At 42.7% G+C, this 60,948-nt stretch overlaps 2 protein-coding genes across 3 annotated transcripts; both read right to left on the bottom strand.

The window, feature by feature from the left end:
- Positions 1–1,943: 1,943 nt before the first annotated feature.
- Positions 1,944–50,544, bottom strand: LOC149972912 (guanylate-binding protein 1-like). 2 transcript variants are annotated; one of them, XM_090216452.1, is made up of 10 exons: positions 50,449–50,544; positions 21,001–21,195; positions 12,693–12,820; positions 12,420–12,529; positions 11,630–11,826; positions 7,043–7,285; positions 6,660–6,940; positions 6,118–6,330; positions 5,854–5,956; positions 1,944–3,398 (listed from the first exon to the last, which is right to left on the bottom strand). In XM_090216452.1, exons 2-10 carry the CDS (start codon positions 21,170–21,172, stop codon positions 2,941–2,943), a joined length of 1,905 nt encoding a protein of 634 aa, XP_090072578.1. In that variant the 5' UTR covers positions 21,173–21,195; positions 50,449–50,544; the 3' UTR covers positions 1,944–2,940. The 2 variants fall into 2 exon arrangements, with proteins under 2 accessions (XP_090072578.1, XP_090072577.1); XM_090216451.1 differs by lacking the exon at positions 50,449–50,544 and adding an exon at positions 21,949–22,240.
- On the bottom strand, positions 32,689–50,885 carry LOC110501949 (guanylate-binding protein 1). The gene is made up of 10 exons (XM_021579826.3): positions 50,449–50,885; positions 49,612–49,806; positions 44,782–44,909; positions 44,508–44,617; positions 43,701–43,897; positions 37,991–38,233; positions 37,590–37,870; positions 36,469–36,681; positions 36,201–36,303; positions 32,689–34,382 (listed from the first exon to the last, which is right to left on the bottom strand). The coding sequence occupies exons 2-10, from the start codon at positions 49,781–49,783 to the stop codon at positions 33,940–33,942; spliced, it is 1,890 nt and encodes a 629-aa protein (XP_021435501.3). The 5' UTR covers positions 49,784–49,806; positions 50,449–50,885; the 3' UTR covers positions 32,689–33,939.
- Between the last annotated feature and the right edge of the window lie 10,063 nt (positions 50,886–60,948).

Here is a 60,948-nt window from a genome sequence, read left to right as displayed (position 1 = left end):
GCAAAAGAGAGAGAGAGCAATATTTGCTTGCATTTTTGAAACTTTCGAATGCAACGAGCTAGATTAACTTACTCAAACATCAGGCTAAAACAGTGAGGGATGCTATGTTAGCTAGCTGGCCATGGCTATCCAACACTGGAACTCGTCCAAGGTAAACTTGTGGTTTTATGAATTAATTGCCAACGGGGCCTGCAGGTGTAACTGCTAAACTGTTTGCTGACTGTACACTGTACTGGATGATTGTAGCTGGTTTACTATAGCATTAGTTCTAGTAGCAATGTTGTCTACCTATGACGTTAGATAATATGGTGACAATGATGTAGGCTGTGTGTAGCGGTTAGTGGCAATGATATGAAGGTTTCGTTTGGTTTGGAAAGGTATTTTTCGTCTGGTCACTGACAGCTGATGTGTTGTCTACTGAAGTCCACAAGTGAAGGGAAAAGGTGAGAGGAGGAGAGAGCATAGATGTGAGATGTAATTATACAATGAACAAAATGATCATGCTGTTTGTATGTGTTACCGTGTGATCAGAGGTGTATTCATTCCCCCGATTCTGTTGAAAAACATTTCTGAAATGGAACAAAACGGGGATAAACACACTACGTTGTAAACTTTCATTCATAGGCTAGGTTGTAGCAACCTCATGATGTGTGTAGGGAACATTAAAGTATCATGTAGTAGCCTAAACCTATCAATATTACATTGAACAGGTGAATGGAATATGAATGACAGTCATCCAATATGCTGTAATAGAAATAAGGCCAAGCTCATAAACATCACCGACCGCCACTGTTTCATTCATCTGCTTGCTCTTATATTGAGCTTCACAATGAAGTTTTTACCATTTTCCTTTTAAAACAACCAGGACTACAAGTACAACATAAAAATTGCAGTTGCATTCGTGAGTTATATTGTGAATGTCAATAAAAAAATAAGGTCCGCCTTAACAGACAAAAAATAATTCAAAATAATTCTGTAAGTACAGCAATTGTTTTCTCAGTGGGAAATGAATATCCAACTCATCAGTGACAAGTGTGTGGAGTTTGGAGATTGTGACAGCAACTATGTGATCTTATTACAGTATTATAGACACCATGTCCTGGGATTTACTAATGTCTTCTAAATTAAAAAAAAACTTAGCTTCCAACGACTCTTGTGTAGCTTACATGTGTGTTTGTGAGTGTCTCAGCTTTTCATATTGGGGTCATAATTGTCTGTAGCTCAAACTGTTGGCACATTGCAGACGTTTTTTTGTGAGGAGAACCGTTTTCAGGATCCTTTCTTGTCACACAAACTCCACTCTATCTCAGCCCCCATTAATCACACAGGTTAATGGTTGGTTTCTGCAGATGAAGAAGGAATAGACACATCTGATTAAAAAGTATGTAGCTCATAAAATAAGGGGTTGGAAGTATTAAATCACGCTGGTGTGATTGTGGGACTCAAAGCGAGATGGATACAAATAATATGCCTATTGCTGATTTATCATGATTATACTGTAATTTGTAAATAGTAGAGGCCTGAGAGAGTGAGGTATATTTAAGCAATAAGGCCTGAGAGAGTGAGGTATATTTAAGCAGTACAGCCTGAGAGAGTGAGGTATATTTAAGCAGTACAGCCTGAGAGAGTGAGGTATATTTAAGCAGTACAGCCTGAGACAGTGAGGTATATTTAAGCAATAAGGCCTGAGAGAGTGAGGTATATTTAAGCAATAAGGCCTGAGAGAGTGAGGTATATTTAAGCAGTACAGCCTGAGAGAGTGAGGTATATTTAAGCAGTACAGACTGAGAGAGTGAGGCATATTTAAGCAGTACAGCCTGAGAGAGTGAGGTATATTTAAGCAATTAAGGCCTGAGAGAGTGAGGTACATGGCCCAAATACCATGGCTTAGTGTAACGGCTGTCTAGGTGTGGTGAAGGAGAGTCGGACCAAACTGCAGCGTGTATATTGCGATCCATGTTTAATGAAAAAATAAACGTAAATATGAAATAAACACAAAACACTACAAAACAATAAACGTAATGAAAACCGAAACAGCCTATACTTGTCAACTAAATACAGCGACATGAACAACGACACATAGGACAATCACCCACAAACACACAGTGAAACCCAGGCTACCTAAATATGGTTCCCAATCAGAGACATTGACTAACACCTGCCTCTGATTGAGAACCATATCAGGCCAGACATAGAAATAGACAAACAAGACATCCAACATAGAATGCCCACCCAGTTCACGTCCTGACCAACACTAAAGCAAGGAAAACACACACGAACGATGGTCAGAACGTGACACTAAGGGCTGTTCTAATTTACGACGCCACGCAGAGTCCCTGTATACAACCCTTAGCCGTTGTATATTGGCCAAATATAACAAACCCACGAGGTGCCTTATTGCTATCATAAACTCGGATAGATTCTTCCAATTATTCCGCTCTTCTCTTTGGTGTGAACAGGAACGATTCACGCTACTAAATCAAACAATTGGAAAACGAGACGGACTTGTGTTGCTCTAACTAACCTTTCCCTTAGTGGTAGAGTGCTTACCCACTGGATGTTGTGTGCTGAAGTTTTACTTGTTCTTATACATTTTCTAATCACAAACCATTAGTTATTATTCAATTTGCTGGTTTAAGAAAACGACAAAGACGACGATGACTAAGCTGGATTCGGGGTCGAGATCATGATCCCAGTCTTGTGCTTATAGCATTTATCTGAAAGATTCTCACGATCTGTGTGTGGAGTGTTAAGGGTTTGGAGGGTTCACAAGAGGTCACTCAATCAAATGTTTTTTATAAAGCCCTTTTCACATCAGCTTTCATAGATAACCAGCAGGGTCAGATAAAAACAATGATGGCTATAGAAGACAAACACTTCAACACTTCAAGACTCAATATCAGTTTACTTTTCATAGTCAAGAATTCAAGGTGGAGTAGATCACATTACGATACAGGGCTGCTGAGGAACAAGTCGTTCAACAACTTGTACAGGGGCCTGTGATCTATTGTTGAGCTCCCTCATTAACATTTCCATCTGTTTATTCTGTCCCTCAGCCTGCTGATTTAAGAATTCCATCAGACCCTTCTGATTCTGGGTATTGGTCTCCCTTTCCAATTCATCCCTCTTCTTAATCTCCAAGATCTCTTGTCTCATTAGCTCAGCCTTCTCCTTATGGCCGTTCTCCAGGAGATCTTTCTGCTCCTGCATTCTGCGTTCCAGCGTCCTGTTGAACTCCTGCTGCTGTTGCTTCCTCTCCTTCTCCATCATCTCTTTCATCTCCTTCAAGTACTTCTCCTGGCTAATGCGATTGTTCTCAATGGTGCGCTCCATCTCTGCCTGTTGCTCCCTGAATGCTGCCTTCTCCTGCTCCAACTCAGCTGTTTTCTTCTTCTCAGCTGGAAGAGCCAAGGAGAGAGAGAAAGAAGTAGGACAACTGGACAACTCATTTTCTCATACAGATTCATACACATTAATACCCTCTAGAGTCTATTGGCCAACAGTGTGTCAATCTAAGTAACATAATAAAATAATACCCATTAAAATCTGATCGTTTTAAGCAAAATGTATATTTGCATTGGGCTGCGTCTCAATCCACCACATCCATCTATGTCACCGTTCCTCATCAGAAGGTGGAAAGGGGCAGATCTACAGCGCTGTTTGTCAGATCAGGAGACATCCAGAAAAACGGGTCTTCTCATGAAAACATCGAACGGTTTAGCCTACAAACTAATATGACCATAGAAAGGGGAGACTCCCACCAACACGATGGCATTCCCCATTTTGCTCTACGACCACAAGTGTCACGGGACTCATCTGAAGGTATCCCGGTACCAGTTTAAAAAAGGAAATAGCTTTTTGCCAACAAAAACAATTGTTAAATATTTGTCCCAAAAAACCTATATATATATTTTTCCCCCTGAGCTTTGTTATATCACTTAGATTTAGGACAGATATTTCAAAACCTTATTCCTTATGATTTCATTTTTGATGAACTTTTTTTGCTATTTCAGAGTGCGCTATTTAATGTGTTTCTAGGGGCTATAGTAGTAAAGGCCAAATTCAATATTTTATTATAAACAAATGTTTTATACTTTTTTATACTTTAAGAATTAATCAAAGAACAAATGGGCGAGATGATCGTTGCTGGACCAGGCAAACACATTTTGAGTTATTTTGTAATTCAACTTTATCACCACTCTAAATTACCCTCAACAGCACATATTGCATGTATGAAGTTTGAAGAGGGGCGATTATTCAGTGCTTTGCAGTGGTGGGCTGGTTCATAGCTAGGGCCTGGTCTATTCCCCTTGATTTGAAAGAGAAACTGCCTGTAAAAAACAGACTTCTCATTTAGAAAACAGCCTATGAAGCATCGATATGAGTCCAACATTTATTCTACTATTAAAATGTAGTAAAAAGCGTAAAAAGGATCATTTTGGTCATGAAGTCAGTCTCGCACAGAACAGATGTAAATGAAGGTTGGGTTTGTTTCAATCCTGCCCACATGCCCACTGCTGGCAGCACTCAGGTAATCATCAAATCAGAATGCAGCTGCCTGTGGTAAATTTGGGTTCAATTTGGATATCCCTATGGCGCTAGTTAGTCGGGCACCAGATTGGTATACAGTACATTCAGAAAGTATTCATACCCCTCGACTTATTTCACATTTTGTTGTGGATTAAAGATATGTTTTTCTCTCAATCATCTACACACTACAATGACAACATGTTTTAAACTTTTTTTAAATGAAATACAAAAATGTCTAATTTACATAAGTATTCACACCCCTGAGTCAAAACAGAATCACTTTTGGCAGCGATTACAGCTGTGAGTCTTTTTGGGTAAGTCTCTGAGAGCTTTCCACACCTGGATTGTACAATATTTTCCCATTATTATTTTCAAAATTCTTCAAAGTGGTTGTGTTGTTGAACATTGCTAGACAACCATTTCCAGCCATAGATTTTCAAGCAGATTTAGGTCCAAACTCTAACTCGGCCTAAACTGTGACTGTCTTCTTCATAAGAATTTCCAGTGTAGATTTGGCCTTGCGTTTGAGGTTATTGTCCTGCTGAAAGGTGGGAAGCTGAACAAGGTTTTCCCCTAGGATTTTACCTGTGTTTAGCTCCATTCCATTTATTGTTTATCCTGAAAACTACAAAGTTCTTAACAATTACAAGCATACCCATAACATGCAGTCACCAATATGCTTGAAAATGTGGAGAGTGGTACTCAGTCAATTAGGTTAGTACTGAGAAGTAACTACAATGTTTTTGATCCATCCTTTGTTTTCTTCTATCACAGCCACACTCTGTAACTGTTTTAATGTCACCATTGGCCTAATGGTGAAATCCCTGAGCGGTTTCCTTTCTCTACGGCAACTGAGTTAAGAAGGATGCCTGTATCTTTGTAAAGACGGGGTGAATTCCATCCAAAGTATAATTAAGAACTTTACCATGGCCAAAGGGATATTCAGCAGCTACTTTAATTCTTTTTACCCATCTACCAATAGGTGACCTTCTTTGCGAGGCATTGGACAACCTCCCTGGTCTTTGTGGTTGAATCTGTGTTTGAAAAAGTGGGAATACTTTCTGAAGGCACTGGAAAAGAATCATATCATTCAAAATAGCAGATACTAGCAAAAATCTTATTCATGAAATCTGTCATAATTTAAATGTTCGAGTCGGCCACCAATAATACTTTCTACTCCATAATACTTAAAGTTGTATTTTTGGGCGGGGCCTGGCATTAGGGCGGAGCCACTGGTCTTGTTTCAATCTTCCGAACATTAGCCTAACACAGTGGATTTTTATTTTATAATTGGAAGAAAAAAAAGATTGAGGTGTGGGTTACCTTGGATTTGTTTCTCTTTTTTAGTCAGTTGTTTGTCAGCTTGCAGGATGGAGTAGGACTCTGCACTCTTGTCCTTCAGGAACTGCTCCAGAACCTCCTCAGCCTGTAGAAAACAGGTCTTATAGGTTGTTGTATTGATTTTGATTCAAACCGTAACCAGCTGACTGAAATTAGTTGAAATATTAAATTGTTTATTACTGACTAATGATGGATGTTTTTGATTCTCTAAAACTATGATGTTGCTGTTTGGTTTCTAGCTCTTACCCTGACTCCTTTGTTAGGCTCAGCCCGGTACTGTGCCACTATGTTGTCATGGTCATTGCAGTAAAGCTTATAGCCTCCTGGTGTGGCGTAAGTTCCCTCCTTCATCCCCTGATCCATCAGAGCAGAGAGATTCTCCAGAAGGGCCTTGCACTTCTTCTCGGAGGCATCCTTGTTCTGTTTGAAAAGGTCGTCGGAGTGGTTGACAATGGCCTCCTGAAAGATTTATTGGGAATTTTCACATTCAGGCATGTGAACACTGGTATGCCATGTTCCTACAGTGATAAAGGGTTACATATTGACTCCATATCTACATTAGGCTTTTATTCAATATAGAGTACATTTAAATCCAAGATTTAAAATCTCATCTGAACAATCATTTTCACAGTAGTGTTCTTTTGTCTCAATAAGTTAATTGATTGAGGAATTGCACTGATTGGCCATATTCCACCTGGTGTCATTGGTGTTGCTGTTGATGATTATACTTTTGTTGCATAAGCTTATCAATCATGTACCAGGCACAGATCTAGAATGATGATCCATACCGCCAGAGCTTTCAAGAATTCCCCATTGTCGTCTTTGAAGGATCGCTTCATGAATGCCTTTGTGGCCTGGGTCTCTGAGCGAAGATGGTTCTCTGACAGCTGATTGACGTCCACTGGGAATAAGGCCTTCACATCCTCCATTCCCTTCTGGTACACCGCCAGGCCCTCATTCACAGCAGCCTGGTTCTCAATTTTAGCCATGGCCAACACAGCATTCTCCAGACAGGGCACATTGCCTTTGGCTATGGTCTCCACATAGGTGGTGACCAAGTGGCCCAACACTGCAATTAGATAGAGGTGGGAGGAAAAACATGTGGCACTAAATATTTAGGAAAACCTCTCTCTTTTTCACATACTGTCCTGTAGGTGGATGTCTGACTCACTCTCTCCAGTCAATGTGTGTCCCCCTATAACAGTCTTCATACGGCTCTCCTGGAAAATAAAGCGGCAGAAAGTATCTGCGACCGCTCTGAAGCGTTCAGAAAGCTCAGCCTCGTCCATGGAGTCCAGTCGGTGCATGTTGTCAGGAGTTGTAGGGGAGGGGAACACAAAACACTTGCGTGATGGGAAGAAGTTCCGGATGCACTCTCGCAGGAAGTTGTAGTCATTGATCTTTTTACTAGTACCTGAAAGATAACATTGGCATTACTAGATTTTATAGTACATACAGATCTTGGGTACGTCCCAATAATATCTCCTTTCTCCTCCATCCTATCAGAGCTCTTGCAACATGAACTGACATGGTGTCAACCCAATCAAAGGATCAGAGAATGAATCTAGTACTGATAACATAAGCTACAGCTGGCTAGCACTACAGTGTATAAAGTGTGGTGATTAATTGACTCAAAGAGAAAGACAATAGTTTAACAGATTTAAACAAATGTATTTCTTTAAAAATGAAGGAGAAGCGATAGAGTGATAGAGTGCTACATCTTCTTATATTTTTTCTACCTTCACTTAGCTAGTGAATGCAGCTAGTTAGATTATCCTACTCAAACAACCAGCTAAAACAGCAAGGGATGCTATGTTACCCAGCTGAATGTCTATCCAACACTGGAACTCTTCCAATGTAAGATTTTGGTTTTATTAATTTATTGCCACCGGGGCCCACCGGTTTAACTGCTAAACTGCTTGCTGACTGTTAACTGTAACGTTACTGCATGAATGTAGCTGATTTAGTAACACCTTACTTCTATTAACTACAGTGCCTTGCGAAAGTATTCGGCCCCCTTGAACTTTGCGACCTTTTGCCACATTTCAGGCTTCAAACATAAAGATATAAAACTGTCTTTTTTTGTGAAGAATCAATAACAAGTGGTACACAATCATGAAGTGGAACGACATTTATTGGATATTTCAAACTTTTTTAACAAATCAAAAACTGAAAAATTGGGCGTGCAAAATGATTCAGCCCCTTTACTTTCAGTGCAGCAAACTCTCTCCAGAAGTTCAGTGAGGATCTCTGAATGATCCAATGTTGACCTAAATGACTAATGATGATAAATACAATCCACCTGTGTGTAATCAAGTCTCCGTATAAATGCACCTGCACTGTGATAGTCTCAGAGATCCGTTAAAAGCGCAGAGAGCATCATGAAGAACAAGGAACACACCAGGCAGGTCCGAGATACTGTTGTGAAGAAGTTTAAAGCCGGATTTGGATACAAAAAGATTTCCCAAGCTTTAAACATCCAAAGGAGCACTGTGCAAGCGATAATATTGAAATGGAAGGAGTATCAGACCACTGCAAATCTACCAAGACCTGGCCGTCCCTCTAAACTTTCAGCTCATACAAGGAGAAGACTGATCAGAGATGCAGCCAAGAGGCCCATGATCACTCTGGATGAACTGCAGAGATCTACAGCTGAGGTGGGAGACTCTGTCCATAGGACAACAATCAGTCGTATATTGCACAAATCTGGCCTTTATGGAAGAGTGGCAAGAAGAAAGCCATTTCTTAAAGATATCCATAAAAAGTGTCGTTTAAAGTTTGCCACAAGCCACCTGAGAGACACACCAAACATGTGGAAGAAGGTGCTCTGGTCAGATGAAACCAAAATTGAACTTTTTGGCAACAATGCAAAACGTTATGTTTGGCGTAAAAGCCACACAGCTCATCACACTGAACACACCATCCCCACTGTCAAACATGGTGGTGGCAGCATCATGGTTTGGGCCTGCTTTTCTTCAGCAGAGACAGGGAAGATGGTTAAAATTGATGGGAAGATGGATGGAGCCAAATACAGGACCATTCTGGAAGAAAACCTGATGGAGTCTGCAAAAGACCTGAGACTGGGACGGAGATTTGTCTTCCAAGAAGACAAAGATCCAAAACATAAAGCAAAATCTACAATGGAATGGTTCAAAAATAAACATATCCAGGTGTTAGAATGGCCAAGTCAAAGTCCAGACCTGAATCCAATCGAGAATCTGTGGAAAGAACTGAAAACTGCTGTTCACAAATGCTCTCCATCCAACCTCACTGAGCTCGAGCTGTTTTGCAAGGAGGAATGGGAAAAAATGTCAGTCTCTCGATGTGCAAAACTGATAGAGACATACCCCAAGCGACTTACAGCTGTAATCGCAGCAAAAGTTGGCGCTACAAAGTATTAACTTAAGGGGGCTGAATAATTTTGCACGCCCAATTTTTCAGTTTTTGATTTGTTAAAAAAGTTTGAAATATCCAATAAATGTCGTTCCACTTCATGATTGTGTCCCACTTGTTGTTGATTCTTCACAAAAAAATACAGTTTTATATCTTTATGTTTGAAGCCTGAAATGTGGCAAAATTCGCAAAGTTCAAGGGGGCCGAATACTTTCGCAAGGCACTGTATGTTGATTATGACGTTAGCTAATATGGTGATAACGATGTCGACTATGTGTAGCGGTTAGCGGTTATGATATGAAGGTTTGGCTTTTTTTGCCTGGTCAGCTAGACAGCTGATGTGTTGTGCACTGAAGTCTACAAGCAAAGGGAAAAGGTGTTAGGAGATGCGAGAAGGAATTATATATTATATATATATTATAATGTGCAAAAGAATCATACTGTTTGTATGTGGCTCCTATGAAAGTGAACTGTGTTTGCGTGTGGTCAAGGGTGTATTAATTCCGCAGATTCTGTTGAAAAACATTTCTTAAATGGAAAGAAACGGGGATAAACATACCTGCATTTGTCCAATGGAAACTCTCGTTTGCAAAAAAAATCTTAAACGTCACTGACCTGTTTCATTCATCTGCTTGATCTTATATTTAGCATCACATTGAAGTGTTTTACCACGCTCTTTCTATGTAGAAGAACCCCTAACAGTATTATAGACACTATGTCCTGGGATTTACTATGGTCTTCTATGTAGAAGAACCCCTTACCTTCTAACAATTCTTGGGTAGCTTACATGTGTGTGTTTGTGAGTGTCTCAGCTTTTCATATCAGGGTCATAATAGTCTGTAGCTCAAACTGTTTGGACATTACAGATGTTTTTTTGTGAGGAGAACTGTTTTCGGGACCCACCCGTGTCACACAAACTCCACTCTATCTCAGCCCCCATTAATCACACAGGTTAATGGTTGGTTCCTGCAGATGAAGAAGGAATAGACAAATCTGATGCAAAAAAAGGAGTATGTAGCTCAAACACACAATGTTTAAAAGGGGTTGAAGTTAATAAATCACGCTGGTGTGATTGTGCGACTCAAAGCGAGGGCCTACCCGCGCCCCCACCCGGCTCCTGTGTGCTCTCTTGCCAGTTAGGGTGAGGCTACTTGAAGAGAGAGGGCGGCTCCTGTGTGCTCTCTCCACAGTTAGGGTGAGGCTACTTGAAGAGAGAGGGCGGCTCATTGTGTGCTCTCTCACCAGTTAGGGTGAGGCTACCCGAAGAGAGAGGGCGGCTCCTGTGTGCTCTCTCACCAGTTAGGGTGAGGCTACTTGAAGAGAGAGGGCGGCTCCTGTGTGCTCTCTCACCAGTTAGGGTGAGGCTACTTGAAGAGAGAGGGCGGCTCCTGTGTGCTCTCTCACCAGTTAGGGTGAGGCGGACAGATTCGGTGCCTGTGTCTGCCTCGGTCAAGCACCGTTTGCCTCTCTTCCCAGACATGTTGATGAACGTTCCTGTCCCACCCCAGTAAACCGTTTCCTACCTGGACTTTCGAGACTGGGCTAGCTAACCAAGCGCTGCATATAACTAGCTTTTCCTTCCTGCCCACAGTTGAGTTGCTGGGGTAGCTCTCTTGTTAAGAATACGTAGCTTAAATTCGCTTGGTTATTCTAAATAGTCAAAGATGCTAGCTAGCCTTCCTTGCCAGAGCCCCTTTTGCTTCCCGCACCTCAACTCTTTTAATTCCTGGGAATTATATTGAATTACTATTTGCTCCAGTCTGTTACAACAGCTGTCTGTCCCATTCCCAGGTATGTTACAAGGTATTTTGTCACCAGTAGCTATGACTGGTCTGTAGGGTAACCTCCATGATAAGGCTTTTCCCCTTGGTCTATTTTTTAATGCATGCCTTCCAGCACTGGGTGCCAGCCGGTTGCCAGAACGCATCTTACCGCCTAAACCGAGTGAGGCTCATCACTGATCGCCAGAGCCTGTGTACCCAGAGTGGGCTAGGCTTTAGGCAAACCTTGGCACATGAACACAGGTTTTTCAACTGAGATCCACAGTGTTCACGAGTGTAAAAACTGGTGTGTCTCCCACATATGAGTTAGATGAAAAGTGTCCCATCTCCACATTCAGACACACAGTTGTCAAGATTGGTGGAAGAATCTCTCCCAGTCCCAGGATTTCATTGGCCTTGTCAGGCATGATTGTAGATCCTTCAGCCAAAGTCGCGAGAGTACTCCTTCAGGGAACAGTAGTTATAGTCATAAGGCTACACTTTGCATCATACCGTGGTATATTGTCTGATATACAGCTGGAATGCTGTTTAAGCCAATCAGCATCTAGGTCTCAAACTACCTGGTTTATATGAATGAAAATCACCTTTCTTGAGTTGCAGGGAATTCTCCAGATACTGGTCTGGAGTGATTTCTCTGCCGTCGATCTCGAGCTGTAGAGTGAAATCTCTGACGGTCCACACAAAATTAGGAAAGAACTGCATAAACTGGGTGCCCTCTCCTTCCTCCTCATCGACAGTGGAAGACTTTACCTTGATCCTCTCTGTCAGGTCGTTCACATATCTGTAGGACCGGTTGAGGATTGATACAGCATTTCCCAAAGCTCATGTCAGTGTCATGGACAGTTTCTGTACAGGGACTTGAACTTCAGGGAAATTACAAACAAACAAACTAAGTAATTTTCAGTTTAGATTTCAATTGACACAGTAACGCCATTTGTTTGAAAGTCACCGACTTTGCTTTTCGTCCACATCAGCTCTTCATGTTCACTGAAGCTAAGAATCAATCACAGGAACCGGCATCCTGAGATTTCTCAAACCCTTTACAGTTTCCAGAGAAATAAATGACTACGTAGCACTGATAAACACGACATATGCAACATGCATATAGTATATTTAATTAAATGGAACATATTTAGTTGGTGAATTATGAACATTTAAATGATCTACCATATCACTGATTAGGTCTAGCCTACAATTAAATCATGTTAAAATGTACATACAAATTCATGAAAATGTTCATCACAATTAGCTAGGCTACCACTAATATGGCTGAGATGACTGTCAAAAGCCTAACAAACAAGCAAACTATCATATCAAATACCACAACAGATTATGTCCACAAGAATGGAGCCAAATGTTCAACCAAAAGGATACTGAAGCTTCTCCACAGCATCATTGTCGATGGTCCCTCGACTGTTGTAGACCAGAGTACTGCTTAACAGAATGGCCAGCGAGAAGATCCAGGCATCATTCTTAGAATCCCCCTGAAACAAGTATCACAACATGTATCGGATCTCCGACGAAGTAATCATCTTGTTTAAATAATGAGGGTGCAGATACAGTATGTGTTCACTGTGCTTTGTTGGTAAATGAAGGAATATGAATCTTTAATGTAGATTGTAAAGAGATTGAGCTTTGACCTCCCACCTTCTCCACATCCCCCAGTCCCTCTGTATCCAGCAGCACGAGGGTGTGGTCTGTTTTTTCAGGATGAGGGACACACCACATCCAGATGCCCTTAGTCTTAGACTGGATGGTGGCTCCAAGGGCAAAACCTAAATCAACAGAGATTGATGAGGACATTTACAGTATAAATATTAAACCAGCCTATAACACTGTTACAGAGCTGGATCAGAGCTACTGCAGACCTGAACTAGCTAGGTACTAGCAAAGCCCTAGACCAGAGTTAGTTAGTACGGACCAGAACTAGCTAGCTACTAGCAAAGCCCAAGACCAGAGTTAGTTAGTACGGACCAGAACTAGCTAGCTACTAGCAAAGCCCAAGACCAGAGTTAGTTAGTATGGACCTGAACTAGCTAGCTACTAGCAAAGCCCAAGACCAGAGTTAGTTAGTACGGACCAGAACTAGCTAGCTACTAGCAAAGCCCAAGACCAGAGTTAGTTAGTACAGACCAGAACTAGCTAGCTACTAGCAAAGCCCAAGACCAGAGTTAGTTAGTGTGGACCAGAACTAGCTAGGTACTAGCAAAGCCCTAGACCAGAGTTAGTTAGTACGGACCAGAACTAGCTAGCTACTAGCAAAGCCCTAGACCAGAGTTAGTTAGTACGGACCAGAACTAGCTAGGTACTAGCAAAGCCCAAGACCAGAGTTAGTTAGTATGGACCTGAACTAGCTAGCTACTAAAAAAGCCCTAGACCAGAGTTAGTTAGTACGGACCAGAACTAGCTAACTACTAGCTACGCCTTAGACCAGAGTTAGTTAGTACGGACCAGAACTAGCTAGGTACTAGCAAAGCCCTAGACCAGAGTTAGTTAGTACGGACCAGAACTAGCTAGCTACTAGCAAAGCCCAAGACCAGAGTTAGTTAGTACGGACCAGAACTAGCTAGCTACTAGCAAAGCCCAAGACCAGAGTTAGTTAGTACGGACCAGAACTAGCTAGGTACTAGCAAAGCCCAAGACCAGAGTTAGTTAGTACGGACCAGAACTAGCTAGCTACTAGCAAAGCCCAAGACCAGAGTTAGTTAGTACGGACCAGAACTAGCTAGCTACTAGCAAAGCCCTAGACCAGAGTTAGTTAGTACGGACCAGAACTAGCTAGGTACTAGCAAAGCCCAAGACCAGAGTTAGTTAGTATGGACCTGAACTAGCTAGCTACTAAAAAAGCCCTAGACCAGAGTTAGTTAGTACGGACCAGAACTAGCTAACTACTAGCTACGCCTTAGACCAGAGTTAGTTAGTACGGACCAGAACTAGCTAACTACTAGCTACGCCTTAGACCAGAGTTAGTTAGTGTGGACCAGAACTACTACAGAACAGAAGGTATGTAAGGGTTTTCCTGTGGTGAAGGAGAAGCGGACCAAATTGCAGCATGGTGGTTATTCATGTTCTTTAATAAAGGAACTAGACATGAAATAACTAACAAAACAATAAATGTGCGAAAACCTAAACAGTCCTATCTGGTGCAAACACAGAGACAGGAACAATCACCCACAAACACACAGTGAAACCCAGGCTACCTAAGTATGATTCTCAATCAGAGACAACTAATGACACCTGCCTCTGATTGAGAACCATACTAGGCCGAAACATAGAAATACCCCAAAACATAGAAAAACAAACAGACTGCCCACCCAACTCACGCCCTGACCATACTAAATAAATACAAAACAAAGGAAATAAAGGTCAGAACGTGACAGTAACCCCCCCCCCCCCCCAAAGGTGCGGACTCCGGCCGCAAAACCTTAACCTATACGGGAGGGTCTGGGTGGGCGTCTGTCCGCGATGGCGACTCTGGCGCGGGACGCGGACCCCACTTCACCATAATCTTAGTCCGCCTTATTGTCTGCTTCCGTGGCCACCTAACCACGGCGACCCCTCTAAATGACCCCACTGGACTGAGGGGCAGCTCGGGACAGAGGGGCGGAAGCGCTTGGCTGAGGGGCAGGGGCTCTTGGCTGAGGGGCAGGGGCTCTGGCGCCTCTGGGCTGAGGGGCTCTGGCGCCTCTGGGCTGAGGGGCTCTGGCGCCTCTGGGCTGAGGGGCTCTGGCGCCTCTGGCTGACTGGCGGCCCCTGGCTGACTGGCGGCACTGGCGGCCCCTGGCTGACTGGCGGCACTGGCGGCCCCTGGCTGACTGGCGGCACTGGCGGCCCCTGGCTGACTGGCGGCACTGGCGGCCCCTGGCAGACTGCCGGCACTGGCGGCCCCTGGCAGACTGCCGGCACTGGCGGCCCCTGGCAGACTGGCGGCCCCTGGCAGACTGGCGGCACTGGCGGCACTGGCGGCCCCTTGCAGACTGGCGGCACTGGCGGCCCCTTGCAGACTGGCGGCACTGGCGGCGCCGGGCAGACGGGCGGCTCAGGCGGCGCTGGGCATACGGGAAGTTCCGGCAACGCTGGAGAGGAAGGCTCTGGCAGCGCTGGACTGAGTAGCTCTGGCGCCTCTGGAATGAGGGGCGGGAGCTCTGGTAGCGCCGAACAGGCGGGAGACTCCGGCTGCGCTGGAGAGGAGGAAGGCTCTGGAAGCGCCGGACAGGCGGGAGACTCCGGCAGCAGCGCCGGACAGGCGGGAGACTCCGGCAGCAGCGCCGGACAGGCGGGAGACTCCGGCAGCAGCGCCGGACAGGCGGGAGACTCCGGCAGCAGCGCCGGACAGGCGGGAGACTCCGGCAGCAGCGCCGGACAGGCGGGAGACTCCGGCAGCGCTGGAGAGGAGGAAGGCTCCGGCAGCGCTGGACACGCGGGAGCCCCTGTAAGGATGAGCCGGAGAGACAGCTTGGTGCGGGGGACTGCCACCGGAGGGCTGGTGCGTGGAGGTGGTGACGGATAGACCGGACCGTGCAGGCGCACTGGAGCTCTTGAGCACCGAGCCTGCCCAACCTTACCCGGTTGAATGGTCCCGGTCGCCCTGCCAGTGCGGCGAGGTGGAATAGCCCGCACTGGGCTATGCAGGCAAACCGGGGACACCGTGCGCAAGGCTGGTGCCATGTAAGCCATGGCACTTGGCTCGATGCCCACTCTAGCCCGGCCGATACGCAGAGCTGGAATGTACCGCACCAGGCTATGCACCCGCACTGGGGACGCCGTGCGCTTCACAGCATAACACGGTGCCTGCCCGGTCTCTCCAGCCCCCCGGTAAGCACAGGAAGTTGGCACAGGTCTCCTACCTGGCTTCACCACAATTTCTGTGTGCCACCCCTCCAAGAAATTTTTGGGGCTGACTCTCGGGCTTCCATCCACGCCGCCGTGCTGCCTCCTCATACCAGCGCCTCTCCGCCTTCGCCGCCTCCAGCTCTTCTTTGGGGCGGCGATATTCTCCAGGCTGTGCCTAGGGTCCTTTTCCTTCCAATTCCTCCTCCCATGTCCAGAAGTCTCTCTCGCGCTGCTCCTGCTGCTGCCCGTTACCACGCCGCTTGGTCCTGTTGTGGTGGGTGATTCTGTAAGGGTTTTCCTTAGGTGAAGTAGAGGCGGACCAAAATGCAGCGTGGTGGTTATTCATGTTCTTTAATTTATAAAGAAACTACACATGAGATAACTAACAAAAACAACAAACGTGAGAAAACCTATAACAGTCCCACCTGGTACAAAGACAGGAACAATCACCCACACACAGTGAAACCCAGGCTACCTAAATATGATTCCCAATAAGAGACAATGACCAACACCTGCCTCTGATTGAGAACCATATCAGGCCAGACATAGAAATAGACAAACAAGACATCCAACATAGAATGCCCACTCAGATCACACCCTGACCAACCAAAACATAGAAACATACAAAGCAAACTATGGTCAGGGTGTGACAAGACCAGAGTTAGTTAGTGTGGACCAGAACTACTGCAGACCAGAACTAGCTAACTACTAGCAAAGCCCTAGACCAGAGTTAGTTAGTGCAGACCAGAGCTAGGGGGGAGGGGGAGATAGTTGCCCCATTTTAGGGGGCAAAAAGTATTGGGACAAAATTCACTTTGAATTAAATGGTAAATAATGTATTGTGTCATATTTGTGTCACTTTTGTTGTAAATAAGAATAGTACATGTTTGTAAACACTTCTACATTAATGTGGATGCTACCATGGTTACGCATAGTCCTGAATGAATCGTGAATAATGATGAGTGAGGAAGTACATACCCCCAAGACATGCTAACCTCTCACCATTACAATAACAGGGGAGTTTAGCATTTTATATCATACCTCCAAGACATGCTAACCTCTCACCATTACAATAACAGGGGAGTTTAGCATTTTATATCATACCTCCAAGACATGCTACCCTCTCACCATTACAATAACAGGGGAGGTTATCAAGTTTCTTTAAAATGGTATAAAATACTTCTATGTTTGAGGAATATTAATTATGAGATTTCTGTTGTTTTGAATTTGGCGCCCTGCACTTTCACTGGCTGTTGTCATATCGATCCCGTTAGCGGGATCTCAGCCATAAGAAGTTTTAACAGTGGCGTGCCGTCGGCCTGGGGCCTGGGCCTTCAGTGAGGTCCTACACAGTCCCACCCAAATTAATCCACCTCTTATTACCATCATTATGATGCCATGGCTCTAGACACTATACATTTAGACAGAAACGCAGTATAACCAGGTGTTGCGTCACCTTGAAATTGACATTTTTATTCAGAGAATTGCAGGTGAAGAGTACAATACAGTACAGTTCAACTAATAGGCAAGAACATAGTCAAGTGCAACAGAGGTATATTAATATTCTTCTTCTATCCATTTCTGGTCCACAAACTTTGAGCTTTATGTCCAAATAAAAAGTATTTTCAATATTTCCCTATTTTTCTTCACCTTTTCATTGTGCAGCTCCGTTGCCCTGCGCGCTTGTTCGTTGAGCTGTAGATCCATTCGGGTGTCCCCAAAAGTTTTCAAAAGCACCATTGCTTGTAAGTGCCCAGCTGTACTTTGGTGTCTCGTTGCTGTCTTGGTTAGACAACTCAAGTTCGCAAAGCCAGTGTGGCTCCAAACACCAAATTGATCACTTGCAAATAATAGGCATTCCCAGCAGTACAGTTTGCAGTGCTTCTCGGAGCCTGTGAGCCATTGATAGCGCTCGTAGTTGGAACTTTGAAAGTGGCGAACGAACCCCTTTCCCGCCTGTGACAGGCTTTGTAGCGTCGGCGTCGGGCGACCTCTCCTTACAATGTCTAACTTTTCTTGGAAAGTTCGTCTTGAGAATGGCGTTATAATTATATCCTCGACCAAATCGATATCTTCTCCTCCTTCCGCCATTGTGGGTTGAAAAAACAGCTTAGTAGTACGCAAATTAAGTTTTCAAATTCAGTTTCCTAGTTCTGCATAGACCTGCCCATATAGGACCTGCCTCTCAATATTGGTAATCCAATCAAAAGACGTGCACGCACTACGCCTGCTAGCTGGCTCCTGTGTAACACTGGAGCCAGCCAGCAGGCGTACAATAGCCAACTCTAAAGCTGATTGGTTGACACAAAATGTTAATTTCCATTCCCTTTAAGCTACAAGCGCCCGCACTGTTGATTCTGAAGGCCTGAGGGCAGATTTTAGACCCCTGGCAACACATGATGGCTGCATATGATTGGATAAAAGATCTAATATAAAGACCAGCCCTCCAAATCTCAACCTGGGGCTGGAAGCAGTGCAACCAAGAGGAAAGCTATGAAATGAAGAGTATAAATCTTACTCTGGGGAGTAATTTAATACATATTTGTGGGAAAATATATTTAAAAATATATATATATTCTGATGATGTTTAGGCCAGCAGAGAAGGCCTTGCTGGCCCTGACGGCCCACCACTGAGTTTTAAGTATACAATTATTATATATATATTTATATACAAATATATATATTATTAGCATTACTTTATAACAATATTTAACAACCAACTCTGTAATTACAATTTTATAACAATATTTAACAACCAACTCTGTAATTACAATGTTGTTACATGGGATACATATGTATTTAAAATGTACTTACCCAGAAGCAAGCAATTTAATCTAAAGTGAGGTGACATGTTGAATTACTATGTAGTTACAATGTAACAACCTTTATAGACAACAGACTAACCAGGAAAAATTAGGTTTGTTTGACATCTCAGTTTGACTTCTCTTTCAAGGTCGAGAAAGGAATTTCAAGGTCGAGAAAGGAATTTCAGAAGCAGATTTCAATACTTTTGTTTAAATCTATCAAAAGTAGAGAACTTTCCAGACCGTGAGTGGTCTTGTTTCACTACATGTAATGAGGTCACGAAGAAGGGGTCCTTATGGTAAAGCTGACCCTGCTCCTTCATGATTCATTTAAGATTTTAGAAAAATCTGAGTTGGCCAAAATTCTGCACACGTTTTTAAGGAATCACAGTTTTGGGAGAAATACTCCCTGACGTCACAGAGGGCTGTTGTCAGGAACCACATAAGTGTAGTATCTGGGATCTGCAGCTGTTTATATTAGTTACTGTGCTGTTACTAAGCAGTAATGCATTACGGCAGTGTTACGTTACTACACCTAATAGGAAATGCACATGCGCACTGGGGTGCCGGGAACTGTAGAGCACGAGGGGTTTTGACTAAACGAAAACTAACTGTAACAGTCTCCTGCCTGGTCATTTCTCCACAACACAAATATTACAATAAGATAATTTTTAAAACATTTTTACAACCACATTTTGGGAGAGTTTGAAATTGTTATCCTTTCCTCAGGACACGGGCATTTTTGTTCATAGAGAAAACACGGAAATTAGTTAAAACAAATGAATATATACAGTCGAAGTCAGAAGTTAACATACACTGTTGGAGTCATTTAAACTCATTTTTCAACCACTCCACAAATGTCTTGTTAACAAACTAGAGTTTTGGCAATTCGGTTAGGATATCTACTTTGTGCATATGACACAAGTAATTTTTCCAACAACTGTTTACAGGCAGATTATTTCACTTATAATTCACTGCATCACAATTCCAGTGGTTCAGAAGTTCATATACACTAAGCTGACTGTGCATTTAAACAGCTTGGAAAATTCCAGAAAATTATGTCATGCCTTTAGAAGCTTCTGATAGGCAAATTGACATAATTTGAGTCGATTGGAGGTGAACCCGTGGATGTTTTTCAAGGTCTACCTTCAAACTCAGCGCCTCTTTGCTTGACATCATGACAAAATCAAAAAAAATCAGCCAAGACCTCAGAAAAAATTGTAGACCTCCACAAGTCTGGTTCATTCTTGGGAGCAATTTCCAAACGCCTGAAGGTACCACGTTCATCTGTACAAACAATAATACGCAAGTATAAACACCATGTGAAAACGCAGCCATCATACCACTCATGAAGGAGATGCGTTCTGTCTCCTAGAGATGAACGTACTTTGGTGTAAAAAGTGCAAATCAATCCCAGAACAACATCAAAGGACCTTGGGAAGATGCTGGAGAAAACGGGTACAAAAGTATCTACATCCACAGTAAAACGAGTCCGATATCGACATAACCTGAAAGGCCACGCAGCAAGGAAGAAGCCACGTTTCCAAAACCGCCATAAAAAAGCCAGACTACGTTTTGCAACTGCACATGGGGACAAAGATCGTTGTTTTTGAAGAAATGTCCTCTGATCTGATGAAACAAAAATAGAACTGTTTGGGCATAATGACCATTGTTATGTTTGGAGGAGAAAGGGGAGGCTTGCAAGCTGGAGAACACCATCCCAACCGTGAATCACGGGGGTGGCAGCATCATGTTGTCGGGGTGCTTTGCTACAGGAGGGACTGGTGCACTTCACAAAATAGATGGCATCATGAGGGGGGGAAATTATGTGGATATATTGAAGCAACATCTCAAGACATCAGTCAGGAAGTTAAAGCTTGATCACAAATGGACAACGACCCCAAGCATACTTCCAAAGTTGTGTCAAAATAGCTTAAGGACAACAAAGTCAAGGTATTGGAGTGGCCATCACAAAGCCCTGAACTCATCCTATAGAAAATGTGTGGGCAGAACTGAAAAAGTGTGTGCGTGCAAGGAGGCCTACAAACCTGACTCAGTTACACCAGCTGTCAGGAGGAATGGGCCAAAATTTACCAAACTTATTGTGGGAAGCTTGTGGAAGGCTACCCGAAACGTTTTACCCAAGTTAAACAATTTAAAGGCAATGCTATCAAATACTAATTGAGTGTATGTAAACTTCTGACCCACTGGGAATGTGATGAAAGAAATAAAAACTTAATGGATTGTGGTACCAAAAAAGACTGAGGCACAGATGATGTCCAAACCTGTTTGTAAAGTAAGATATATTTGTCTCTCACCACTTCTCTTCTGAGCCAGCTTGTTCATGAGGTAGGACTTTCCGGTGCGATACAGCCCGACCACAGACACAACTACGACGTTCTGTTTCAGTCCCATCAGGTAGTCGATGGCCTCTGGTTCTACGCAGAGCTCTCCGTCAGCGTTTTTAACAAGGCACATTGGGGAGTCCATGGTCAAGTGGCTTCACAAGATCGCTTAAAAGCAAGTTAATCATCATTAATACTTATTTTACCTCTATAATGCTATTCATTATCATGTCAATAGCAAAATACAACACATTTGGTCATTATAAACCATTTTACTTCTAATAATGATCTGTAACAATAATAAATAGTAAATAGTTTGACAGCATCTTAAGATACAATTCTAATGCAGGGATCTCCTGCTCCAGTCCAGTAGTGACTGGTTCTACAGGCTTGTATTGTAGTCCAGCACTAACATGTCTGATTCAAAATATCAAGGTCCAGGTTTATACAGGCTTCTACTGTAATCCAGCACTAACATGTCTGATTCAAAATATCAAGGTCCAGGCTGAAGATCATCATTAGTAGATAATTTGACACAGGTTTGTTATTGCTATTGATGTTTGTCTGCCAGAGTGATAATACGACATGAGAACAATTCTACAGCCAAATCAGGGTGGGGCAGCTGATATAGATAAACTCTAAAACATATTGATCATGAAGGAACGCCTGGGGTGACAAATGTTATAAATGTCTCTTCATAATTATACAACGATCAGAGTTTTTCAGTTTGGTATCTTTAGTACAAGCAATAGGAAAGTGGTCCCTGAAATCATTTTTAAAAACACCACTGTCCAAGCTCTTATGGAGTCAATTTGTCAGGATTAGGTCAACCAGCGAAGAGTTTGAAGATAATTTTTTTCCATGAATACCTGTGGGTTTGGAAATCAGAAGAGTCAGGTTAAAGTCAGGCTTGATACTCACATATCGTAGTTTCGCTGAGAGTCAAGGATCCTCTGCAAACCAATTTGGCAATGATGGCAAAAGCAGTAAGCAGCAGGCTATTTAAAGGCTGCAGACACTGAAAGTGAAAGTGACCTCCTGTCTTATGAACTCTTTCATTATCGAAGTTATACAATAATGCATCATAACAGAAACTGCTGTGGAAACTACCCCAGATTCCAAGTGCCTGGGGGAAATTGGGGGAAATTTTGCGGTGATATGATTTGTGAAAGGGGGATGCAGACACTTTTTTTTGCCCGTGCTACAGACGGCTATATCGGGTCACTAATACAGAACTATTAAAGACACAGTGCACTATTTTTGAGAGAAAAAAAAAGTTAATTTCTCAAAATATATGAGTTAATTATGAATATATGTTTTTTATCCTGATTTCTCAGGGATGCTGCAGCACGCTCTGCAACCTTACTTCCTTGTTGCAATGGTCCTAAGGTACTATGCGTTTTGACAAAAGGGTTTATCAAGAAAAAAGTCATAAAATACTAATTTAAGGCAGAAAGGAAATGGAGGACTAAACAAACAAATGCAGAGATTAATTTCTTATTTGCTGAGTTTTAATCCATTCTTAGTTTCAAGAGAGGAGGTGAATAGTCTGTAGTGCTAGTAAGACTAGAGTATAGGAAGTAGGAAAAAATACCTTCAGTGGTTATATCCATTACAGCTATTTAAAGGCTGCAGATACTGAAAGTGAAAGTGACCTTCTGTCTGATGAACTCTTTCATGACCTAAGTGCTACAAGAACCCATCAATACAGGAACTGCTGTGGGAAACTACCCCAGATTCTAAGTGCCTTATATTCATTGGGGGGAATTTTGTGGTGATGATGTTTCGTGGAAGAGGGATGCAGACGTTTGCTTTTGCCCCTGCTACAGACTGCTATATCGGTCCACTAATTCAGAGCTAGCGAAAGGCACAGTGCACTATTTTTCAGAGGATTATCTTTTTTTTTTCTCACAAATTCAGATTTTTCAGGGGGTACTGCAACACCCTCAGCAACCTTAATTCCTTGTTGCAATGGTTCTAAGGTACTAGAGTATAGATCAACAGTAGGGGAAAAGGACCTTCTGCGGTTATATCCACGGGGCGCAAAAGTTCATTAAATATTGTCCAGCTGTAGGACGGATGGGGGGGCGGTCTGGTTGAATAAAGAGAAAAGAATCCATGAAAAATCCATAAACAAATCATATTTCTTGTATAATTTACATCGGTTTTCTCTTTCATTATTTTTATCTATCTGGCATGAGTGTTTAAGCCTAGATTTTAGGGCCTAATTTTACCCACACCAAATAGCCTACAAGCCAATCCCCAAATGCTTTTGTGAATGGTTGATACAGTACGAGTTAATCCTCATGAATTAATTAAATAATATTTCATATTTGAGTATTACTTATTAAATGCCACAAATAAATCATAACACTCTCTTTCTTGTGCCAAGAGACTACATTAATGTATATTTTATTCCAACCCAGCATTACCACGATATTAAAATATTTAAAGGACGACTGTTTTGGCCACGCGCTCAGGACTGCTTTATGAGAAAAATAACATGTCTCCGTCGTTGTTTTTAAAGAGGCACATTTGGGAATCCATCCATTGGACCATCTGTATCACCGCCTGGTACTGCAACTGCACCGCCCGCAACCGCAGGGCTCTCTAGAGGGTGGTGCGGTCTGCCCAATGCATCACCGACCGGGGGCACACTGCCTGCCCTCCAGGACACCTACAGCACCCAATGTCATAGGAAGGCCAAAAAGATCATCAAGGACATCAACCACAAGAGGCATTACCTGTTCATCCAGAAGGCAAGATCAATACAGGTGCATCAAAGCTGTGACCGAGACACTGAAAAGCAGTTTCTATCTCAAGGCCATAAGACTGTTAAATAGCCATTACTAGCCGACTACCACCTGGTTCCTCAACCCTGCACCTCAGAGGCTGTTGCCCTATATACAGTGGGGCAAAAAGTATTTAGTCAGCCACCAATTGTGCAAGTTCTACCACTTAAAAAGATGAGAGAGGCCTGTAATTTTCATCATAGGTACACTTCAACTATGACAGACAAAATGAGAAATAAAATCCAGAAGATCACATTGTAGGATTTTTAATGAATTTATTTGCAAATTATGGTGGAAAATAAGTATTTGGTCACCTACAAACAAGCAAGATTTCTGGCTCTCACAGACCTGCTCCTCTGTCCTACACTCGTTACCTGTATTAATGGCACCTGTTTGAACTTGTTATCAGTATAAAAGACACCTGTCCACAACCTCAAACAGTCACACTCCAAACTTCACTATGGGCAAGACCAAAGAGCTGTCAAAGGACACCAGAAACAAAATTGTAGACCTGCACCAGGCTGGGAATACTGAATCTGCAATAGGTAAGCAGCTTGGTTTGAAGAAATCAACTGTGGGAGCAATTATTAGGAAATGGAAGACATACAAGACCACTGATAATCTCCCTCGACCTGGGGCTCCACGCAAGATCTCACCCCGTGGGGTCAAAATGATCACAAGAACGGTGAGCAAAAATCCCAGAACCACACGGTGGGACCTAGTGAATGACATGCAGAGAGCTGGGACCAAAGTAACAAAGCCTACCATCAGTAACACACTACGCCGCCAGGGACTCAAATCCTGCAGTGCCAGACGTGTCCCCCTGCTTAAGCCAGTACATGTCCAGGCCCGTCTGAAGTTTGCTAGAGAGCATTTGGATGATCCAGAAGAAGATTGGGAGAATGTCATATGTTCAGATGAAACCAAAATATAACTTTTTGGTAAAAACTCAACTCGTCGTGTTTGGAGGACAAAGAATGCTGAGTTGCATCCAAAGAACACCATACCTACTGTGAAGCATGGGGGTGGAAACATCATGCTTTGGGGCTGTTTTTCTGCAAAGGGATCATGATGACTGATCCGTGTAAAGGAAAGAATGAATGGGGCCATGTATCGTGAGATTTTGAGTGAAAACCTCCTTCCATCAGCAAGGGCATTGAAGATGAAACGTGGCTGGGTCTTTCAGCATGACAAGGAGTGGCTTCGTAAGAAGCATTTCAAGGTCCTGGAGTGGCCTAGCCAGTCTCCAGATCTCAACCCCATAGAAAATCTTTGGAGGGAGTTGAAAGTCTGTGTTGCCCAGCAACAGCCCCAAAACATCACTGCTCTAGAGGAGATCTGCATGGAGGAATGGGCCAAAATACCAGCAACAGTGTGAAAACCTTGTGAAGACTTGCAGAAAACTTTTGACCTCTGTCATTGCCAACAAAGGGTATATAACAAAGTATTGAGATAAACTTTTGTTATTGACCAAATACTTATTTTCCACCATAATTTGCAAGAAAAATCCCCCCAATTTTTTTCCTCATTTTGTCTGTCATTGTCACGCCCTGGTCTTAGTATTCTGTGTTTTCTTTATTATTTTGGTCAGGCCAGGTTGTGACATGGGTTTATTATGTGGTGTGTTTAGTCTTGTTTTTTTTGTAGGTATTGGGATTGTGGTATAGTGGGGTTATCTAGAAAAGTCTATGGTTGCCTGAAGTGGTTCTCAATCAGAGGCAGGTGTTTATCGTTGTCTCTGATTGGGAACCATATTTAGGCAGCCATATACTTTGAGTGTTTCGTGTGTGATTGTTCCTGTCTCTGTGTTTGCACCAGATAGGCTGTTTAGGTTTTCGCGTTACGTTTCTTGTTTTGTATTGTTCGTGTTTATTAAACATGTACCAAATTAACACGGTGCATTTTGGTCCGATCCTTGCTACACCTCTTCAGAGGAGGAGGAAGAAGAAAACCATAACAGTTATAGTTGAAGTGTACCTATGATGAGAATTACAGGCCTCTCTCATCTTTTTAAGTGGGAGAACTTGCACAATTGGTGGCTGACTAAATACTTGTTTGCCCCACTGTAGATGCAGTGGTTGCTCCTTTAAAAGTTGCATCATACTGCAGCACACCTTGCGGGCTGCTGCAGTTATTTTATTGTCGGCAATTTTTTCTGTTAATGCAAGTTAGTGTTAGTTTGACTGACAGAGGGAATCTTTGAGAAGCATTTGATAGTCTTCCATATTGGCACTGGCGCTGTACAACGTGATGTTCGGGAGTAGGCTACAGCATAAGAGGATTATAGGATTCTGAATTGTTTCCATTCATTAGACAACTTTGTTAAAATATTTCTGTAAATCAGTGATATTTATTCCCATAGTAATTCGTTATGGATCCATAACTAAATCAACATCTGCATTTTGAAAGAGTAGGGTTTCCCTTTGTAGTCCGTAATAGTTCTCAAGCCCTGCCGACGAGCGTCAGAGCTGGTGTAGTAGGATTCAATCTTAATCCTGTATTGACGCTTTGCTTGTTTGATGGTTCGTCTGAGGGCATAGCGGGATTTCTTATAAGCGTCTGGATTAGTGTCCCTCTCCTTGAAAGCGGCAGCTCTAGCCTTTAGTGCTGTCACGAATCTCGCCGAAGATGGTGCCTCTTCCTGTTCGGGCGGCGCTCGGCGGTCGTCGTCGCCGGCCTATTAGCTGCCATCGATTCCCTTTCCGTTTGTTTCTGTTTATTGGGTAATTGGGTACACCTGTTATGAGTTAGTGTTTGTTTGTAGACTATTTAAGGGCACTAGGCCCACTGGGTATTTGTGCGGGCTTGTTTTCTGTTATCTGGTGTATGAGTGTGATCTATATTTTTTCGGACAGTTTTAGTCCGTTGTATTTTGGGACGGGTTGCGCCCTGGTGTTTTGCATGTCATGGCTCCACAGTCTATGGAATAAAATATCCACGAACTGAATTACCTGCACTCTGCGCTTGACTCCTCCACTCACCATTGTTAGAAGTTGTAACAGAAGCCCGCACCTATTAAATGGAGTCAGCAGGAGCAGCGACCACCCCTCTCCCAACTATGGAGGAGCGCGTTCATCACCATACAGCTGTCCTCCATCGGATCGGTACAGCGATGGACCAGATGATGGAGAGGATGGAGCGATGGGAGAGGAGTGGTCTACCGACGTCTACCCCAGCTCCCCCACAGACGACGCCACCTACTCCACCTACGTCGTCCTCTGGGTCCAGCACATTGCGTCTCTCCCCCCCGAGGGAGTACGATGGAGCGGCGGCTGGGTGCCAGGGATTTTTGCTCCAGCTCGAGCTCTACCTGGCTACCGTGCGTCCGGCTCCCTCGGGTGAGGAGAGTGTGAGCCTCCTCGTCTCCTGTTTAACGGGCAGGGCCCTGGACTGTGCCAACGCTGTCTGGAACAGCCCAGACTCGGCTCGGGACAACTACCTGGAGTTCACACGCCGTTTTCGAGCTGTGTTCGACCACCCACCAGAGGGCAATGCGGCGGGTGAGCGACTGTTCCACCTCAGAAGGGGGACGAGGAGTGCGCAGGACTTTGCGTTGGAGTTTAGGACCCTAGCTGCTGGTGCTGGGTGGAATGACAGGACCCTGGCTGCTGGTGCTGGGTGGAATGACAGGACCCTGGCTGCTGGTGCTGGGTGGAATGACAGGACCCTGGCTGCTGGTGCTGGGTGGAATGACAGGACCCTGGCTGCTGGTGCTGGGTGGAATGACAGGGCCCTGGCTGCTGGTGCTGGTTGGAATGACAGGACCCTGGCTGCTGGTGCGGGGTGGAATGACAGGACCCTGGCTGCTGGTGCTGGGTGGAATGACAGGACCCTGGCTGCTGGTGCTGGGTGGAATGACAGGACCCTGGCTGCTGGTGCTGGGTGGAATGACAGGGCCCTGGCTGCTGGTGCTGGGTGGAATGACAGGACCCTGGCTGCTGGTGCTGGGTGGAATGACAGGACCCTGGCTGCTGGTGCTGGGTGGTATGACAGGGCCCTGGCTGCTGGTGCTGGGTGGAATGACAGGACCCTGGCTGCTGGTGCTGGGTGGAATGACAGGACCCTGGCTGCTGGTGCTGGGTGGAATGACAGGGCCCTGGCTGCTGGTGCTGGGTGGAATGACAGGACCCTGGCTGCTGGTGCTGGGTGGAATGACAGGACCCTGGCTGCTGGTGCTGGGTGGAATGACAGGACCCTGGCTGCTGGTGCTGGGTGGAATGACAGGACCCTGGCTGCTGGTGCTGGGTGGAATGACAGGACCCTGGCTGCTGGTGCTGGGTGGAATGACAGGACCCTGGCTGCTGGTGCTGGGTGGAATGACAGGACCCTGGCTGCTGGTGCTGGGTGGAATGACAGGGCCCTGGCTGCTGGTGCTGGGTGGAATGACAGGGCCCTGGCTGCTGGTGCTGGGTGGAATGACAGGGCCCTGGCTGCTGGTGCTGGGTGGAATGACAGGGCCCTGGCTGCTCGTGCTGGTTGGAATGACAGGGCCCTGGCTGCTGGTGCTGGGTGGAATGACAGGGCCCTGATTGACCATTACCGTTGCAGTCTCCGGGAGGACGTCCGCCGGGAGCTAGCTTGTCGGGACACAACTCTCTCCCTTGATGAACTAATAGACATGTCGATTCGATTGGACAACCTGCTAGCTGCCCGCGGGCGTTCAGAAGGGGTCCTGTCAATTCCACCTTCCAGCCCTCCCGCTCCCACTCCAATGGAGTTGGGAGGAGCTGCATCTAGGGAGACCAGAGGAGGAGGCTCCTCCTGCGCCTATTGTGGACGGAGAGGACACACTTCGGACCGGTGCTGGAGGAGTTCCTCTGGGAGTCGAGTTGGCCGGCGGAACACTTCTCGGCCACCCCAGGTGAGCAAGCACCAAACTCACCCAGAGCTCCCTCTTGGTCACATGTTTTTGTTTATTTTTTCCCTTAGTTTTTTTCCCTCTCTTCAGCATAAGGCGCTAGTCGATTCAGGCGCAGCTGGGAGTTTTATGGATCGCGGACTCGCCCGTAAATTGGGTATTCCGTTAATGCAGATAGACCCACCTGTCCCCGTGCACTCCTTAGATAGCCGACCGTTAGGGTCAGGGCTGGTCAGGGAGGCCACGATTCCGCTGGACATGGTAACGCAGGGGGATCATAGGGAGAAGATCAGTTTCTACCTTATTGATTCACCTGGGTTTCCAGGGGTGTTGGGGGTTCCCTGGATGGCTATTCACAATCCCCTCATTTCCTGGAAACAGGGGGCTCTTCAGGGGTGGTCAGACGAGTGTTCGGGTAGGTGTATAGGAGTTTCCATATGTGCCACGACGGTGGAGAGTCGGTGGAGAGTCCAGACCAGGTTTCCACCGTGCGCATTCCCCCAGAATATGCCGATTTGGCTATTGCTTTTAGTAAGAAAAAAGCGACCAAATTACCACCCCATCGACGGTGGGATTGCGTGATAAACCTCCAGGAGAACGCTGCACTTCCCCGGAGTCACGTGTACCCACTGTCACAGGAGGAGACGTTGGCTATGGAGACATATGTCACGGAAGCTCTGAGACAGGGGTACATTCGGCCCTCCATGCGACCCGTCTCCTCAAGTTTCTTTTTTGTGAGGAAAAAGGAGGGAGGTCTGCGTCCGTGCATTGATAATTGAGGTCTCAATTCGATCACAGTGGGTTTTAGTTATCCGCTACCTCTCATCGCTACGGCGGTGGAATCATTCCACGGAGCGCATTTCTTCACAAAACTGGATCAAAGGAGCACGTATAATCTGGTGCGTATTCGGGGAGGAGACGAGTAGAAAACAGCGTTTAGTACCACATCAGGCCACTATGAGTACCTCGTCATGTCGTATGGGTTGAAAAATGCTCCAGCCGTCTTCCAATCCTTTGTAGATGAGATTCTCAGGGACTTGCACGGGCAGGGTGTGGTAGTCTATATTAATGACATCTTGATTTATTCTGCCACACGCGCCGCGCATGTCTCCCTGGTGCGCAAGGTTCTTGGGCGACTGCTGGAGCATGACCTATACGTCAAGGCTGAGAAATGTGTGTTCTCCAAACCAGCCGTTTCCTTCCTGGGTTATCGCATTTCCAGCTCAGGGGTGGTGATGGAGTGTGACCGCGTTAACGCCGTGCGTAATTGGCCGACTTCGACCACGGTAAAGGAGGTGCAGCGGTTTTTAGGGTTTGCCAATTACTACCGGAGGTTTATCCGGGGTTTTGGCCAAGTAGCGGTGCCCATTACCTCACTGCTGAGGGGGGGGCAGGTGCGTCTGCGGTGGTCGGCAGAGGCTGATGGAGCCTTAAACCAGTTGAAGGCGCTGTTCACTGAAGCTCCCGTGTTGGCGCATCCGGACCCTTCGTTAGCATTCATAGTGGAGGTGGATGCGTCCGAGGCTGGGGTTGGAGCCGTGCTGTCTCAGCGCTCGGGCACGCCACTGAAGCTCCGTCCTTGCGCTTTCTTTTCTAAGAAGCTGGGTCCTGCGGAGCGGAACTATGATGTGGGGGACCGGGAGTTACTAGCTATGGTAAAGGCCCTGAAGGTGTGGAGAAACTGGCTAGAGGGGGCTAAACACCCTTTCCTCATCTGGACTGACCACCGCAATCTGGAGTATATTCGAGCAGCGAGGAGACTGAATCCGCGTCAGGCTAGGTGGGCCAGATGCGCGTCAGGCTAGATGCTCTTTACACGCTTTAGATTTACGATCTCTTATAGACCAGGTTCTCCTTAACACTGAGGCCGACGCGCTGTGCCGTCTCTATGACACCGAGGACCGGTCCATCGAACCCACTCCCATCCTTCCAGCCTCTCGTCTGGTGGCCCCGGTGGTATGGGAGGTGGACGCGGACATCGAGCGGGCGTTGAGGGTTGAACCTACACAGTGTCCGACCGGTCGTAGGTACGTGCCGCTTGGTGTCCGTGATAAATTGATTCGGTGGGCTCACACACTACCGTCTTCGGGTCATCCGGGGATTGATAGGACAGTGCGGGGTTTTAGGGGGAAATACTGGTGGCCCACCTTAGCTAAGGATGTGAAGCTCTATGTCTCTTCCTGTTCGGTATGTGCTCAGAGTAAGGCTCCTAGGAAGGCGTTTATGGAGCGTCTGGGGATCTCGGTCAGCCTTACCTCTGGTTATCATCCCGAAAGTAATGGGCAGGTGGAGAGAGTGGGCAGAGTTGGCTCAGAACTCACTTCGTTATTCATCCACGAATATGTCGCCACACCACTTCCAGCAGCATCTGGTCTCCCATCCAGGGACTGACCAGGACCAACCCTGCTTAGCTTCAAAAGCAAGCCAGCAGTGGTATGCAGGGTGGTATTTCTGAAGGCACTATATAGTTTCTTAAAACAATGTGAATCTAAATGTTCCCATCCCATTCCTCTGGGAAGACATTACCAGTATTGTTATTATTTTGTTGTACAGTACATTGTTTAAAACTACTCCACGATCATATTTGACAGTGTTTTTTTGTCTGTCAGATGATTTGATGGAATCTTTGTTTAGTCTTTTCTTGAGAAACGGGTTTGGATGCCTCCATTCTGTTATACAAGGATGAATGTGACTTCAATATGGATGTGCTGTATGTGAATGTGACAATGCACATTGCAATAAACTTTTACTTAACAAATTGTGTGTCTGGATTTTCCTACACTACTAGGCACTATAATGGATTGATGGACTCTATAATAAGCTAACTCTGAAGTAAATGAACTCTTCTGACTTCTTGCTCCAAATTTACTACTTAATCTATGCTGTCTCATATACAAATGTGTCACACAATGAAAGTAACCTTGTACGCTGGTGAGATGACATGGCCTCTATAGGTAATGTAGGAAAAGCCTGTATTAGTCTGGGGAACCCAGAATCAATTCATGCATGATTGCTGGCCTGCGATCGACTACGTTTGACAAACCTCCTTCCCAGAGACAACACCACAGTTTCAAAAGTGGTGTGGGAAAAATGTATTTTCTGTGGCCTGGAGTTTTTCCTGATCTCATGTCCTGGTCAGGTAAAACTCTGTGTCCTATTCGTATTTCTTCCTCACTGGTCCGACCAGGCCTGTTGTTCAAAATCTACTGTCCCCAACAGAATTTCAACTGGCCCGACGTGGTGTCGTATATAAATGCATTGGGGTCATTGCAGGGCCTGTAGATTGGCATGCTTTCTCTCTATATTCAGCTATTAATAGGTTATATTTGGTTATTATGATGTGTATTAAAAGGCTGTGTAATTTAATTTAATAGTGATGTTGGCAGGGCCTATAGATTGGCATGGTTTCTCTCTAATATTCAGCTATTATAAGGCTACATTATGATATATATTATAAAGGCTGTTTAATATAACAATGTAAGTCTTGACTCTATTCTTTAGAATTGAATTGTATTAATTACATTCATTTAGTTTCTAAAGTATGTTTTGTTTGTTAAGATGCTTTTTACATGTCAACATGGAATGCTGACCAGGTCCTAGCACCATCTCTGCTGCTTCTCTTGTTTATTACTTGTATTGATAAGAAGAAACTCTGTGCAGGCCTTTTCATTGAAGTGTCTAAGGCTTTTGAACACTGTGGATCACTTGTTACTCATTCAGAGCCTTTGTAGCTGGATTGATAATGATTAAATGGACAGAACGCAATGTGTATTTACTGATGGTGTTAAATCAGGTTTTCGGGACACAACAAAGGGTGTCCCACAAGGATCAATTCTTGATCCGGTAATTTTCATTATTTACATGAAAAATATTGGTTTATCTTATAAATTTTTTACCTGTTATTGTATGCTGATGACACTGTTGTGTATGCTATTTCCCTCACGGTTGACCAGGCTCTTTCAGAGTGTTGGGTGACTTATTTTTCAGAGTAAATAATCCACGGACACTAGAGAATCTTTAACCAAGTTTATTCTTCCCAAAGGTTCTGTATAGCTGAAAACAGACAGCAAAAGATTTCAGACTTCACCGTTTATAGTTTATATGCATCCTACTTAAGACACTCCCCTTTCTCTCCAATCCTTACATTTTATGCCTCTACAGGAAGCTAATAAAGAGGGTAACAGGATTCCTAACATTTATTATTAAGAGAATCTGTCCTCACCTCCTGACCTCAACCCCTCTTTCATCTAATACACAGATGTCTATCTGTCTCCCCTGTATCAACCCATCACTCTCCTCTATCAAACACATTCCAAAGCCTTCTTCTTTCTTCTGGGAACCATTAACTTCTAACATAACCCAGTCTCTTTCATTTCCGATCATTCATTTAATATCTCAATGTTCAAAGGTTTAACCGATTCCAACAAAAGGTACAGTCTGCATTTGTTGCTTTCCAGAAAATCTTTGTTGAACTGAAATTGGCACTTAATGCAGATAAAATCAAGTGTACAGTATATTGTTTTCCAAAACTCTTGAAAATGTCTGATGATTTAGTCATTTGGACCTTGGATGGTGCCCACATTGACTGTGTCCCAGCTGATTGATATCTGGGCATCTGGATCAACAAAAAGCATACAGAGATCATAGATCCATGTGAATGGCATCCAAGTTCTCCTCTGAGGACAGGTTTCAGATACTGTAGCTACCAAACATGGATATTACTGTGACATACATCTCAGTAGTCATTCATCTGGGTACTGTAACAGTGAGACATTTTGTCCTCTTGACAGAGGAAGGGAGGACTGGACCCGACAAGATTCTTTGTGTTTTGGGCCATTTGCCACGTGGCCGCAGGTGACATAGAGCACACATTTGATTGCAGGGCCTACGACATCTTAAACTAAGATATAGGGTTCACCAAAGGTCAATCAATCACATTTAGAAAGCCCTTTTTACATCAACAGTTGTCTCAAAGTGATTTACAGATACCCAGCCTAAAACCCAAAAGAGCAAGAAATGCAGAGGCAGAAGCACAGTGGCTAGGAAAAAGTCCCTAGAAGGCAGGAACCTATGAAGAAACCGAGAGAGGAACCAGGCTCATGTGGCCAATAACGCCAGATAGATATTCAAGACGTTAAAACTTTCATACATAACCAGCAGGGAGAGATAAAAACAGCGATGGCTGTAGAGGACAAACACTTCAACGCTTCAAGATTCAATATCAGTTGACTTTTCATAGTCAGGCATTCGAAGTGGAGTGGATCACATTACCATACAGAGCCGTTCAACAACTTGTACTGGGGCCTGTGATTTATTGTTGAGCGCTGACATTAACGCTTCTATCTTTTTGCTCTGTTCCTCAGCCTGCTGCTTGTAGTCATCCAGCAGAGCCTTTTGATTCTGGGAATTGGCGTCCCTTTCCAATTGATTATTCTTCTTTATCTCCTCGATCTCTTGTCTTATTTGCTCAGCCTTCTCCTTATGGCCCTTCTCCAGGAGATCTTTCTGCTCCTGCATCCTGCGTTCCAGCGTCCTGTTGAACTCCTGCTGCTGTTGCTTCCTCTCCTCCTCCATCTTCTCTTTCATCTCCTTCAAGTACTTCTCCTGGCCCCTGCCAATGTTCTCAATGGTGCGCTCCATCTCTGCCTTTTGCTCATTCAATGCTGCCTTCTCCTGCTCCAGCTCAGCTGTTTTCATCTTCTCAGCTGGAAGAGCCAAGGAGAGAGAGAAATAAGTAGGAAAACTGGACAACTCATTTCTCATATAGATTCATACACATTAAAACCCTCTAGAGTCTATTGGCACAACGATGCTTCAATCTAAGTAACATAAATAAATAAAAAACATTTAAAAAAACAATTTAAAATCTGTCAGTTAAAGCTAGATGTATATTTGCATTGGGCTGTGTCTCAATCCACCACATCCATCTATGTCACCGTTCCTCATCAGAAGGTGGAAAGGGGCAGATCTACTGCCCTGTTTGTCAGACCAGGAAACATCCCGCAAATCATTCTTCTCATGTACGCTGACTTCGGTCACCAGTTGTACTGTGTTTCCTCCGACACATTGGTGCGGCTGGCTTCCGGGTTAAGAGAGCAGTGTCTCTTGCTTCTTGACACACTGTTGAGAAGGACGCATGGCTCTCGACTTTCGCCTCTCCCGAGTCCATATGGGAGTTGCAGCGATGGAACAGGATTGGATATCAATTGGATATCATGAAATTGGTGGGAAAAAGGAAAAACATTTAAATTTGATTTTAAACAAAAAAAAAAGATAAATCATACAAATTGTAAATAGGATAATTTTGGACATAAAGTCAGTGTCACCCCAAAACAGATTTTTGTGAGACTTGTGGTCGTGACTGCATAACAACGTAAATGAAGGATAGGTTTGTTTCAATCCTGCCGACAGCTGGCAGCAATCAGTTAATAATCAATTCAGAGTGCAGCTGCATGAGACCCGGTCGTAGTGGTAATTTGGGTTGACTTTGGATATCCCTATGGTGACAGTTAGTTGAGCACCAGATTGTTATACCTTCAGAAAGTATTCACCTTCTTTTCACTCTGTAAATTAGGTTAGTATTGTGGAGTAATGTGTTGTTGATCCATCCTCAGTTTTCTCCTATCACAGCCATTAAACTCTGTAACTGTTTTAAAGTCAGCATTAGCCTCATGTTGAAATCCCTGAGCAGTTTCCTTGCTCTCCGGCAACTGAGTTAGGAAGGACGCCTGTATCGTTGTAAAGACTGGCTGAATTGATACAACATCCAAAGTGTAATTAATAACTTTACCATGGTCAAACGGATATTCCATATCTGCATTTATTATTTTTATTATCTACCAACAGGTGTCGTTCTTTGCGAGGCATTGGAAAACCTCCCTGGTCTTTGTGGTTGAATCTGTGTTGGAAATTCACTGCTCGACTGAGGGACCTTACAGATAATTGTATGTGTGGGGTACAGAGATGAGGTAATCATTCAAAAATCAAGTTAAAACACTATTATTTAGGCTTGCCATAACAAAAGGGTTGAATACTTACTGACTCAAGACATTTCAGCTTGTAATGTTTAATTAATTCGTAACCCATGTTAAAACCATAATTCAACTTTGACCTTGTGGAATATTGTGACAAAACATCTGAATTTAATACATTTTAAAATGAGGCTGTAGCAAAACAAAATGTAGAAAAAAGAAAAAAGGAGTGTGAATACTTTCTGAAGGCTCTGTAAATAAAATATGGTTTGCTTTGATTTTAATTCTCCTTTCAAAATAGTAGATACTAACTAAATGCTTATTTGTCCAATCTGCCATTTGTATGTTCTAGTCGGCCACCAATAATACAATCCAATTTGGATTTATTTGGTTATTTTTTAATCCATAATACTTAGAAGTTGTCATTTTGGGCAGGGCCTGGTATTAGGGTGGGGGGCCACCGGTCTTGTTTGCATCTTCTGAACATTAACCTACCACAGTAGATTTATATTTTATAATTGGAAGTAAAAAAAAGATTGAGGTGTGGATTACCTTGGATTTTTTTCTCATTTTCCGTCAGTTGTTTGTCAGCTTGCAGGACGGCGCTGGACTCTGCACTCTTGTCCTTCAGGAACTGCTCCAGAACCTCCTCAGCCTGCAGAAAACAGGCCTTATAGGTTGTTGTATTGATTTTGATTCAAACCGTAACCAGCTGACTGAAATTAGTTGAAATGTTGGTCATCATTACTGACTAATGATGGATGGTTTTTGATTCTCTAATACACTACATTGTTGATGTTGTTTGGTTTCTAGCTCTTACCCTGACTCCTTTGTTGGGCTCGGCCCGGTACTGTGCCACTATGTTGTCATGGTGATTGCAGTAAAGCTCATAGCCTCCTGGTGTGGCGTACGTCCCCTCCTTCATCCCCTGATCCATCTGAGCAGACAGATTCTCCAGAAGGGCCTTGCACTTCTTCTCTGAGGCATCCTTGTTCTGCTTGAAAAGGTCGGCGGTGTGGTTGCTAATGGCCTCCTGAAAGATTCATTGGGAATGTTCAGATGCAGGTGTGTAGAATATGATAAAAGATCAGACAATTATAGAAAGACAGTTCTAGAAAAGGTTTATTACAGCATGCTAACATTGGAGAAGACAGTATAAACCACATGAGAAACACAGCAGCTGTAAGTCAACCTCGATAAAATAACACGTTGTAGATCAGAATGTTCTCTAAGAAGCAACATTTTATAGTATACAAGGTCAGGTTGACCTTCAGCTGATACTAGCTTCAGACAATCTAGTACATGTGAACCTTGGGACGACCTGATACTAGCGGTATAAGCTGATACTAGCTTCAGACATGTGGAACTTGAGATGACCTGATACTAGCTTCAGCCATGTGAACCCCGGTATGAGCCGGTATGAGCTGATACTAGCTTCAGTACATGAACCCTGGTATGAGCTGACATTAGCTTCAGACATGTGAACCCTGGTATGAACTGATGCTAGCTTCAGACATGTGAACCCTAGTATGAGCTGACACTAGCTTCAGACATGTGAACCCTAGTATGAACTGATTCTAGCTTCAGACATGTAAACTCTGGTATGAACTGACACAAGCTTCAGACATGTGGATCCCGAAATGCCATGTTACTATAGTGAGTAATTGTTACATATTGGCTCCATATCTACATTAGGCTTTTATTCAATATAGTGTAATTTTTAATCCAAGTTTAAAAATCTAATTTGAGCAATGATTTTCACAGTAGTGTTATTTTGTCTCTAGAAGTTAATTGATTGAGGAATTGCACTGCTTGGTCATATTCCACCTGGTGTCCTTGGGTCCTACTGGTGTTACTGTTAGAGGTGATTATCATTTTGTTGCATAGGCGAATCAATAATTTTTCTATTGAATGGCCTTGATGATGATAAAAATGCATTACCACAAGAGCTTTCAAGAACTCCCCATTGTCGTCTTTGAATGATCGCTTCATGAACGCCTTTGTGGCCTGGGTCTCTGATCGAAGGTGGTTCTCTGACAGCTGATTGATATCCACTGGGAATAAGGCCTTCACATCCTCCATTCCCTTCTGGTACACAGCCAGGCCCTCATCCACAGCAGCCTGGTTCTCAATTTTAGCCATGGCCATCACAGCATTCTCCAGACAGGGCACATTGCCTTTGGCAATGGTCTCCACATAGGTGGTGACCAGGTGGCCCAGCACTGCAATGATACAGATGGGAGGACAAATATGAATGTTTGAATTTAGTGGCACAGTACAATTCATAATCAATATATGCATCCATTTTCACATACTGTCCTGTAGGTGGATGTCTGACTCACTCTCTCCAGTCAATGTGTGTCCCCCTATAACAGTCTTCATACGGCTCTCCTGGAAAATAAAGCGGCAGAAAGTATCTGCGACCTCTCTGAAGCTTCCAGAAAGCTCAGCCTCGTCCATGGAGTCCAGTCGGTGCATGTTGTCAGGAGTTGTAGGGGAGGGGAACACAAAACACTTGCGTGAGGGGAAGAAGTTCCGGATGCACTCTCGCGGGAGATTGTAGTCATTCATTTTTTTACCATAACCTGAAAGATAACATTGACATTACTGGATTTTATAGTACATGCAGATCTTGGGTACGTCTCAATAATATGTCCTTTCTCCTCTAACCTATCAGAGCTCTTCCAGCATGAACAGGCATGGTGTCAACCCAATCAAAGGATCAGAGAATGAATCTAGTACTGAAAGCATAAGCTACAGCTAGCTAGCACTACAGTGTATGAAGTTTGGTGATTAATTGACTCAAATAGAAAGACAATAGTTTAACAGATTTTAACAAATGTATTTCTTTAAAAATGAAGGAGAAGCGATAGAGAGAGTATATATTTCGTTGTATTTTTTCCACTTTTACTTAGCTAGTGAATGCAGCTAGCATACTCAAACAACTGGCTAAAACAGCGAGGGATGCTATGTTACCCAGCTGAATGTCTATCCAACACTGGAACGTTGACTATGACGTTAGCTAATATGGCGATAATGATGTAGACTGTGTGTAGTAGTTAGCGGTTATGATATGAAGGTTTGACTTTGATTTTTGTTTTGCCTGGTCACAGACAGCTGATGTGTTGTGCACTGAAGTCTACAAACAAAGGGAAAAGGTGAGAGGAGGAGAGCGTGAAGAGGTGAGAAGGAATTATGTATATTTATAATGAGCAAAATGATCATGCTGTTTGTATGTAGCTGCTATGAGAGTGAACAGTGTTTGCGTGTGATCAGGGGTGTATTAATTCCACCGATTCTGTTGAAAAACATTTCTTAAGCTTTCTGCCAATATGAGATATGTCTCCTGGGAAATGTTCTTGTTACTTACAACCTCATGCTAATCGCATTAGCCTACGTTAGCTCAACCGTCCCATGGAAGGGACACCGATCCAGAAGAAGATTTATTAAACTGGGTGAATGGAATATGAATGACAGTCACCCAATATGCTGTAATAGAAATAAGGTCACGCTCACGAGAAAAAAAAGAATCGTCCCTCCCTCGTCTTAAACGCCATCGATCGACGCTATTTCATTCATCTGCTTGCTCTTATATTTAGCCTCACATAACATTGGCATTACTAGGCATTACTATTACTTGAAGTGTTTTCCCATGCTCTTTTCAGGACAACCAGGGCTACAAGGAGAACAGAACAATTTGACATAAACAATTGCATTCGTGAGTTTAATTTCCAAATTAATAAAAAAAATAAATGAATAAATAATTTTAAAAAATACGGTCCGCCTTAACAGAAACCTGATCAAACATGAATTCATAAAAATGCTGTAAGTCCAGGAATTGTTTGTTCAGTGGGAAATTAATATCTACTCAGTGATAACTGTGTGGAGTTTGGAGTTTGGAGTTTGTGACAGCAACTATGTGATCTTATCGTATTATAGACACTATGACCGGGGATTTCCTATGATCTTCTATGTAGAAGAACCCCTTACAGCAGGGGTGTCAAAGTCAAATGGACGGAGGGCCAAATAAAAAAATCAGCTACAAGACGAGGGCCGGACTGTTCGAATGTTCATTGAAAAATTTTTAAATGACGCATATAGTCTAGTGAACCTAATTGAACCTACTGAAAACCTAACAAATATATTACAATATGATCAGATAAATAAAGCAATATTTTCTTATGGCTCTGTCAGTAATCTTTAATTTTCAACAGACACAAAAGACAAATTTCCTTTATATAAATATCCCCATAACATGAACATTAAATGAAAGAAACCGGTATTCAAGGCACCATCAGTAGACTATATTTTCTATTTTAGCAAAAGTGGGCTAAATTTACTTCAAAGAAAAAACAATAATAGCAATTTTCTATCATCCACTCAACTGAAATATTTTTAAAATATAATTGGATTGAAATACAAAAAAATAAAGTGCAAAAATCTATTAATCAAAAACAACACTTTGTTTAAGGAGAAGTAACATGCAGTGAAAACAAATATTAAATTTTAACTTTTAAACTTGAACTGAGTAAAAACTCTAAATATGTGATTGCACAGTAATGTTCACTTGTTTGAGGTTGAGGGTGATACTTGGTGGTGTCCCATCTTTTCCACAAGTTCATCAATGTTCGGGGTAAGGCTCTGAGCTGAAGAAATCCTCAGAATTGAGTGGAGGTGTTCAGCAGTAAGTCGACTTCTGTGTGATGTTTTGTTCAGGTTCATCAAAGAAAACAGTTGTTCACACAGGTATGTGCTGCCAAACATAGACAACGTTTGAGCAGCCTGGATGCGCAGCTGGGGCATTGTGCCGGGGAGGAAACGGGCGAACTCCGCAGCACCCACTGCCGCATATTTTGCCCTCAGTGCATCATTGCATTGGAGGTCAATCAACTCCATTTGGAGGTTTGGTGGTGAGCTTTCCACGTCAACAGCAAATGGGTTACCGAGCAGTTCCAACCTGCTTTTTTGTGCTTCAAAGTCAGCAAATCGGCGTCGAAAGTCAGCGGCAAGCATACCTATTTTATCAGCCAACTGTGTGCTCGGGAACGCACTGGTAGAGAGCTTCTCTTTCATGGTCTGGCAGCTGGGAAAGTGGCTCAAATTTTCTTTCCGCATCTGCGTCTCCCACAGAGTCAGTTTGGTTTTAAATGCCTTCACTGTACTGTACATATCAGAGATGACACGATCCCGACCCTGCAGCTGCAAGTTTATTGCATTCAGATGACTCGTAATGTCACACAGAAAAGCCATTTCACACAGAAACATTTCGTCTCGGAGTTGTGTTGTGTCTTTCCCTTTGCTGTCCAAGAACAGACAAATCTCCTCACGAAGCTCGAAACATCTTTGAAGCACCTTTCCCTGGCTTAGCCATCGCACCTCTGTGTGATAAGGCAAATCACCATGCTCCGTTTCTAACTCCGTCAGAAATGCCTTGAACTGGCGGTGATTCAAACCTTTGGCTCTGATAAAGTTAACTGTGCGCGTGATGATGCTCATTACATGCTCCATTTTCAAGGCTTTACCGCACAACGCTTCCTGGTGTATGATACAATGATAAGCTGTCAGCTCACCTGTCGCGTTTTCCTCTTGCATCTTTTCCCGTATCTTCGCCACCAGTCCGCTCCTGTGTCCACACATCGCAGGTGCTCCGTCGGTTGTCAAACCCACGAGTTTTTCCCAAGGCAGCTCCATCTCATTTACACATCTTGACACCTCTTCATACAAATCATGCCCCGTAGTTGTGCCATGCATAGGACGTAAAGCCAAAAACTCCTCTGTCACGCTTAGGTTGGAGTCCACTCCGCGGATGAAAATTGACAACTGGGCAATGTCAGAAATGTCGGTGCTCTCATCCACAGCCAAGGAATATGCAATAAAATCTTTTCCCTTTTTCACAAGCTGCTCTTTTAGATTGATGGACAACTGGTCTACTCTCTCGGCAATGGTGTTTCTGCTCAGACTCACATTTAAAAAGAGTTGCCTTTTTTCTGGGCAAACTTCGTCACAAACTTTAATCATGCAGTTTTTGATGAAATCCCCCTCCGTAAATGGCCGGGCTGATTTAGCGATCTCTTCTGCCAAAATAAAACTGGCCTTGACAGCAGCCTGGCCTTGTGATTTGGCTTTTTTGAACAGAGCCTGTCGAGATTTGAGGCCTCGTTTTAATTCCTCTGCCTTTTGTAGCCTTTGTTCCATGTCCATATTCTTGTTTTTGTCCGCGTGTTTCGTTTCATAATGTCGTCTCAGATTATACTCTTTCAGTACCGCCACACTTTCTCCACACAGAAGACACACAGGTTTTCCAGCTACCTTCGTGAACATATACTCCGACTCCCACCTTGTTTGAAACCCCCGGTTCTCAGTATCCACCTTCCGTTTTGCCATTTTTGATGGGTATCTGAAAGTTAATTTTACTGTGATGCTGACGACTGCTGTGCCAATAAATATTGAAATGAAGCAGCCTACTGCTCGGTGCGTCACCTTTGCATTGTGGGAAATGTAGTATTGGTGCGTGTAAAAGATCTGCGGGCTGCCGGCTTGCTGCGGGCCGGTTCTAATAATAAATCAAGATCATCCCAGGGGCCGTAAAAAACCTTCTTGCGGGCCGGATGTGGCCCGCGGGCCTTGACTCTGACATATGTGCCTTACAGTATTATAGACACGATGTCCTGGGATGTGCTATGATTTTCTACGTAGAAGCACTCCTTACCTTCTAACGACTCTTGTGAAGCTTACATGTGTGTGTTTGTGAGTGTCTCAGCTTTTCATATTAGGGTCATAATAATCTGCAGTTCAAACTGTTCGGACTTTACAGACGTTTTTTTGTGAGAAGAACCGTTTTTCGGATCTGCCCTTGTCACACAGACTCTAGCTCAGCCCCCATTAATCACACAGGTTAATGGTTGGTATCGGCGGATACAGAAGGAAAAGATGAATACGATGCAAAAAAATATGGATGTTTAAAATGGGCTGTAGGTAATAAATCACACCGGTGTGATTGTGGGACTCTACCCGGCTCCTGTGTGCTCTGTTGCCAGTTAGGATGAGGCTACCCAAAGAGAGAGGGCGGCCAGATTCGGCTGCCTGTGTCTGCCTCGGTCAAGCACCGTTTACCTCTCTTCTCAGACATGTTGATGAACGGTCCGGTCCCACCCCAGTAAACCGTTCCTACCTGAACTTTTGAGACTGGCCTAGCTAAACAAGCACTGCATATAACTAGCTATTCCTACCTGCCCACGGTGGAGTTGCTGGGGTAGCTTGCTTGTTAAGAATACGTAGCTGAAATTTGCTTGGTTATTCTAAATAGTCAAAGATGCTAGCTAGCCTACCTTGCCATAGCCCCTTTTGCTTCACGCAGGTTATACAGTTTCATGGAAACACTACGTATGTTGGAAGCTTGTCTATGTTTATTACTGTTCCCCCCTTTGAGCCCCCAAATGAGCTGTCTGTCCCATTCCCAGATATGTTACAAGGTATTTTGTCAGTATCTATGACTGGTCAGTAGGGTAACCTCCATGACAAGGCTTTTTCATTAGGTGAATTTTTAAAGCATGCGTTCCAGCGCTGGGTGCCAGCCGGTTGCCAGAACGCATCGTACCACCTAAACCGAGTGAGGCTTGTCACTGATCGCCGGAGCCGGTGTACCCAGAGCTCACCAGGATTTTGCAAACCTTGGCACTTGAACACAGGTTTTTCAGCTGAGTTCCACAGTGTTCACAGGTGTCAAGAGTGTTGTCTCCAACATATGAGTTAGATGAAAAGTATCCATCTCCACGTTCAGACAAACAGTTGTCAAGAGTGGTGGAAGAATCTCTCCCAGTCCCAGGATTTCATTGGCCTTGTCTGGCGTGATTGTAAATCCTTCAACCGAAGTCACGAGAGTGTGAATCTCCATAGTCTGTTGTACTCCTTCAGGGAACAGTAGTTATAGTCATAACATTACACTTTGCATCATACCGTGGTATATTGTCTGATATACACACAGCTGGAATGCTGTTTGAGCCAATCAGCATCTAGGTCTCAAACTACCTGGTTTATATTAATCAATATCACCTTTCTTGAGTTGAAGGGAATTCTCCAGATACTGGTCTGGAGTGATTACTCTGCCGTCTATCTCGAGCTGTAGAGTAAAATCTCTGACGGTCCACACAAAATTAGGAAAGAACTGCGCAAACTGTGAGCCCTCTCCTTCCTCCTCATCGACAGTGGAAGACTTCACCTTGATCATCTCTGTCAGCTCGTTCACATATCTGTAGGACCGGTTGAGGATTGATACAGCATTTCCCAAAGCTCATGTCAATGTCATGCACTTTTTGTGTACAGGGAAATTACAGGGAAATTACAGGGAAATTACAGGGAAATTACAAACAAACAAACAAAACAAGTAATTTTCAGTTTAGATTTCAATTGACACAGTAACGTCATTTGTTTGAAAGTCACAGACTTTGCTTTTCGTCCACACCAGCTCTTCATGTTCACTGAAGCTAAGTATCAATCCCGGAACCGGCATCCTGAGATTTCTCAAGCCCTTTACAGTTCCCAGAGAAATAAATTACTACGTAGCACTGATAAACACGACATATGCAACTTGCATAAAGTATATTTAATTAAACATATTTAGTTGGCGCAATATGACCATTTAAATGCTCTACCATATCACTGATTAGGTCTAGCCTACAATTAAATCATGTTAAAAATGTACATACAAATTCATGAAAATGACCATCACAATTAGCTAGGCTTTCACTAATATGGCTGAGATTACTGTCAAAAGTCTAACAAACAAGCAAACTATCATATGAAATACCACAACAGATTATGTCCACAATAATTTAGCCACATTTTGACCCAAAAGGATACTGAAGCTTCTCCACAGCATCATTGTCGATGGTCCCTCGACTGTTGTAGACCAGAGTACTGCTTAACAGAATGGCCAGCGAGAAGATCCAGGCATCATTCTTAGAATCCCCCTGAAACAAGTATCACAACATGTATCGGATCTCTGACGACGTAATCATCTTGTTTAAATGATGAGGGTGCAGATACAGTATGTGTTCACTGTGCTTTGTTGGTAAATGAAGGAATGTGAATATGTAATGTGGATTGTAAAGAGATTGAACTTTGACCCCCCCACCTTCTCCACGTCCCCCAGTCCCTCTGTATCCAGCAGGACCAGGGTGTGGTCTGTTTTTTCAGGATGAGGGACACACCACATCCAGATGCCCTTAGTCTTGGACTGGATGGTGGCTCCAAGGGCAAAACCTAAATCAACAGAGATTGTTGAGGACATTTACAGAATAAATATTAAATCAGCCTATAACACTGTTACAGAGCTGGATCAGAGCTACTGCAGAACAGAACTAGCTAGTTACTAGCTACGCCTTAGACCAGAGTTAGTTAGTATGGACCAGAACTAGCTAACAACTAGCTATGCCTTAGACCAGAGTTAGTTAGTATGGACCAGAACTAGCTAACTACTAGCTACGCCTTAGACCAGAGTTAGTTAGTATGGACCAGAATTACTGCAGACCAGAACTAGCTATTTACTAGCTACGCCTTAGACCAGAGTTAGTTAGTGCGGACCAGAGCTACTGCAGACCAGAACTAGTTAGTTACTAACTACGCCTTAGACCAGAGTTAGTTAGTATGGACCAGAACTAGTTAGTTACTAACTACGCCTTAGACCAGAGTTAGTTAGTATGGACCAGAACTACTGCAGACCAGAACTAGCTAACTACCAACCCCCTTACATTTTTAATTACTATGTAGTTACAATGTAACAACCTTTGCAGACAACAGACTAACCAGCAAAAATGTGGAGACAGGAGAACATTTTTCTGTTTGACTTCTCTTTAAAAAGGGTTTTAAAGTTGAGAAAGTAACTTCGGAAGCCAGCAGATTTCATTATTTACCAACAACAGCTTCAAATTCCAATAAAAAAAGATCATGTTTTAAATTCACGTTCCTATCATGAATCTAGCAGATATGTTTGGGGTTCAGAGTGAGGTATTTATTTTGTTTAATTAAGGGAGATGGAGATCATGATTGTAACCATGGTGATTTTTGTTTATTTATTTTTCTTTCTCAAAGGAAAGGGAAAGATCATTTTTAGATCTGTAAGGAAATTATTTTCATGACTTATATATATATATGAAAATAAAGTATAGTGTATATATATATACACTATACTTTATTTTGTACTTCATATACAGTATATCACAAAAGTGAGTACACCCTCACATTTCTTTACATATTTGAGTATATCTTTTCATGTGACAACACTGAAGAAATGACACTTCGCTACAATGTAAAGTAGTGAGTGTACAGCTTGTATAACAGTGTCAATGAACTCACTTTTGTTGCCAGCGGTTTAGACATGAATGGCTGCGTGTTGAGTTATTTTCAGGGGACAGCAAATTGACACTGTCATACAAGCTGTACACTCACTACTTTACATTGTAGCAAAGTGTCATTTCTTCAGTGTTGTCACATGAAAAGATATACTCAAATATTTACAGAAACGTGAGGGGTGTACTCACTTTTGTGATATACTGTAGCTTATTTACTATATGTATTTTGTTTTTGGTAAATTGTCTGCTTTTTGTGCTTTGGATTTAGTTTTCATAGGCCTGTGTAACAAGAAATGTCAATGTTATACAATTCCAAAGTAGTTATTGTCTATTATTTCAAATTAGTTCACTGTGTCATTGTTGTTACTTTGCAGAGGCCACTAAACTCTCATGACCATTGGAGAGGACCACTAAACTCTCATGGCCATTGAAGAGAACACTAAACTCTCATGGCCATTGGAGAGGCGACTAAACTCTCATGGCCATTGGAGAGGACCACTAAACTCTCATGGCCATTGGAGAGGCCACTAAACTCTCATGGCCATTGGAGTGGCCACTAAACTCTCATGGACATTGGAGAGGCCACTAAACTCTCATGGCCATTGGAGAGGCTATTAAACTATCATGGCCATTGGAGAGGCCACTAAACTCTCATGGCCATTGGAGAGGCCACTAAACTCGCATGGCCATTGGAGAGGCCACTAAACTCGCATGGCCATTGGAGAGAACACTAAACTCTCATGGCCATTTGAGAGGACCACTAAACTCTCATGGCCATTGGAGAGGACCACTAAACTCTCATGGCATTTGGAGAGGCCACTAAACTCTCATGGCCATTGGAGAGGCCACTAAACTCTCATGGCCATTGGAGAGGCCACTAAACTGTCATGGTCATTGGAGAGGCTACTAAACTCTCATGGCCATTGGAGATGACCACTAAACTCTCATGGCCATTGGAGAGGCTACTAAACTCTCATGGCCATTGGAGAGGACCACTAAACTCTCATGGCCATTGGAGAGAACCACTAAACTCTCATGGCCATTGGAGAGGCCACTAAACTCTAATGGCCATTGGAGAGGCCACTAAACTCTCATGGTCATTGGAGAGGCTACTAAACTCTCATGGCCATTGGAGAGGACCACTAAACTCTCATGGCCATTTGAGAGGACCACTAAACTCTCATGGCCATTGGAGAGGACCACTAAACTCTCATGGCATTTGGAGAGGCTACTAAACTCTCATGGCCATTGGAGAGGACCACTAAACTCTCATGGCCATTGGAGAGGACCACTAAACTCTCATGGCCATTGGAGAGAACCACTAAACTCTCATGGCCATTGGAGAGGACAACTAAACTCTCATGGCCATTGGAGAGAACCATTAAACTGTCATGGCCATTGGAGAGGACCACTAAACTCTCATGGCCATTGGAGAGAACCATTAAACTGTCATGGCCATTGCTTATTTGTTTACATTGTTTGTGCTTCACACCTTCTATGTGAGTCACTGTACAGATACAATTCAGGCTTAGTGTTTTAACTTTACGGTAATGTTGTTTTGTAAATTTAGTCAACTGTAATTCTGTGTGTCTAACAACAATATATCCCTATATTTGATTCACTACAGAGTGGAGGATGCAGAATTTTGGAAGATGACATTTGGGAGCCACCCCTCCCCAACAAGCTGCTTTTTGTGAAATGGAAGGACACTAGGGAAGTTAACATGCTCACCACACAGCATAAGGCATTCAATAACAACCATGTCTCAAGGAGGGTGAAAAGGAAGAATGTCCCCATTCCTGTTTCTGTGAAGGACTACAATGCCAGCGTTGGGGCGTGTATACCTGATATATCTGATGCTCTGATAGGCTACTACCAGGTCTTCCACAAGACCAGGAAATGGTATAAGACTTTTTTTTTACCACTTTGTTTACATTGCTATATTAAATGCTTTCATTGTCCACAAGCAAATGGCCAAAACAAAAAGTCAAACCCCTCTCTCCCAGCTAGCCTTCCGATAACAGCTGCAAGCATTTCACCAAATACAGACAGGAAAAAAGGGTGAAATGCCAGATCTTCTGTCCGAAATGCCAGTTCTCATTTTGTTTCCTGGCAGAGAAGGCCTCCTTCAAAGACCATCACGACATGCACAAGCTACGGTGAAAGTGAAATCTTATCATCTACACTTGGGATGTAAAACAAACATGGACGCCATTTTGTAAATAGTTGTTTAGTTTTGCACTTTTTTTTTAGTGATGGACACGTGTAACCAAGTATGTGTTTGATAAGACATGTTGATATATTCTTTAATGTACACTATATCTGTTGCTTTTATATTGTTTTTGTGAACAGTTAGTTTTGTATGTGGGGCCAATACATTGGATATGCCGAGGCTAAACATGCAGGCCCTTTGGAGAGGCACTTTGGAGAGGTTGAAAAGCCATTTGGATATCCCCTGACACCACCACAACGTTTGAGAGAGAGGTTGGTGTTGTAGAAATTTAGTTTTAATAGTGAACAATATAGGCAAATCCAGAGTGCAAAAGCAGTGCAAATACCACATTCAGACAATTTTGAAAGGTTGAAAGGGCACTTGAATGTACCCTGAATACCCCATAATAACACCACAGTTTGAGTGAGGTTCTGCCCCTGAACACTGTTCCCTGGTATGCCGTTGTTGTAAATATATATTTTTTAAAATTTGTTGTTAAGGTAACAGTATTGCTTCCGTTCCTCTCCTAGCCCCTACCTGGGCTTGAACCAGGGACCCTCTGCACACCTAGACAACAGCCTCCCACCGAAGCATCGTTACCCATATTCTCAGAACGGGTGACATCAACGATTGAAACGCTATTAGCACGCACCCCACTAACTTGCTATCCATTTCACATCGGTAACATTAACTGACTTCCCTTGTTAAAATATATATATATATGGTAGAAATTGTGTTTTTATATTGAACAAACAGCATTTAGGGATTACAGATATATAATAGCACTGGAATTATCACATTTACAGACATCTGCCACTTTGGAAACCCGTGACCTGACACCACTTACTAAAACATCTGCCCATTTCTAGTTGTTAGGTCTATCAATCCCATTTTGTTTTCTGATATTGTTCAGATGATGTGGACGCCTTCTGATGTGTTTCCATCTCTGGGAATCAATCATTCACAGCTTGCCAATGAAAGATGACTTTCAAAATACAAAATAAACAATTATTTTTGTGTGTGCTTGATCTTGTGTGTTCTGAACTATGTAACTCCTGTCTATCTTCTGATAATTTCCTCATAATCTCCCAGATATCTTCTTTACAAATATACCAAGTTTTGGCATGTCAGAATCATCTAATTACATATGAATCGCAGTTACTTTTGCGTATGTCTAATTTGGTGGAAATCAACATTTTGCTGTTAAATCTAAGAGGTTACGCACAGATATTGTCTTCCTACAAATATTGTACGAGTTGCAAGAATCCTACTCTATTTCTACAGTTATTACTGTGTAGTTTCAGAGTAGTAGGAGAAACTTAATGTACAGTGTTACCAAAAAAGACTGAGGCACAGATGATGTCCAAACCTGTTTGTAAAGAAATATATATTTGTCTCTCACCACTTCTCTTCTGAGCCAGCTTGTTCATGAGGTAGGACTTTCCGGTGCGATACAGCCCGACCACTGACACAACAACTACTTTCTGTTTCAGTCCCATCAGGTAGTCGATGGCCTCTGGTTCTACGCAGAGCTCTCCGTCAGCGTTTTTAACGAGGCACATTGGGGAGTCCATGGTCAAGTGGCTTCACAAGATCGCTTAAAAGTAAATGGTTGATACAAGTTAATCATCATTAATACTTATTTAACCTCTATGATGCTATTCCTTATCATGTCAATAGCAAAATACAACACATTTGGTCATCATAAACCATTTTACTTCCAATAATGATCTGTAACAATAATAAATAGTAAATAGTTTGACAGCATCTTAAGACACAATTCTAATACAGGGATCTCCTGCTCCAGTCCAGTAGTGACTGGTTCTACAGGCTTGTATTGTAATCCAGCACTAACATGCCTGATTCAAAAAATCAAGGTCCAGGTTTATACAGGTTTGTCAGTGCTATTGGTGTGTGTCATGAGAACATGAGAACAATTCTACAGCCAAATCAGTGTGGTGAATGCAGCTGATATAGAGAAACTCTGAAGATCACGAAGGAACGCCTGGGGGAAAAAAATATTATTAACCTCTTCATAAATCTACAACGATCAGAGTTGTTCAGTTTGGTATCTTTAGTACAAACAATAGGAAAGTGGTCGCTGAGATCACTTGTAAAGACACCACAGGCCAAGTATTTATGGGAGCCAATTTGTCAGGATTAGGTCAACCAGCGAAGAGTTTGAATACCTGTGGGTTTGGAAATCAGAAGTCAGATTAAAGTCAGGCTTGATACTCACATATACTCGTAGTTTCGCTGACAGTCAAGGATTCTCTGCAAAACAATTTGATAAAATCACCAAACAGCAGGCTATTTAAAGGCTGCAGACACTGAAAGTGAAAGTGTCCTCCTGGCTGGTGAAACTCATTCATTACCTAAGTACCACAAGAATGCAGTTTAACAGGAACTACCTCAGATTCACAGTTGCTTTTATTCACGGGTGGAACTTTACAATGTACTAAAGTACAACTCCTTCTAACAACAAGGGCTTATCAAGAAAAACCTTTTAAAAGGACTAATTCGAGGCAAAAAGGAGTTGGAACACTCAACAACAAAGACAGAGATTAATTTCTTATTTGCTCAGTTTGAATCCATTGTTAGTGCCAAGAGAGGAGAGGTGAATCGTCTATAGGCCGAGTAAGACTAGATTGTTGACAGTAAAGAAAAATACCTTCTGTGGTTATATCCACGGGGCGGGAAGGTTTAGGGCCATGAAATGCGCTCTGGTTGGAGGGCGGATGGGTGGCGCTCTGGTTGGAGGGCGGATGGGTGGCGGTCTGGTTGGAGGGCGGATTGGTGGGGCTCTGGTTGGAGGGCGGATGGGTGGCGGTCTGGTTGGAGGGCGGATGGGTGGCGGTCTGGTTGGAGGGCGGATGGGTGGCGGTCTGGTTGGAGGGAGGATGGGTGGCGCTCTGGTTGGAGGGCGGATGGGTGGCGCTCTGGTTGGAGGGAGGATGGGTGGCGCTCTGGTTGGAGGGCGGATGGGTGGCGCTCTGGTTGGAGGGCGGATGGGTGGGGCTCTGGTTGAATAAAGAGAAAATAATACATTAAAAATCCATAAATTAATCATCATTGTTGTGTAATTTATATCTATATGTTTTATCCTATTATTTTTATCCATCTGGCATTAGTGTTTAAGCCTAAACTTTCAGGCCTAATTTTACGCACACCAAATGGCCTACACGCAAATCCCCAAACCCTTTTGTGAATGATTGATACGAGTTAATTCTCATTAATACTTAAATATGAAATATTTGAGTTTTAAATATTAAATCCCCCAAATAAACCATAACACACTCTTTCTTGTGCCGATTGCAAAATACAAGGCCTAGTGTTCACTATCAAGGTCTTAACATACTGGAGGCTTTCATTCCAACCAAGCACTAACACACTATTCAAATATTTCATGGACGAACGTACTTCCTTATTTCACCTCGTTTTTCACCAAAGCTAATTAAGAAATGCTAGAGGCCATGACTGAATACCCTGGCAGGTTCTGTTGTTTGTCCCTCCTGAGTCACCGTAGCATCATAGCCACTTCCTCAAAATAGTGACTCCCTCAAAATAATCAGTATTATTCTAAGGTGCATAAAGAAATCTGTAATTCATTTATACTTTTACCGGCGAAATCTTAGTCGTGCAATTTTACATCTAGCTATAATGTTGGGTGCAGTATTTCTCAAGTAAAAACAATTGCATGAAAAACTAGTCAGTGTACTGCGTATAGTCTATGGAGTCAGGAAAGTCTAGCAGCACGCTCAGGACTGCTTTCTGAGAACAATAACATGTAATTGTTTTTAAAGAGGCACGTTGGGAAATCCATGATCAAATGATCACTTCAAAGCAGCTAATGGTTGATACAAGTTAATCATCTTTGCTTCTTATATTAAATTCCCACGATAATGCATTCCACTCTCTTGTGCCAAGAGACAAACGGTATGTATATTTTATTCCAACCCAGCATTAGCACGATATTCAAATATTAAATGTCCAAATTTAAGACCATTATAAGTGGAATATTTGAAACAGGCGTGTTAGTGCAGATGTGGAACAAATACTTGGAGATGCCTAGGAAGAATAGGGCAGAATTCAATCTTGAGATGCATACGCAAAGCAATTGTTATTGATGGGATTTTGCCATGATAGATTGAATTGAAATAAGTTCAGCCTGCAGGTCTAAAGTTAGGATTCAGCCCATTTGGATCCCTGAAATCCTGATACTCACGTAGACTCGTATTTTCTTTGCCATAAACATTCAAGGATCCCCTGCAAACCCTCATCCCACCATCTATAAATGGCAAACACTACACAGCAGGCTACTGAAAGTGAAAGTAGCCTTCAAGACCATGGTGTCATAAGCCCAAATGTTATTTGTCACATGCTTTGTAGACAACACTGGGTCAATTGTGTGTAGCCCTATGGGACTTCCAATCACGGCCAGGTGTGATGCAGCTTGGAATCGAACCAGGGTCTGTAGGGACACCTTTAGCACAGAGATGTAGTACCTTTGTCACGCCCTGACCTTAGAGAGAGTTTTATTCTCTAATTTGGTTAGGTCGGGGTGTGACTAGGGTGGGTACTCTAGTTTTTCTATTTCTATGTTGGCCTGGTATGGTTCCCAATCAGAGGCAGCTCGTAACAGTTCGTTAGTTCGTTTTGTAACAGTTCCCACTGCTGCTATTGGACCAGGTACCCATTGGAAAAGAGATGTTATCTCAATGAGAACCTATATAAATAAATGTAAAATAAAAAAGATGCTGCCCTCCTGGAGAGACTTCTGGGGAATAATCAGAATTGGTTGGTAACATGAGATGTTTTATATTCATCATATGTTTGTAAGTTACTTCTCATCAGAATGTTATTTTTGTATAATACTGTGGCGGGGTTGCAGTATCTGTTCTATGTCAAGACTAAGTTATTTGGGTCGGAGAGAGGGGAGAGGTCAAGCGTGTATATCTTGGCTCCACAATGTCTGTGTGCCAGTCAATGTGTCTCTGTGATCTTGTCAAGATAGGATGGATTTGATATTTGCCTGTTGATGTGAGGATTTGTTTAGGTTCTGAGTTTGAGAAAAGAACATAGTTTAGGAGACAAAGCTGAACGATAAATTATGCCTATGCTGTCTGGCTATGTGTGTCTTTGCTATAAAGGATCTCAGTTGAAATGTGTGAGGGACTCTCAGAGAATTCATTGATAGACACTGAATTGATCTGAGAGTCACAGGGTTGTGATGGAGCTCATATAATTAAAGATGGACTTTGTGATAACTAACTCTGACTTGTGTGTGGTTTGCTCTCGTGATTTGGTAAATACAGGAAATTTCCACGACAAGACTGCAGCCATTGTCCCTACTTCTGGCAGAGGTGTTGTCACTGGAGCCTAGATTCCTTTTTTTTTCCCCTTTGTAGGTCAATTCTTGCAGCTGAAGCTGAGTCCGTTTTCTCTGAATGTTTTTTTCTTGTTTTGTAAGTCTCTGTTCATCAGTTGTGTGTTTTTTCAAGTCCTTTCTTTTCTCTAAAGGAAGTATAGAGGAAACATCCCTCTCTTTTTTCCAATCCCACTTCTCCCTTCATTTCCACTGTTCCAGACACCATCAGAATTTGTCCATTGATGTATGTTGAAGGTTCTGTAAACCTCCACCATCTTCCTGTCTGACTTTTCATTGTCTTTCTTCAACATTCCTCTAGCTGTCTTTATACTTTTCAGCAATCCCTCTCCTTCTACTTTGAGCGTTTTCATCAAATTGCTTTCTCTAGCTCGTTTATTTTTTCAATTTCTTTCCTGTGTCCTTTGCTTTATGTGTTTTTTATTATAGTTTCCATTTCCTCACACACTGAGACGTCAAATATTCCCTCCTCTGGCCATTTAGTACCCATTTTCCTAGTGCGTTTTCCCCATTTCTTAGACATTTCTATTAGTTATTTTTTGCCTAGCGGATGCCTAGCGCTCAGAACTGTCTACTGCCAATTTACTCTTTATTGCGGCCTGCATCTTTTTGTTCTTCCTACCGTCAGTCTAAGTTGTTTACCTTTTTCTGTGTCTGCGAAGTATTATCATTAATATTAGTTTATAGACCATTTATTATTGCTGCTCTTTCATGTCATTTTCCTTATCTATTCTAACGCTACGGATATTCTTGTTTCCGGGTTTATTCTCAGTTTATTTCATTTAACTTCCTGTGATATTTGTATTTTTTTCGTATTTATTCCTTCTTTGCTTATTCTTTGCTATTTTTGTTCTTATTGTGCTTATTAAAACCACTTTATCTTATACAGATCCAGGGCTAAAAACTTCAAGTCCTAAATCACTTTGTCTTGTTTATATTGTTTATATTTGTCTTGTTTATATCCATGTTATTTTTCTTTCTCTGATTATTGTACTCAGACTATTGGTTATTGCCACTGTAATTGTTCTCTCTTTTTGAGTATATTCTTACCTGCCTTCATGTACATATCTACCTCATTGTACAAAACTGAGTTTAAATGTATTTGGCTAAAGTGTATGTAAACTTCCCGACTTCAACTGTATCTACCTCAAATACCTTATTATCATCTATCCAGATGCCTAGTCACTTTACCCTGCCTTCATGTACAAGGGATCTTGTATATGAAACAGTCATTTGCGGGGTAGTTATGCCTGAGTATATGTAAGAGCTGTGAACACTACGAGCGACAAGAAACCACAAGAGAGATAAAGTACAGAAAACATGTCTCCTAGACCAATTCTAGGTGTACTGTGATTCACCTTCAATGAATGAAATCGCTGTCTCTCTCACCCTTGGGGTATGTGTGAGGCCTGGTTGCATGGGTGGTGGCAGGTTACAAACTGTGGGGTTACAGACAGACAGACACAGAGAGAGAGAGAGAGAGAGAGAGAGAGAGAGAGAGAGAGATTACTTGTTAGATATCACGGCACTCTCGGAACTAGAAGGACAAGCACAAGACCAATATATTTGATTTAATTTGATAGCAGCATGTAGCCTCATATGTTTATTTTACCATAATGTAGAACTCCTAAATGCCTTTTTGCTTCGAGAAATATAACACTGTGCCTTGCGTGAAAGCCTGTTTTTTCAGGTGATTGTGTTATCTTGCTCTCCATGGCCGATGTGAGCAAAACATTTAAACAGGTTTACAATCACAAGGCCGCCGGGCCAGATGGAAATACCAAGGCGCGTTCTCAAAACATGCTCAAACCAATCTCTCCTTGTCCCAGTCTGTAATTGTTGGAGGAAATTATGGTTGAAATGACTAATTATGTATACATTCCAATCAGAACTGACTAGTCCAAATGCTATAATGGACTGTACATATGAATTTTATCTCTTGCTCCCATTCCCAATTGTATATAATGTAGTCAGGAGTTTAGTAACAATGAAGGTCTGTTCCTTAGTTCATTCATTTGTACAATCTCCAGGTGGCAGGAACGGACTATCTCCAGACTGTCTAGAATGCTGATTTATACTGACTGACCTTGACTTCAGGCGTGGAGCGAAGGCTCGAGAGCTATAGGGCCTCTCTACTGGTGAAAAGAGATAGAACATTTAGAAAACGCTGACGTCATTTTCAGTTTATAACCTGTGGAAATATGTGTATGTGGCAGTACTCTCTTGTTACCTGACTTTTAAGACTGGTCTCGATCTACTTCATGCATAATTAAAGAACTTACAACTCATTAATGAAATAGAAAGAGTGCGAATTTGGTTTTGGCTACAAAACAAATAGGAATTTAGAAATTCCACTAACAGTAATCCCAACATGTTTCAAGCTGACCACCATTGTCCCTGTTTCCATGGTAACCTGCCTAAATGACTATCGCCCTGTAGCACTCACATCTGTAATTATGAAGTGCTTTGAAAGGCTGGTTATGACACACATCAACATCATCATCCCAGATATTCCTAGACCCAGTCCAATTCACATACCGCCCCAACAGATCCACAGATGATGCAATCTGAATTGCACTTCACACTGCCCTCTCCCACCTGGACATGAGGGGATATAACTAATGTGAGAATGCTGTTCTTAGACTACAGCTCAGTGTTCAACACGATAGTCCCCTCCAAGCTTATCACCAAGCTACGGACTGTGGGACTGAACCTCTCTCTCTGCAACTGGATCCTGGACTTCCTGATGGGCCGGCTTCCAGGTGGTGAGGTTAGGCAACAACGTCTCTCCTACGCTAACCCTCAACACCCTCAGGGGTGTGTGCTTAGTCCCCTCCTGTACTCCCTGTTCACCCACGACTGCGTGGCCACACATGAATCCAACACTATCATCAAGATTGCTGATGACACAATGGTGGTAGGCCTGATCACCGAAGGTGATGAGACAGCCTACAGGGAGGTCAGAGACTTAGCAGTGTGGTGCCAGGACAACAACTTCTCCCTCAACGTCAATAAGACCAAGGTGCTGATCGTTGACTATAGGAGAAGGAGGGGAGAGCATGCCACCATCGATATCAACAGGGCTGTTGTGGAGCGGGTCAAGAGCTTTAAGTTCCATGACCCTACACACTAACTCACACACACTACATTGTCACTCCCCTTTCAAATCCCACACACATTCACTACATACGCACACCCAAACCAAAACAACACAAACATATACTTTACACACTCAAACCAAAACAACACAAACATATACTTTACACACCCAAACCAAAACAACACAAACATATACTTTACACACTCAAAACCTTTAAACTCATTTGTCTTCTGCTACGCTATTCTTTATTTTACTCTTAACTATCCTGATGTCACTTTACCCTGCCTTCATGTACATATCTACCTCTAATACCTTATTATCTATCCTGATGTCACTTTACCCTGCCTTCATGTACATATCTACCTCTAATACCTTATTATCTATCCTGATGTCACTTTACCCTGCCTTCATGTACATATCTACCTCTAATACCTTATTATTATCTATCCTGATGTCTAGTCACTTTACCCTGCCTTCATGTACATATCTACCTCTAATACCTTATTATTATCTATCCTGATGCCTAGTCACTTTACCCTGCCTTCATGTACATATCTACCTCTAATACCATATTATCTATATTGATGTCCAGTCACTTTACCCTGCCTTCATGTACATATCTACCTCTAATACCTTATTATTATCTATCCTGATGCCTAGTCACTTTACCCTGCCTTCATGTACATATCTACCTCAAATACCTTATTATCTATCCTGATGTCCAGTCACTTTACCCTGCCTTCATGTACATATCTACCTCTAATACCTTATTATTATCTATCCTGATGCCTAGTCACTTTACCCTGCCTTCATGTACATATCTACCTCAAATACCTTATTATTATCTATCCTGATGTCTAGTCACTTTACCCTGCCTTCATGTACATATCTACCTCTAATACCTTATTATTATCTATCCTGATGCCTAGTCACTTTACCCTGCCTTCATGTACATATCTACCTCTAATACCTTATTATTATCTATCCTGATGCCTAGTCACTTTACCCTGCCTTCATGTACATATCTACCTCTAATACCTTATTATCTATCCTGATGCCTAGTCACTTTACCCTGCCTTCATGTACATATCTACCTCTAATACCTTATTATCTATCCTGATGTCTAGTCACTTTACCCTGCCTTTATGTACATATCTACCTCTAATACCTTATTATCTATCCTGATGTCTAGTCACTTTACCCTGCCTTCATGTACATATCTACCTCAAATACCTTATTATCTATCCTGATGTCTAGTCACTTTACCCTGCCTTCATGTACATATCTACCTCTAATACCTTATTATTATCTATCCTGATGCCTAGTCACTTTACCCTGCCTTCATGTACATATCTACCTCTAATACCATATTATCTATATTGATGTCCAGTCACTTTACCCTGCCTTCATGTACATATCTACCTCTAATACCTTATTATTATCTATCCTGATGCCTAGTCACTTTACCCTGCCTTCATGTACATATCTACCTCAAATACCTTATTATCTATCCTGATGTCCAGTCACTTTACCCTGCCTTCATGTACATATCTACCTCTAATACCTTATTATTATCTATCCTGATGCCTAGTCACTTTACCCTGCCTTCATGTACATATCTACCTCAAATACCTTATTATTATCTATCCTGATGTCTAGTCACTTTACCCTGCCTTCATGTACATATCTACCTCTAATACCTTATTATTATCTATCCTGATGCCTAGTCACTTTACCCTGCCTTCATGTACATATCTACCTCTAATACCTTATTATTATCTATCCTGATGCCTAGTCACTTTACCCTGCCTTCATGTACATATCTACCTCTAATACCTTATTATCTATCCTGATGCCTAGTCACTTTACCCTGCCTTCATGTACATATCTACCTCTAATACCTTATTATCTATCCTGATGTCTAGTCACTTTACCCTGCCTTTATGTACATATCTACCTCTAATACCTTATTATCTATCCTGATGTCTAGTCACTTTACCCTGCCTTCATGTACATATCTACCTCAAATACCTTATTATCTATCCTGATGTCTAGTCACTTTACCCTGCCTTCATGTACATATCTACCTCTAATACCTTATTATTATCTATCCTGATGTCTAGTCACTTTACCCTGCCTTCATGTACATATCTACCTCTAATACCTTATTATCTATCCTGATGTCTAGTCACTTTACCCTGCCTTCATGTACATATCTACCTCTAATACCTTATTATCTATCCTGATGTCTAGTCACTTTACCCTGCCTTCATGTACATATCTACCTCTAATACCTTATTATCTATCCTGATGTCTAGTCACTTTACCCTGCCTTCATGTACATATCTACCTCTAATACCTTATTATCTATCCTGATGTCTAGTCACTTTACCCTGCCTTCATGTACATATCTACCTCTAATACCTTATTATCTATCCTGATGTCTAGTCACTTTACCCTGCCTTCATGTACATATCTACCTCTAATACCTTATTATCTATCCTGATGTCTAGTCACTTTACCCTGCCTTCATGTACATATCTACCTCTAATACCTTATTATCTATCCTGATGTCTAGTCACTTTACCCTGCCTTCATGTACATATCTACCTCAATTATCTATCCTGATGCCTAGTCACTTTACCCTGCCTTCATGTACATATCTACCTCAAATACCTTATTATTATCTATCCTGATGTCTAGTCACTTTACCCTGCCTTCATGTACATATCTACCTCAAATACCTTATTATTATCTATCCTGATGTCTAGTCACTTTACCCTGCCTTCATGTACATATCTACCTCTAATACCTTATTATCTATCCTGATGTCTAGTCACTTTACCCTGCCTTCATGTACATATCTACCTCTAATACCTTATTATCTATCCTGATGTCTAGTCACTTTACCCTGCCTTCATGTACATATCTACCTCTAATACCTTATTATCTATCCTGATGTCTAGTCACTTTACCCTGTCTTCATGTACATATCTACCTCAAATACCTTATTATCTATCCTGATGTCTAGTCACTTTACCCTGCCTTCATGTACATATCTACCTCAAATACCTTATTATCTATCCTGATGTCTAGTCACTTTACCCTGCCTTCATGTACATATCTACCTCTAATACCTTATTATCTATCCTGATGTCTAGTCACTTTACCCTGCCTTCATGTACATATCTACCTCTAATACCTTATTATCTATCCTGATGTCTAGTCACTTTACCCTGCCTTTATGTACATATCTACCTCTAATACCTTATTATCTATCCTGATGTCTAGTCACTTTACCCTGCCTTCATGTACATATCTACCTCAAATACCTTATTATCTATCCTGATGTCTAGTCACTTTACCTTCATGTACATATCTACCTCAAATACCTTATTATTATCTATCCTGATGCCTAGTCACTTTACCCTGCCTTTATGTACATATCTACCTCAAATACCTTATTATTATCTATCCTGATGTCTAGTCACTTTACCTTCATGTACATATCTACCTCAAATACCTTATTATTATCTATCCTGATGTCTAGTCACTTTACCTTCATGTACATATCTACCTCAAATACCTTATTATTATCTATCCTGATGCCTAGTCACTTTACCCTGCCTTCATGTACATATCTACCTCAAATACCTTATTATCTATCCTGATGTCTAGTCACTTTACCTTCATGTACATATCTACCTCAAATACCTTATTATTATCTATCCTGATGCCTATTCACTTTACCCTGCCTTTATGTACATATCTACCTCAAATACCTTATTATCTATCCTGATGTCTAGTCACTTTACCTTCATGTACATATCTACCTCAAATACCTTATTATTATCTATCCTGATGTCTAGTCACTTTACCCTGCCTTCATGTACATATCTACCTCAAATACCTTATTATCTATCCTGATGTCTAGTCACTTTACCCTGCCTTCATGTACATATCTACCTCTAATACCTTATTATCTATCCTGATGTCTAGTCACTTTACCCTGCCTTCATGTACATATCTACCTCAAATACCTTATTATCTATCCTGATGTCTAGTCACTTTACCTTCATGTACATATCTACCTCAATTACCTTATTATTATCTATCCTGATGCCTCTTTACCCTGTCTTCATGTACATATCTACCTCAATTACCTTATTATTATCTATCCTGATTCCTAGTCACTTTACCCTGCCTTCATGTACATATCTACCTCAAATACCTTATTATTATCTATCCTGATG

Source organism: Oncorhynchus mykiss, chromosome 22, assembly GCF_057628025.1.
Source record: "Oncorhynchus mykiss isolate SJ-2025 chromosome 22, ASM5762802v1, whole genome shotgun sequence".
NCBI lineage: Eukaryota > Metazoa > Chordata > Actinopteri > Salmoniformes > Salmonidae > Oncorhynchus > Oncorhynchus mykiss.
The sequence above is the reverse complement of the archived record's forward strand: the minus strand, read 5'-3'. Positions and strand labels throughout refer to the sequence as shown.

Excerpts from the sequence above, each read along its gene's own strand:
- LOC149972912 (XM_090216452.1), bottom strand. The coding sequence starts at position 21,172 with ATGGACTCCCCAATGTGCCTTGTTAAAAACGCTGACGGAGAGCTCTGC. Across the intron at positions 12,821-21,000 it reads GCTGGCTCAGAAGAGAAGTG|GTTTTGCCCTTGGAGCCACC; the intron begins GTGAGAGACAAA and ends CTGTTGATTTAG. Across the intron at positions 6,941-7,042 it reads ACACACATTGACTGGAGAGA|TGTTGGGCCACTTGGTCACC; the intron begins GTGAGTCAGACA and ends ATCTAATTGCAG.
- LOC110501949 (XM_021579826.3), bottom strand. The coding sequence starts at position 49,783 with ATGGACTCCCCAATGTGCCTCGTTAAAAACGCTGACGGAGAGCTCTGC. Across the intron at positions 37,871-37,990 it reads ACACACATTGACTGGAGAGA|TGCTGGGCCACCTGGTCACC; the intron begins GTGAGTCAGACA and ends GTATCATTGCAG. Across the intron at positions 34,383-36,200 it reads AAATGAGAAAAAAATCCAAG|CTGAGAAGATGAAAACAGCT; the intron begins GTAATCCACACC and ends TGGCTCTTCCAG.